This window comes from Coccinella septempunctata, chromosome X (assembly GCF_907165205.1).
Source record: "Coccinella septempunctata chromosome X, icCocSept1.1, whole genome shotgun sequence".
Classification (NCBI taxonomy): Eukaryota; Metazoa; Arthropoda; class Insecta; order Coleoptera; family Coccinellidae; genus Coccinella; species Coccinella septempunctata.
The window spans coordinates 8,942,687-9,013,282 of NC_058198.1; the positions used below are offsets into that span (position 1 = coordinate 8,942,687).

At 35.0% G+C, this 70,596-nt stretch overlaps 9 protein-coding genes across 11 annotated transcripts in view; 8 read left to right on the forward strand and 1 right to left on the reverse strand.

Annotated features, from left to right (window-relative positions):
* Positions 1-6,723: 6,723 nt before the first annotated feature.
* LOC123321668 (ras-related protein Rap-2a) lies at positions 6,724-8,289 on the reverse strand. The gene has a single exon (XM_044909394.1). It carries the CDS (start codon positions 8,033-8,035, stop codon positions 7,490-7,492), a length of 546 nt encoding a protein of 181 aa, XP_044765329.1. The 5' UTR covers positions 8,036-8,289; the 3' UTR covers positions 6,724-7,489.
* A 1,890-nt stretch (positions 8,290-10,179) lies between these two features.
* LOC123321578 (phospholipid scramblase 1) lies at positions 10,180-20,227 on the forward strand. 2 transcript variants are annotated; one of them, XM_044909248.1, is made up of 8 exons: positions 10,180-10,476; positions 10,774-10,814; positions 10,904-11,071; positions 15,805-15,912; positions 15,975-16,192; positions 17,763-18,089; positions 18,225-18,289; positions 19,381-20,227. In XM_044909248.1, exons 2-7 carry the CDS (start codon positions 10,775-10,777, stop codon positions 18,252-18,254), a joined length of 891 nt encoding a protein of 296 aa, XP_044765183.1. In that variant the 5' UTR covers positions 10,180-10,476; position 10,774; the 3' UTR covers positions 18,255-18,289; positions 19,381-20,227. The 2 variants fall into 2 exon arrangements, with proteins under 2 accessions (XP_044765183.1, XP_044765181.1); XM_044909246.1 differs by lacking the exon at positions 18,225-18,289 and having other exon boundaries at positions 10,181-10,476.
* A 1,001-nt stretch (positions 20,228-21,228) lies between these two features.
* LOC123321518 (DNA repair protein complementing XP-A cells homolog) lies at positions 21,229-22,990 on the forward strand. The gene is made up of 5 exons (XM_044909167.1): positions 21,229-21,482; positions 21,536-21,644; positions 21,723-21,850; positions 22,014-22,176; positions 22,623-22,990. Exons 1-5 carry the CDS (start codon positions 21,364-21,366, stop codon positions 22,893-22,895), a joined length of 792 nt encoding a protein of 263 aa, XP_044765102.1. The 5' UTR covers positions 21,229-21,363; the 3' UTR covers positions 22,896-22,990.
* A 2,534-nt stretch (positions 22,991-25,524) lies between these two features.
* LOC123321644 (lipoyltransferase 1, mitochondrial-like) lies at positions 25,525-30,724 on the forward strand. 2 transcript variants are annotated; one of them, XM_044909363.1, is made up of 5 exons: positions 25,525-26,150; positions 27,984-28,091; positions 28,765-28,978; positions 30,148-30,522; positions 30,557-30,724. In XM_044909363.1, exons 1-4 carry the CDS (start codon positions 25,662-25,664, stop codon positions 30,507-30,509), a joined length of 1,173 nt encoding a protein of 390 aa, XP_044765298.1. In that variant the 5' UTR covers positions 25,525-25,661; the 3' UTR covers positions 30,510-30,522; positions 30,557-30,724. The 2 variants fall into 2 exon arrangements, with proteins under 2 accessions (XP_044765298.1, XP_044765297.1); XM_044909362.1 differs by having other exon boundaries at positions 30,148-30,724.
* Positions 30,725-32,686: 1,962 nt separating this feature from the next.
* Positions 32,687-37,219, forward strand: LOC123321630 (OTU domain-containing protein 5-B). Its single transcript, XM_044909344.1, has 9 exons — positions 32,687-32,910; positions 33,006-33,109; positions 34,203-34,533; positions 35,275-35,430; positions 35,522-35,678; positions 35,758-35,972; positions 36,026-36,308; positions 36,400-36,639; positions 36,733-37,219. Exons 1-9 carry the CDS (start codon positions 32,842-32,844, stop codon positions 36,858-36,860), a joined length of 1,683 nt encoding a protein of 560 aa, XP_044765279.1. The 5' UTR covers positions 32,687-32,841; the 3' UTR covers positions 36,861-37,219.
* A 323-nt stretch (positions 37,220-37,542) lies between these two features.
* LOC123321631 (dihydropteridine reductase) lies at positions 37,543-38,830 on the forward strand. Its single transcript, XM_044909345.1, has 6 exons — positions 37,543-37,766; positions 37,827-37,910; positions 37,967-38,069; positions 38,127-38,267; positions 38,322-38,514; positions 38,570-38,830. The coding sequence occupies exons 1-6, from the start codon at positions 37,683-37,685 to the stop codon at positions 38,670-38,672; spliced, it is 708 nt and encodes a 235-aa protein (XP_044765280.1). The 5' UTR covers positions 37,543-37,682; the 3' UTR covers positions 38,673-38,830.
* Positions 38,831-42,260: 3,430 nt separating this feature from the next.
* LOC123321519 (guanine nucleotide exchange factor DBS-like) lies at positions 42,261-50,454 on the forward strand. The gene is made up of 7 exons (XM_044909168.1): positions 42,261-42,602; positions 46,801-46,932; positions 47,512-47,694; positions 47,751-48,463; positions 48,533-48,710; positions 49,826-49,952; positions 50,207-50,454. The coding sequence occupies exons 2-7, from the start codon at positions 46,801-46,803 to the stop codon at positions 50,293-50,295; spliced, it is 1,422 nt and encodes a 473-aa protein (XP_044765103.1). The 5' UTR covers positions 42,261-42,602; the 3' UTR covers positions 50,296-50,454.
* A 1,863-nt stretch (positions 50,455-52,317) lies between these two features.
* On the forward strand, positions 52,318-56,754 carry LOC123321641. Its single transcript, XM_044909355.1, has 4 exons — positions 52,318-53,174; positions 55,409-55,706; positions 55,898-56,181; positions 56,503-56,754. The coding sequence occupies exons 1-3, from the start codon at positions 52,351-52,353 to the stop codon at positions 56,177-56,179; spliced, it is 1,404 nt and encodes a 467-aa protein (XP_044765290.1). The 5' UTR covers positions 52,318-52,350; the 3' UTR covers positions 56,180-56,181; positions 56,503-56,754.
* Positions 56,755-62,464: 5,710 nt separating this feature from the next.
* LOC123321529 (rho guanine nucleotide exchange factor 17) overlaps positions 62,465-70,596 on the forward strand; it is a 20,171-nt gene continuing 12,039 nt past the window's right edge. Inside the window, exons 1-2 of the mRNA XM_044909184.1 lie at positions 62,465-62,722; positions 68,056-69,891. Coding sequence (XP_044765119.1) covers positions 68,095-69,891 — 1,797 coding nt within the window. The 5' untranslated portion in view covers positions 62,465-62,722; positions 68,056-68,094. The remainder of the gene's footprint in view (positions 62,723-68,055; positions 69,892-70,596) is intronic.

Genomic DNA, 70,596 nt, shown 5'->3' on the forward strand with positions numbered 1-70,596 from the left:
GGATGTGGTTTAATTTATGGTAGTGTAAATTCTACCGCGATTATAAAGATTCATTTAACTAAAAACAGATGTTCCTTTCAAGGGCCAGCACCGTTCCGGAAGCTCCGCTTTTAACACGCTGGTAGCTCGGTTACCATTCACTCCCTCATCTTTTCATGAAGTTCGCCCAGAGTATATCGGGCTGAAAATAGGTAGCTCTTCAGAATAATTCAACTATTCCGGGGCAATTTGAAACAAAGCCTCGACTTGTTCGGAATTCATTCCCGAAGTTTGAGTGCCAGTTGGAAACAACCACCGGTTTGCTTTTTTTCTTTCAGCAACTCGGGGAGTCGATTTGGAGTTTTGTCGACTTTTATTGAGAGCTGGGAGATTAGGCATCTGATGTTTCTAATGAGTCATTCTTTCATATGCTTCGGTTAATTCGTTTAAATCAGATTATTTACATTATACAGAGATTCATTGAAAACCACACGTATTTCTGCAGCACATGGGAGGTCCTACGAGGGGTTAGAGGGATAATAACCCCTCCAGAGCACTTGTTCCTTTTTTTATTTTCCTCATGAAATAATGCCAAGAAAACATGTAATAATGAAGTTGTTGGAAACACAATCAGATTGTTCATTCAATTATCACCCCTCTCTCCAGAAATTCAGCCCAGGACAATGAAAAAAACATATAGTAGAGTAGTATATAAACTAACTCGTATTTTAATTATTCATATTACTATGAATTTTCTTTTGCTGAACATCAGTTGAACACAAAACAAAATTCGGTTTTGAAATTTTCTCTATTGGAATGAAAAAGCGAAACCTGAATCTGAACTGAGCTCAGAAACTGATCACGATCATTGAATTGGTGTGGAACTGATAAAAATCCATATTTGAACTAAAAACTGAATTACCTGATTTTCACTGACATGAGTTATTTAACCTCCTGGATGAAGGGTTATCTTCAACCACCTGAAGATGCTGCTGTGATACCGAAACGCGTGTTAAATAACTCATGTTAGTGAAAATCATGTATTTCAGTTTTTAGCTTGATTACGATCAGATTGCCCCAATAACTGCCCTTCCATATAGGTTTATTTTCTGAATGTATCAATGACCATAATAATGATATGTATAATAAAAGGGACAATAACTAACTGAATTGTTCTAATATGAATTTTCGGGAACACGTTCAGATTAACAGATCAAACCGTTTCCATTCACAATATACTAACAGGAATTTGGCTATGAAATAATGATGATATTCACATAGGTATTTATAGTGGTCGAATTCAATTCCCTATTATCATTATTGTTGTTGGTTTAATTCGTGGGTTTATGCTGTTTTGGTACGATTCGTTTTGTTTTCCATTCAACGGATTTCCGAGGAATTGAATATTTATTTGTCACAATCTAATATAAATAGACGAGTCCCATTCCGATTCGAATACAGCTTCGCAGAGAGTTGTTGAACAAATAAAACGTTTAATTCTAACACAAATAATGTCGCCGAATCACAACAATGACATAAGCGGAGAATAACATTGTGCATCATCTCATAAACCAACGATTTCTAGGGAGTTCTTCCCTTATGGTGGCAGCAAAATTTCATCGAAGGCAGGTCAGCAAAAAGAGATATGTTTTTTGGAGTATAATTTCTATACAGGGAGTATTTGAAGGTGAGGCTGTTTTTCAACAGAAGGTAGAACTGGTCAGAATGAAGCGTTTCATCAAAAATCACCTATACACCTAACTTTCAAAATGACAAAGTTGAAAGAAAAATTGAATATGATTACTGAAATGAGATACTAATACGACCTTAGACCGTTTGTTAGTTGAATTATCGCAAAGCAGTGGAAAAAAAACTTATCTCCTGATTCGACCATATGGTTTCGTTTAGGATATTGGCTCGTTCGATATTTACGTGGAAAAAATGGAAACTTAGGATTGCCGAATTGTTCTCATTATTTTTCAGTAACTTACACGATTTTATGAAATGGCTCATTTCGATACCAACTGTCAAAAGACACTTAGGACACAAGTGTAAAAAATAGAATAATACCTCAAAATCTCACCAATAAAATTCGTCTGAATTATTCACGAATTTTTTCACAATGGGCATCACAATCTTCTTGTTCAAACATTCCAACAATCATCGTAAAAATGGGATGAAATGAGGAAACAGCATAGCACTTTTTCAACATAAGTAACATAAGCACTTTCAAGAAACTGCCTCGATTTTCTACATTTTTTTCACCCTAAATTGCACGATACAACAATTATGATTCTCTCAAAAGTGACCTGATGCATCTAATCCGATGAACTTGGTACTGAACCATTCATTGTCCAGCCATATGTTTGTCACTTTGCACAGTCCCGTACTTGAAATTCAATGAAATTTTGTCGAACCTCTAGGGGTTGTATCTCAGCCATCTTGGATATTTTATATAGAAAATTTTGGTTAAACGACTTATTTCGATGAGTTCTACCTTCTGTAAAAAAAAGCCTAACCTTTGAAAACACCCTGTTCAATGGAATTTGAAGGGTCTGCATTTTGCCTTAACTTTCGAAAAATTCCCAAAAGATGGGTCTGTTAAAGAATCGTCAAGACCGAACGGTTGCACCAAGATCGATGAAATTTTGAAATTCGACACTACGTCTGTTGATGATTAAAACAAATAAAACGATTATTTTTTAATCATTTCAGATCGAGAGGCTAATGCGATGCTTGTAGTCGAAACGAATCAGCTGTAGGTGTAACAAATCTCCAGATCTGCTAATAACACCCGAATGAGAAGCATAATTTCACCCGACACAAACTCGTTTTTGAAACCTCGTGAACTCCAAATGTCGAAATATAAGTTACCCTGGAGCGTATCAATTACTTAACTCCCAACTGTCGATATCGCATATTTTACTTCGAGTATAGTTTCGATCGAGTTGAACGTTTCAGAACTTCGAGCAATTTGCATAAAGTATTCATACTTCGTGATTCATTTCTAAGACAAAAAAAAAACGTTCGAATTCGATTGTGAATCATTTATAATGGCCGAGAATAGCGTACGAGCATAAAATTAATTCTTGAAATGAAATTTGGAGAGTTATCCTGGACTACTGGAATTACCTTGATGATTCAATTGGTATTTCCGTTATTTTACGGATTCTCGTTGGAAAAATAATTGGAAACGATAGGAATGGAATTTGACCACTTGTTCTCGTTCGAACGAACACTAAAAATTATGCGCACAGCTTACAATCAATGATTCAGCGAATATGTATCATTTTATTTCTTCTCAATTTCCAACCTGCAAAAATTCATTAATTTTTCTCCAGTAGTTCCTGGTAAAAAAACACTGACAGACCTCAAATATTTTTTATAAACTCTTGTATACTTTCTCCTAGTGTCAAATACCAAAGGTAAATAATAGGCATGACTATGTACAGTCTCTAACTTGGAATACATTCAGAAAATCAATAACAGTACAGGTCGATCAGTATTTTACATTGCGCTCTTTTTTATGTAAGAAAATGTAACACAGCGTGTACCAAATTTGAGATACGATGGCATTAATAATTTGTTTAAGGGCAATCCTAATTTTATGTGAGTATTCTTAAATGGTGTATCAAGTTACATGCGTACCGAATATTAAATTCTTATTCCTTGTCGTTTAAAAGATATTTTTTATTGAAAAGGGTATCTCCAAGGAAGGCTTCAGACTACAAGATTAAAGTGAAGTTCAGTGACGTAGAAACACGTAGAAACATGGGCGTAGATAGGTAGGGGCCAGGGTGGGTTGGACCCCCCAAGAATTCTCGGTGCCCCTATCGACTAAATTTTCGAGCAATTAAGCATAAAATTACTTTGAGCTTTCCAGGCTCTCTCAGGAAAAAATCCTGGCTTCTCCCATGCGTAGAGTAGATTCAATTGGAGTAAAGTAGAGTGGAATAGAGCCGAGTAGAGCAGACCAGAGTAGAGATGTGAAGTGTAGGGAAAGTGGAGTAAAGTGAAATGAATTAATAAATTGCTGAAATTCTCCCTTCTACTCCAGCTTCCATCCAAACCTCAATTTTTGCCAACCAGAGGTCAAAATTGTCTATAATATCCCCCTTTCATTACTTTTTGATGATCGTTTTCTCCGAAACTTGGCTGCTCTTTCATGTAAATCGACATAGAGCTATCTGTTTTCCTAATTTAATAAGAAGTAATTGTAGTAATGAAGGTACATAACGTCAAGATTTAACGAAGGTCAGGTCGATTCGAATTATGATCGTCATAAGGCAGAAATTGAATTCAATTCAAACAAAAATAGAAAAAACGACAGCCTCGGGAGATTTTCACATATGTTTAATGGTATCGAATTACCGAACTGGAAAAAGTCGTTGTAAGTTCATCATTCACTTCGAAATGCACTGATTGTGAGATGAGATGTTGCTGAAGTCACATTAATTTAGTCCAGATATGAAATGTCTGGCGTATTTTACACAATCCGTTCATGAACTGTGAAAATTTTTGGGGGAGAAAGTATGATTTCTTTCTGTCCTAAGACAGTTTCATTATTGGAAAAAATTAATAGGATAAAGGCACTTGAGAAACTAAAGATATAATTTTGAAATTGTGGAAGTTGAAATTGAAAAAGTGGTCGCAAGTTGCAAATGTATTTGTTGTTATCGTACAGAAATTTGCACATGCATATTGCCAGATTCATTCGGTCGTGAACTGTTTTTTGTATTGATACAAATATTCCCACATATTCTTAACGGAATTTTATAAACACATGAATTAATGAGAATGAAAATATCGAACCTGAAAAAATCTCTTGCTTTTGAGTAAAATTCATGTTCATCCAGACCAAAATGACATTGTAAAACCGATTTATTTACAATAAAACAAAATGGACAATAAAAACAACAGATTTCAAAGATATTGAAGATTTCGGTTCAAATTAAGGTATGTATTAGCCATGAATAAGATGAATAATTTCAATACAGACATGGTGAAAAATCTGTTATCATTATGAGGTATTGAGGAAGAGATGAGATTTTAGATGAACGTGAATATTTTGAATGAAAATTATACCCCAGCTGTGAGAAATGTAAAATTGATCAGTTTTGGCAGTATCTCTAATGGATTTCGTACGAAGGGGTTTTTGAATTGAATGCATTCAATTCAGATTATTCATTTGGCAACTTTTATATTTCGAATGGGATGAAACATTTCAGTTTTACTGAATGAATTTTATATACTCAGATAAATTAGTAGTTCTGTAACTAATGAAACAAATATCTCGAAGAGTATTAGATATATACTAATTTCGATTTCACAGTTTATTCACCATTAAATTTCATGAATTCCAAGGCCATTTGTCCCATTATCTTGGAAACATGAAAAAGAAATGAATTAGAAAATAGTAACGATGAAAATTGACTGAATTCTAACAAAAAAATATGTTTCGTGTACGAATAAATAACACAAATGTATGAAGTAGTAAAAAAAATGAATTTTTACGTTAAGATTAAACTATACTTAACAATCAATGTTGGATACGATTTCTCACCTCTAAAGCTCATACCACATTAAAAATCACGTTGTTGCGATTCCTACGAAGAGAGATTGTGCTGTACTCTGGATGGTGCTGATCTTCAAATATCACTCGATCTTATTTATTTGAAAAATGTATACCAAATCACATTTTCAAATAAAAACAGAAATGGAGGTAGAATATTCCCAATCTGCCTCACCAGCACAGTAGAAAGTGAGCATTTACAGATTGTTAAGGACAACCTGCAGATTTGTACCTGATTTCGGTTCTAAAACACGGTTGAAAAAACGACCGTGTCGAATTTCCGATCCACCCCTAAAGGGTCGAAAGGGTAACAGCCCCGGATGCGGGAAAAACTGATGACCACGTCAATTTCATGCTCTATTTTGTACTGAAAGCATTGAATTGTGCTGCGATTCGAGCACAAAGTGAGTTGATTGACGCTAAAAATAAGAGCTGATCCAAAAAAAAAAAACAGGATGGCATCCAGAAAAAATTTCGGAGTTCGGAATTTCAGTCATATGAAGGAATGATTCATCGCTGATTGCGCTTTGTTGAAATGTTTGTTTTTGGATGGTAGATATGATAACTGTGTCAAAAATGTAAACAGTTAGTAAATGGTCCAAAATAGTGCCTTTTTTTAATTGTTAAATAACATCATGACCAAACAATCACTATTCTGCCATCAATTTGGATCCAAAACTGTTCTCCAGTAAAACAGCAAGCGTTGTTAGAGCTGAATTATATAAGGTTCATTAGCGAAAATGTGTGGGAAATTTTTCAATGAGTTCTGTCATTATATTCACATGAAATCGCAATCGGCTTATGGAGTTTAAGTTGTTCTTGAAAGTACGATTCCTTTTGAATCTCTACCAAGTACATTAGGAACAGGAGAAATTTTTCATCTATTTCTTGCCGTTAAAACGATGTTTGACTCTCAGATGAAGCACTTCCAAAAATCGTTACTATTTGCAGCCCCTCTCGATGATTCAGACCATTGTTACAATAAATCCACATCCTTTTCAGGGACGAATCCATCGATTACGCCGAGTCTGTCGGTTGAAAATCGGTTCATTCGAGCCGGAAGCGGTAATATGAACAGAAATATGCTTATTTGGACGATGTGAAAGTAGCATTCGAAAGCTCATCATCAAGCTGCGACTGGCGGATTTGTGAATTTGAAAGAAAACAAGTACTTTGCACTTGATTTTTATTATAATACGTATATCACAAATCCTTTTTGGCTCTCAGAACACACACCTATCGGCAACATTTGAATACTTACAAAATCGTATTTATTTAGTCAATTAATCACTCATTCCTCATTCAGACACACATCACATAGTAGTTTTATATTACAAAACACAGATTTCTCGATAAAATAATGTTAGTCTTCTAATATGTACAATATGAGCTCACATGATAATGGGGCACCAAGATGATATTGGCCGGTTTAATTTAGCAACCATGTGGCTAGTTTTTAGGCCATGTGGGTACCATCTCTATTTCTATGCTTGAACAGTCGAATTGCAACCAATGTTGAATCATTCAGGCACTATCATTAATAGGTAGTAAAGATCTGGTGGTAGATATGAGTTGGTTCAAAAATTTCTAAATAAAATATGTATGTATCGTTCGCGTTTTGACTTTGTTCAATGTATAAAAATATATTGTGCTGTTCTAAGCCATTACTTATAATATATTATCAATGAGTAAGTAGGTATACTAGAAATGAGCTTATAGTCTTAAAACGGTGGTTTTGCTGTCCAACACTCGAAGTTAACTGATAGTATATCTCTCAAAATACTCATCGGCATCAGTTAACACAAATGAAGTGGTTTGAAAGTTGGTGAATCAGCCAATTCGGCTGGGAAAATATTCTTCTTGCCCACTGTACTAACACTGCAGATATCTCTATACCGATTGGCGTTCCACTTCGCTCAACGTAACGGGGCCACATGATTAGAGTAAACTGCAACAACAATAAGTCTTTTTTTCTTTTTCTGGACTAAAGTTCATCTCACGCACGATCTCTGCAAACACCTCGTTGACATTCGTTCGATTCTTAGCACTCGCCTCGATGAAGGGGCATCCCCATTGTGCGGCGAGACTGCTGCCTTCTGAAGAAGTCACTTCTCGCTGGTGGTCCAAATCTACCTTATTCGCTACAAGTAAAATGGGAACTCTCTCGGTACCTTTAACTCTGGTTATCAATTCCTTCATTGTCCGAATATCTTGAAATGTTTGATGGTTTGTTAAACTATATACCACTACGAAGCCCTGGCCATTCTTTATGTAGAGGTCGCGCATGCTGGCGAATTGTTCTGTACCAGCGGTGTCTAAAATTTCTAACACACAGGGAGAGTTGTCCACTTCGATCTCCTTACGATAAAAGTCCTCGATGGTCGGGTCGTATTTTTCCATAAAACAACCAGAAACGAATTGTACTGTCAATGCACTCTTTCCAACCCCACCCGAACCTAACACGACAACTTTAAACTCACGCATCGTGTCCTCAGACTCAACAACTTCCAACTATTCAAACTTTTTCAAAAAGGGCACTGCACTCTATATCTGCCGTGGGACGATCTATGTTTGCGACGTCTGCACTGTATGCAATCCATCTCACAAATAATTATGCACATGTCGCCATCTTTGCAATATGTTCATCACGGACTATGTTGTCTAACGTACAGCCACGAGGGGCCAACTCGAGACTACTTACATCTTCGATACACGGATACCAAAGCAATTTAATGAATTTCAATATTCTTTCTGCGCACGTCAACAATCTACCACCACCATGGTATGCGCACGCCAGGCAAACCCTACATCTTGCAAATGTAAACGTAAACATTCACCCAGGCACTCCCTTAGCGGCATCTGCCGGTTTCAATTTCCAACACATCTTCCATAACATAAAGAAATTCTCCGATCCCAACTGATATGCCCATTTTTCCACGCTAAAGATGTTCTTTTCAGTTCAGTTGAGTTTCATGTTCAAACTTGTATAAGTACACATACACAGCTGAACTGGGCTTCAGACCACAGAGAGTGGGGATGTGTAAGATTGTTAGGATTCCCCAAGAAAAGCATTCCTGCATCTTCATTCTGAAGATGCCACTCCAAATTGCTGCCTTATGAGTCTGGGGATTTCAGTTGAATAGAGCAATTGGCTTCACTGGGGGAAACAATACAAAATACAAACTTCTGGTTGTTGACTGTCGAATCTTTGTTAATCTAGGATACTCTTCCTACTTTTCCCAATTTCTACATAAGAGCGCATCCACCATATTCTGGGCCTTTTTATTTTCAAATTGGTTTTTTCTCTTCATAGATAGTCCAAAAGATTCCACATAAATTATCCTCAGTTTCAAACTACCATCATTTTCTTCGAGCACTTTCTGTTCACTCTCTGAAATTGGAGCAGATTCCGTCAAAACCTACAAATCAAAGATTATAGAGTTAATCTTTGCTACAAATCAAGGAATAAACTCAACGTCTTCATCAAAAACAATAAGCTAGAAAAGCAGAGAGTAACCCATTCCATAGAATGGATTCGACTCATATTTGCACTTGGTTGACCACTTTCAGAAGGTCGGATTACACCAGGTGGTACTGAACTTGGCAACCTTTATAGATAAACAATTTGTGCATAAAAATATCATTCAACCATTTTGGTCAGGTCTTGACACAGCCACATTTGGATTGAGTGAGTCCTTCATGGGAGGTGCTCCAAGAGTACCTATAAGAGACTATACAAGAAGAGGGCTCGCAAAAAAAATTAATCTCTAAAATATACATATACTTTAGCAGCATCGACATTTATCAAAGATCCACACGACATGGCACAATACTACCTATGGTTCAATGGTAGTACCTTACAGTCTCTGTTTTATGCTATGATGGACACTTCTAATAATCTGAGAAAATGTAGGTCACTCTAGCCAATCTTTATAACTTATGAGTTAAAAACTTTGCTATCCTATTTATCCCAATACCCCTAATCTATAGATTTCAGCAGCATCCACCATTATCAAGGATCCACAAGAAATGATGGACCTCAAGAATTGTAGAAATTGTATAATCTATGGGCAGCCCTAGTAACAATGGTACCACATATATATTAGTATTCTGTAGGTACCATTCAGTCTTTGTTTCATGCTGTGCTGGACTTTGCTGGAGGCTAAGACATGTGGAATATAGGTCACTTACTCAAGTCTACCAAGATGAGCCATCACCAGTCCTTTCTCTCCTCCTAACCCAAGAGTTTTTGGCAGATTCCTTGGTTACTCATTGCACTACACCAACCCTCAAGTTTCTAGAAGGCCCAGTTCAGTCAAATATGGTTTTAGCTGCCCAACCCTTAATACCAGGGTGTCTCAAGTCTCTTCTCTGCTGAAGTTTGCTCGGTTGGTCAAGCAAGAATAAAAAATCTGGATACTGGATATGGAGGGTACCCTGTAGAAAACTAGGGTTGGAACCCCAGGACCCCTGCAGCCACAGCACCCTGCATTAAGATTTTAAACTTATTTTGAGTTTGGGTAAAGAACAGAAACTACTCATCAGGTTTCAGCTTGTTAAGGAATAAAAGAAGAAGAATTAAGCTAACTTATCTTCAATATCCAGTTCTATGTATATGTCGGGGATTTTTGACGTTTCGTTTCTTACGAAACGTTGGATAAATTGGTTCGGGAAATCAATTTTAAAAAGGCGGTTAGAACTTGGAACGTTGAATTGAGTTCTTCCATTCAGCTTCCACTTTTTCAAATTCTCATACGCTTCATGGTTCAGCTCCATACAAAAATTGTTATTTGAATTGGCGTGCTGTTATGTCATATAGCTTTTTTAATTCTATTTTGATACTCTTGTATATTTGCTAGTGTTGTATATACCAAATACAGCGTGTGTAATTGTGGATAAAATTTATTATTAGCATTTAGTTGAAGGTAAGTTTTCTCTCTTCCCTTGGGAATGTCTGAAACATGAAATTAGATACTAAATCAATCACTTAATTTGCGCACTTGTTTACGTGGAATAACTTAGCTGAATTTAAAAAGAGAGCCTCAGTATGATAAACAATATCTGTATATTGTAGCTATCAAGGTCAAGTTCGGTTGACACATTAGCATTCTTTCTGGTGATATATTAATTTCAATTCATACTCCAATGAACAGTCTTAAATTTCAAACCGTTAGATCGTCCTAGCAATTATAAGAGTTCAAAACATTTGACTTCATTTACAGAATGTCCTATCCACCTACTGCTCCTCAGGGAGGATATCCACGTGAGTAAAAAACACATAACTTGAATTTTTGTGTTACAAAGTGTCTGAATTCCATTTGTTCAAAATATAAATTTCCATATTTGTTGCAGATCCAAACCCGGTGTATGATTCCAACTACCCACCACAGGGGGGATACCCACAACCTCAGCCCCAATATCCTCCAGGAAATCAGTACCCACCCGGGCCACCAGCTCCATATCCACCCACAACAGGTTACCCTCCAGTACCGGTTACCAATCAACCTATAGCTGGAGATGGTGAGTCACACATAGTTGCTTTCAACTCCTACGAGTCCATGTTATCTTTCAAAAGAATGATTTAAATCGGAACCACCAATGTATATAGGGGAAGATTGGTTATGAGAAGCAGGTTTAGGGGCCCCCAAAATTTTTTCCAAGTGAGCAATTGTCATATATTCTTCCTAATTGTGTTTCCGTTCAATCCATTAGCCATCCAGAGATCATTATTGACATTGCCTTTTAAGGCACCCCTTATCTCAGATAGCTAAGTGCCTAAATTTTTTTCTTTCAAAGTTTGAGCTATATGTTCTTAATTTGATTTCATATCTGTGATAAACTTGTGTCTAATATTGACTCATTGATATAAATATAGAAACATATCTCAAATTTCCTGTGAAATTAATTTTGTATGAGTATAGTGAAGTGAAATATTAGTTACTATATGTTGAGATTCAGCAGAATAATAAAAATGCATTATTTCTATAATCATTCTGAGAATTGAACTGAATCAAATGGTTCCGATATAGAATGAGCCTATTTATTATAAAAATTGAATGAATGAAGATGAGATATTCATCTCCTATCTTATTGATTTCCTTATTGGGTTTCAAATTTCTATTATGAGTATTATACTTTTCCAAAATCTTGGATCATGCCAGAACAAATCTGTTTATTTCTGAAATGTTGAGATTTGTGGAAAAACTTTTTTATTTTTCTGATGTTAAAGCTTGAAAAATTGTCACACTGTGAACTGCTTTCAAATATATTTGGAATTTCTTGTGCAAAAGCTAAAAGTATCCCCCAATGGATTTTGCCCAGACTGTATCAGAACACTACTTGAAAAATTTGAAAATTTATCAAAAGAAAAAATCACCTATTCAAGAGCTATTATTGTACCAATTTATTTTTCGTATTCGTACTCTCTTATAGAAAGTTGAGAATTTTCTCAATCCATAGACATGTCTGTCAGAGCGCTTTCAGGTCAATTGCATAAACGATCAATATAATCACTTATTGTTTATGCTTTTACGCTGGCTATCAGTCAGTTGCCACAAACATCTTTCGCATATCCAACATTTCTAAGAAAATTATGTTTGAGAAAACATATTCCTCTAGAAGCTTTTTTTCCTGATCGAGTAGTATATTAATTATTTTAAATTTCTCATGATAAGGTTCGACGATAGGGTTTCCTGTGCGGAAAATTGTTATCGTCTGATATTTCCATTTCTTATGAAAAGGTTTGATGTGAATATCTAATTCCTGGTGTTCTCAATATCGAAGCTGCAGTATCTGAATTTTATGGCTTTCGTTCTGCTCACTTAAAGAAAATAAATAACGAAAAAATTGTTATTCCTTGAAGTGAGAACAAAAATCTTAGCGAATATACAGGGTGTTTACTAAAGATGCTGCTTGAAACAGGTGATTCCTTGACCGAAGACGTATGTACTTCGTCAAGATATATTCATCACACCCTGTAATAAATAAACTGATCGCCAAAAGTTAAGGATGTTAATTCATTCTATTTTCCTTCAAAAAAATCCGTCGACTAACATATTAATGTTGCCGATGGTTGCCGCAAAGAGAACAAAAATAGGTTCTATCAGCAAATCAGGATACCTTTTCTTCGTTACGTATGCGTTAACGCCCATTAAAACGAATGCCCCCCTAAACGCACACTGAGCCATTACCGAAAAAAGTTGTTGAGTTTGTTGCCGACATTACACCGCAGATATGGACCACAAAAAAAAAAACATACACCTTTTATCATGAATATCACTTGAAACCCGATTTGGTGAGCTTTTTTGGTACTGATTCAATAAGACAACATTACTGTCGCTCTCTTTGAATTCTATTTAATTGGTGACTTCATAGTAGATCAGATAACCCCGAAGTTATTGGAGTTTACACAGAAATTAATAGTAATTTGAGATTAGGTTCAACGGATCAAGAATTATCATGTAGAATTGATTAGTTTAGGTATTCCTCAGTTCTGAAAACTTAACGATCAACAGGAACCGTGATGTGAATCCACCAGTTATACCGATATTTGTTGACGACAGGCTATTTTTCCATTCACAATGTTGATAAATACATATATAGATAAGAAATATTTATTTCGAAAGAATAATAATTGTTCCGACTTGAGCGATGTATCTTAAGTATACTTCGGGCATTTTGAGCCTAGAAGGCTACACTGATAATGAATTTCAAGCAAACGAAGTTCGTGTTCTAGAACAACAAGTCCACTCATTATCCAAAAGATCTTCGGCGATGGTATCGGCCTTTATTGAAAGATTGTGTACGTTATGAGCTGTTCCGTTTCACCGGATAAATTCAATTTAACGCGAATTGAGAAGGGCATCAGTGAGGTAGCGGCGTATGTTTCTAAGACCATTGCAAAGAAAGAATGACCGAAAGGAAGATACCGAGGTTCCGATGTATTCCGCGGTTTTTGAAGCGACTCAAGAGGATGTTAGTGCTCAAAAAATCACCGAAATCTGATGGGTATTACAAGTTTCTCTCGGAAGACGAGCAAAGGTATGCCATTATTCTGCGTATTTACTAACGAATACGTTTGCATCACATTAAACAGAACATTTATGCAAAGCTCAAGTTAATTTTCCTAATGTAACAAATTGTAAGTTGGGTCTAGCTTCCATGCCTTATCACCAAATTTTATTCATTTTTAATTAGTGCCTTATTGTGAACATTTCTGAAGGCATCTATTCTTGGCTGCAGTATTGCAGTAATAATTTCATTCGAAATGAACCATTTAAAAATGGACATTTTTTCCAATAAAGCTATTATTTTCCTGATACATTTCAGTACGCTGTCTGAAAACCAATGATTATAATATAATTATGTATATGTATTTCAAACGATATCCAATTCGGCGTTTCTGATTGATTCAGTATACATAGTTCAATTTAGATATCTCGTGGTTTACATAATAGTGATACGGTTGAGTGAAGTTGAAGGAAACACGCTTAAAATGGCATAAATTTCGTCAGTTTTTATCAGAAACGCTACAATGCGATCAATTCAACTCTGTCCCATAGTTTGAAAAAGCACAGGAATTGTTTCATATGAAGAAAATTTTATATCTGTTCTCGAGCTAAATCATTCCCGTTGTAGAAGTTAGAAGGAAGAACTGGTCAAAAAATGTTGAAGCTATCCACAAATCTTATCGAGTTTTTTTCAATATCCTCTAATAACGGAAAAACGTATTCATGCATATTTCATGATGTTTGTTTAAGAGAGTAATGAGGTATTTTCTATTTCACTTGTACCTTCATATGTTGAACTACACTGATCTGAAAATAAAATAATCTATGTATCTATCCCTCGCGTTTTTATTCGCCGTTTAATTCTTCTCAAAATAAACGTTGTAAATTGGGATTAAGATCATTATACACTGCTCAACAATTGATAGGGTTCGCTGACCTAGCATTAATTTATTTCAGGAATATTCGCTTCAAAATGTTTATTTTGATCAGATACCAGAGTATATTCAGTTGATATTCTTGTTTTTTTTTTACAAAAGGATGAAGAGTTTTATAAGAAAAAATTTAGTTGAAAATTTGTTTAACGGGGGAAAAAAATTAAATGGAGAGAAACGGTACGATTATTATTGTCAATTCAAATCGATTCAAAGGAGAAAAAACAGGTTTAGCAACAAGTACCACATGGTTTCTCATTCTACTATCTGCTGCCTACTTCGATTTCAGAGGACAAGAGTTTGATAAAGTGAAAAGCACATGTATAACAGATGTTCCATGAATAAAGAGAAATTTATGCGTGATCAATTGTTGAGCAGCGTATTTCTTATGTTTCCGCGTGAAATTTGGCAAAACATACACGATTTATTTGTCTATTATCATTATAACAGCCTTGCCGTTATTTTCAACTCATTCGTAACACTGCTCAACAAGTTTTCGTTAGTAAATAAAAAACATTGGATGAGATAAGTCGTAATCTTTGTTATAGGGCTCGCTATGATCTATCACAATCAAATATGAATTAATCCCCATTGTTGTTGTTGTTGATTAACAAATAACAAATAGTACAAATGTCTATTTGAACAAACCGTACCATCATCAGCATTGAACATACTCAATAAATAATACATATATCATATGAAACATCCTTCATGGCGAAAATGTAAAAAAAAATTGAATTGTTTCCCCATCAGGTTTATGTGGCTAATAGTCTAGAGTCTAGACCATCACTATATTTATTTTTTAATGGATTGTATTTCATGGTAGCAAAAATTTCAAATGCATTATTTCCACTAATAAAACTTTTAAATCGAGCAAAGGAAAAATTCCACAAGCCCCACAGTTTTGAGAAGTCTGCAAAATAAACTACATATTCTCATTTTCATCTTTTTTCTCTTGTTATGTATCAAATTGAAATCACTATTTAATGAGAACATCAATTTTTTATAGCTGTTTTATCGGTATGAATTTTATTTTTCAACCTATTAGCGTTTGGTATCTACCAAACCTTTTCAATACAATTAAATGTTGTTTCAATAACAAAAACAGCGCGAAATTTGTAGGTTCAGTGAAATATATTTTAAATTAAGATATGTGTATAATATGGAATGATTAGATAGTCAGTTTTTTCTTCATGCACTTTGAATATTAAATCACTGCTACCCCATATGGGTAGGAGTTGTAAGTTGTAGTTCAAATCTTGATCAGAATTTAAAATTCACATCCAAAACTAAGATCTCCCTTTCTCTAAAGGTGGTTGGATGAATATACCGCAAGGGCCAGTCAACTGTCCTGCAGGGTTGGAATACCTTACTATGATTGATCAATTATTAGTACACCAAAAGGTCGAACTGATGGAAGGTAAGTTATATCCTTATGTCCAATATTTCCGAGCTGCTATGACAGATCCTTCCTTTTTTCAGCTTTCACCGGTTTCGAAACCAACAATAAATATTCTGTGAAAAATAGTCTCGGCCAAAAAGTTTATTACGCTGTAGAGGATTCCGATTGTTGCACGAGGAATTGTTGTGGACCTTTGCGGCCGTTCGACATGAGAGTTTTCGACAATTTCCGAAATGAGGTTATCCACTTCCATCGTCCATTGGCGTGCGATTCATGCTGCTTCCCATGCTGTTTACAGGTGAGATACTCGAATCATAACATTTGGTTGACTGGGGGTAGAGGAAAAACGTCTCGAGCCCATCATGGCTATGAATACTGGGTAACACTTGTGTTGTTTCATGCGGAACTGTCATTGAAAATACGCGACATCCCTTTATTTATGAAGAGTTTCGCCTTTTGGGAACTGCGACCATGTAGATCTTTTGTTCTCTACCCTACTCATTCATAGGAACCCAAGGAGATCGTCAATGGTGTTGATAAAACCGACAACATCCTTAGGGGCCTTGGCTGTTACCTCGTGAGTATCCAGGACCGGTTTCCCCTTATGAATGGTTTTTAGGCCAGCCAGCTCTGGACACCTGTATACCATATGTTCAGCTGTTTCTGCTTCTGATCCACAGAGCCTACAAATCTCATCTGCTGACTTTCCCAAACGGTACAAATGATATTTGTGCCGACAGTGCACTGTCAGCAGTCCACCATGACCCAAAGCTCAGCTCGTGACAGCTTCAGCAGCTTTCTGGTGTAAATCGATGAAATCATCACGAATTTCTTTGACTGAGTAAGTCCAGGAGTGTTTCTCCAGAGGGTTATTCTGTTGTTCAGCTCCCATTGTTAGACCGCTGCCTTATGTTGGTAGTTTCCAAGCCCAAAAAGGTCCAGCAGGTGTTAACCTTGATGCTCTCTTCACAAGTTCTTCAGCTTGTTGATTTCCTTCAACACCACAATGCCCTGGTACCCTAGTAGAGTCACTTTATTGGCCTGTTGCTCTATCTACGGTATTATTGCACTCCCATCTCAGCAGATATATAAAGAGTAAATATTTCGAACAGTACTCAGTAAAGTTGAAATCTTTTGATAGATTGTTGCCATTGTATTTGTAACCAATTTTGGCCCACGCACCAGTAAATTATCTTGAGGGGTTAGGATGCACTGCAACAAAGGAATCTATTGTGCCACCCACCAGAGCTGTGCTTGATACTACAACATCCAGAATGGGCCATTGAAAACGACTCTGTAGGTCGACGGAACCGAATTATATGTTCTGCTCCAGGGGTACAGCTTCCAAGATGATTCAAAACCCTATCGCTTCAACCCTGAGTGTTACAACCCCAATTTATATATTTTGAATAGCCTAAAGATAGTGAGTTCGTAAGATTCTGGAACTTGATGGCGAACTGTAGACGACATAGCGCGAAAACAGCTCTGATGGAGGAATAATAAATCTCAAGGTCGCAGTGCATCCCAACCGGTCGCAGTGCATCCCAACCGCCCTTAAAATCTGCGATCTTCTTCCTATATCTTCCTCAAATATGCTGAGAATGGTTTCATAGGCTGATAGAGTTATCATGATGACTTTGTACTCGTCGTGGATTATGGGCTATCGCCTCTAGGTGGTTATTAGTCTCGCAATCACGACATACACTGGTCGCAGTACTCTTGGGTTATAGCCCCCAAGTCTTACCAGCCAAACTTCCACATATCTAGTATATTGTCATATATTAAAATTCTTAGGCTGAGGCTCATGATTGCACCCTCACAAATCGATCAATCGCTACTTTCTCATTCATTTAAACGAATATTTTCAGAGCATGGAGGTCTCTTCCCCTCCTGGCCATCTGATCGGCACCGTTGAGCAGGATTGGAGCCTGTGCTTCCCGAGCTTCTCGATCAAGAACGCGAACGGCGACACCGTTCTGAAGATCGACGGACCATGCTGTACGATCAGCTTCTGCGGAGACGTCGAGTTCAAGGTGATGTCGGCCGATGGAAGCACCGAAGTAGGAAGGATATCGAAACAGTGGTCCGGACTGTCCAGGGAGATGTTCACAGACTCCGACTTCTTCGGCATCACCTTCCCGATGGATCTGGACGTCAGGATGAAGGCTGTTATGTTGGGCGCGTGCTTCCTTATCGTGAGTATTCAAAGAAGGTTGGATTAACCCTTGGTTGATGGTTGTTCGGTGATTGTACAGTGTTGTTTTTTTCTTCATGAATCATCGCATTGTATACTACCATTTGCATGAAAGCTTTCATTTGGTTTGTTTCAGGATTATATGTTCTTCGAAAAATCACAATAATGGGAAATGAGGAGCTTGTTATTTACCATGCACAAGTAATTACCTAAGTTATTGATTATTTTTATTTCTCTTACACTTTTTCTCATTCATTTGGTCACACTCAGTGCAAATCGTTGTTCTTTCTTTAGGCTTTCAATAATCATTTTAATAATTTTTCCCCTACAGGGTTTCTGTTCACAATTGGGCATCACAATTAAAATTGTGTATTATTATTCAATAATTCCCTGTAAGAATAAAATTAATTGGCTGATTCAACAAACATTTAAATTTGTTTGCTTTCTCTTAACACATAAGAACTATTAATTTTTTTAATGTCTTGTATAGAATTTTTAATGTTTTACTAAAATAACTATGGAAAAAGAAATACTAATATAAATCTGGTTTTTCTGCACATTAGCACTGCAGAAAAACCAAATAACAAACTTCATTTATGCATCGATTTAAAAAACAACCGCTTGCTAACATTCAGGTGGAAGATGAGGGAGAACGATTTGTACTGTGTTGGCATTTGGGGCATCTCAGAAACGAAATAAAAAAACAGTAGTCACCTGATTCTAAAGCGATGGAAGTGTTGAATTGTTCAAAACTAATGAATTGATGAAATCACCAGTATTCAATTTTTTTTTCGTTCCTGAAATGTTAATGAATATTGGCTAATCAATACACTGCTATCGAAGTCTATTGGCTATGTATATTGCTTCCAACATACACGGCTCAAAAATTCAAATGGATATTAGAGAGAAAACGTATTTTTTGCAATTTTCATTATTGCTGTACATACCATGTCACATGCCTTTAGAAGCTTTTTAACTTGAACAATTAATATATTGTTTAAACAAAGGTTTAACTCAATAAGTAGTTGCTAACGATATTAAATCTTGATTTCAGGATGTTTATTACAGGGGAACTTTTTTTATACTTTTCTGTTACCATTTCAGGCAGGTTAACATCATGTAGCACATTTACAAAATCTGTTTTTTATTTCCCTTTACATATTATTACAGTAGGCAAATTATCCACTTAAATATTTGAGCAGTGTATATGAATGCAATATTTTCAAATGCCTTGTTGCAATCCCTTTTATATATATTGATTTATTCAATGAATATGTAATATTTTTTTTCAGGATTACATGTTCTTCGAGAAGAAACAAAACAACTGAACCCTTCAAACATGACCTGATGAATATGTGATTATACAAATTTTTTGGATGATTTACATTTTTTTAACTATTAAAATTCTCTCATTGTCAAAAAGCTAAACATGAATGCTAGTCAATTTATTGGCTGCCTCGGAAATACCGTTTTATTTCACCGAAGCACTATTGTTTCACATTTGAAAAGGAAAAGATTCTATATGTTTGTGCCTTAACTATTACGTTTAAAATAATTCAACCCCCAAGTACATAAATGAATGCAATGATGTATTTTTTCTAATATTTAAATATATTGAAGATTTTATATAACTTTATCTGATCATTTTTATCAGAACTGCATGTTTCGCACAGCTTATTGTACTTATACGTTTAATTTTTGATTTGGTTTGAATTAATTAACTTAACCTCTGTCTTTTCGTGAATATTTTTATTTTTAAAATACTCTCATTTGAGTATTCATTGTTCTTTTGTATTGTTCTCGTTTTTCAATATTTTTATCTCTTGAACCTCTTTATTTCAATATATAGTTGACTAATAAAATATGATATATATATGTATTTATATTCCATATTAACAAGAAATTTATGAGAGTTTGTGTAAAGTTAAATTTGCCAATAATAAGAGCCTTTTGCATTATATAATAAAATTTTCTGGATATTCCTTTTGCATTTGAAGTTTTCTAGTCTATATAATGAAAGGTAACTCTGCATGTATTGAGAAAAAATTTTCTTTTGCATTACAGCTATTCTAAATGTTTTATGGATTTCCATTTCTATGTAATACTTCGTTGAATAAAATTTATGTATCAGTGTTGGAACTCGCCGTTTCATTGAATCCTTCATCCGTAATTATTAATATTATTCGGGAAATATATGGTGGCCAAACGAAAACGGATCAGCAATTATCAAGAACAGCCTTAAGGTTTCAGAAAAGCTTCTTTATTTTTTAAAATGGACTCAATATCAAAATTCAGCGGTGATTATAAAGAGAATTGGAAGGGGTTACAAAAGACATCTAGCTGTCATCAATGGATTTCTCCAAAACCCTCCAAATCTCATTTTTAGAACTTGATGCCCTATGTGTCTAGGTACTCCCTGAAGTTTCTTAATTAAGTAGTTGGACTTTTCAAATAAGACAATTATTCATGGGAATAATTCCCAGTTGAAGGAACGTCAATTGTATTTTGATGGTTCATTAAAATTTTAATCCACCATTAAATGGTGTTTATACTCTAATGGATTATTTAAATTTTAATGGATCATGGATCAACTGACGTTCTTGCATCTTTTTAAATTATTGAAATGATAAAAATGGCGTGTCTGTAGGGTCTTGAAGATATCAGTTTATATGACTAGGTATAAAAAGCGACAGACTTTCACACATGGAAGTTTGTTTGCATTAGGTTTAAATGCTTTACTTACTATAAGTAAGTAAGAGCAAGAGAGTTTGTATATGGTGAATCCACCAAACCTACCAATGGAAGAAAGCACTGACGGCTCATAAGAGTCTCCCATCGCCACGTTGTGAAGATTCGTGCGAAATTTCAGTATTATCTTTGAGTATTCAAAGGTTAAACTCAATGTTTAGGCTCAAAATTGGAAGAATACAGACATTCGGGCAAAATGATAATGTCCTTGTTCCTAAGAACAAGCGCGCACAAAAAAGGGCAGTGCAAAGATATTGTGTATTATTTTTAGGGCAGTGCGACTCAACTCCTGATAAGTACCAAAGAGGTTCCTCTACGTAAGTACCCTTTGTAAGTACCTTTGTGTTCAGTTCCGAAAAATCCGCTAGATGGCCAAAAAAAAAATATCAGTGGAAGAGAGTTTCGTTGTGAAAACTAACCTAACTTAAGTGCTACAGGTTAGGAGGGGGCAATTTCAAATTTCTTACTGTTGCCGTTATACATTCCCCTAGTTTTTGTTGTAATCCTCCTGTTACGTTAATTTTAAAATGTCAGAAAACGATAAAGAAGAGCTGCCCGAATCTGCAAAAGCTCGAATAGAAAAAAATCGTCAAAGAGCAATAATACTCAGGAATAGTAGATTGGTTGCTCATCCCTACGCTAAAGGGTAAGTGGTTGAAAGTAAATACGAAAGGAAGTTCATTAATAACGGTTTCACAGTGAAACGATAAGTGTTGATACTGCCACAATAAAGATTGGAGCAACAAAATATATTGATACTGGTGGAGGTTTCTTACGTGAAGAAGTTGAAGGTCAAGAATCTGTTAAGGTACCTATGATTACAGCTCATATTTTTCTAATAAGGCTGTATTGTCCGTATATCCCAAGAATTCAACTCTGTTTTCAGGAAAAGCCAGTAGAAGATGAAGCACCAATTCATGAAGAGGATCGGCCTTTCTGTATGAAATGTGATCGACCTTTTGCAGTTTCCTGGCTATTCGATAAATTCAATTATAAATGCTGTGATGAATGCAAGTAAGCTAATAATATTTCAAGTCACTGTCTGTATGTTATGAAAAAAAAATAACTTGCACATTATTATGCAATTCACTCAAGCAATACCTGATTTGATTTCAAAATTTTCTACTTTACATTTTGATTATTATTGATATTATATTGGAATTACTCTTTTCATCAGAGACCCTGAAGAGCATGCCCTCATAACCAAAACCGATGCTGTAAACACCTATCTCTTGAAGGCAGTGGATTTGGAAAAAAGAGAACCACCGTTACAGTACATCACTAAGAAAAATCCACATAATGTACGATGGGGCGATATGAAGTTATATCTGAAGGCACAGGTACTTTATTTGATTACGTGAATGTAGTTTCTGAACAGCATCTGATCCCCTTTATCTTATTTGCTACATCCATTGTTCATAATACAGCATTTTTTTGTTCTTAGTAACAATGGAATAGTAGCTCCCTTTTTACCAACCACTATATGAAAGCAAGTACCATGTAATTAAAAGGGCATCATGAAAGTCTTTCGGAAGGCATTAATACCAACACTCGAATACAAAAGATATTAAATATGGGTATTTATATAGTTCAGCAGTAGAAAAGTATTTCAGTTTTGATTAATGAATAAATTTTTCCTCCATCATCAGCTGGGCCTTTTAAAAGGAGATCAAAGAAAAATGTCATTTACGAATTCTCTACTGTTGGTTAAACAATTAGAAGTATCCAAACCAACACAATTTTTTCAGCTTTTTATGAATGCATTATAACAATTATCACATTGTAGGTTGAGGAAAGAGCTCTACAAGTATGGGGGAGTCATGAGGCAATAGAAGAAGAGAGACTAAACAGAGAAGAGAAGAAAGTTATCACTAAAACCAAAAAGTACAATAAAGAATTGAAGGCTTTACGTATGAATATGAGAAGTAGTCTATACGATCGTACTTCAACTGCTTCACACACTCATAAATTTGGACCAGAAACATATAATGAAGAAGACGATACTTATACCCACAAATGTTTAACTTGTCCTTATGTTGAAACTTTTGAAAAAATGTAATTTGTTCCATTTTTGCTCCTTTTACAATTTTTTTTAACAAACACAAAATGAAGATAATAGACACTTGAACATCAAATCATTCATGCTCTGATACATATACAGTCCCTGGCCAGTTTATTAGACGCACTGAGGATTTTTTTTATATTTACTGGTATTGCTCGAGGAAAAAGCAGAATATTTGAATTTCATTTCCACAGAATGTTAGTTCATCTACGACTCTCATTAAATTGTTCTATTTGGCATTTATTTTTGATGTTGTAGTATTAGTACTTAAGTATGAATCAGTACTATGTCTTCCAGTGGACGTCTTGCATTCTGCAGGTTCGGACGTTATTTCGATAATCCACATATGAAATCATTATCTTCGAATGCTGCAAACCGAACAATTCTGCATTGATAGTATGAAGCTCTCATAGCTACACAGGGTGGCTCAGCAAAATATTAGAATTTCATGTTTAATCATCAATAAATCAATATTTTTTATTGAATATGATATATTATATGTGAAAACCATTTACAGATTAAGTATATGTAACATATACATTCAATTTAATAATTCAATATTGAGATTTTGCATCGAATCAATGCGTCTAATAATATGGCCAGGGACTGTACATACAAACATGAATCTCAAAATAATAATTTTTCACTGACACCATATGACATTTCACCAATAAATCGCATTTTACATATGGATTGTTTTTTTATCATCATAATGAAGAAGGAAAACTTGATAATTATTTGCCTTGGTCAAAAGATTCATCAAGTTCTTCATGGCAACAATATCCAGGAAAACCCAAATATAAATAGAGAACTGTTTCAACACTTGTGTTCTGACCAGTATTCATAATCCACGTATATTCTGAATAAGTTACGACAATAATAGGTAATGTTTTTTAAATGACAATCCCTAATATGTTATGACTCTCCTTAAAGAGTATATCAAGCTACACATATGAACCAAATATCAAATTATTTGTTGTTGAAAAGATATGGATTGAAATTCAATCTGGGAGGAGTATGCATCTTCTGAAACTCTTTAGGGTTTTCACTCCCAGTATCTGAAACAAAATCAATTAAGAAATTGAAATAAGTAATTGATTTGCTACTGCTTAAATTCTTAAACTAATTTGTCAGGAGCCAATCAGATAATGAAAATGGAACTTTGAAGTTCCAGTTGACAAATTAGTGCAAGAATTTATAAGCAGCAGCAAATCAATTTTTCAATTTGGAGTGAAAACCCTAAAGAGTTTCAAGAAGACGTTGAAAAGATAGTTAGCCAATATAAACTAGTTCGAAAATTAAGGATCTGATTCAACTGGCACAGGAGATCATCACAGATCTTACACCTCTTCAATATCTGGTGACAGATATAAAATAGATCATGATGCAATCCTAAAAATATCCAGTAAAGGTAGGGGTGATGGAAGAATTGAGAATCAGACAGTTCCCAGACTATAAAGCATCTAGAAAACATTCACTATACGATGCTAAGTAGAGAGTAAGATTGGGAACTCACTACCCTAATCTTCAAAAGAAATACTATTAAATGTTACTGATGGTTTGAAGCGAAGGAATTTGCTACACACACGTTTCACCTCCTTTTACTGAATTCTTTACAGGGCATTAATTGTTGCCTCAGAATGCAACTAATGAGAATGGGTCAGCAGCAGAGATAAACAACAAGTTTGTCTCTGCTAGCATCAGGAACTGACACGAGTGCAGAATCTGTGGGGAGGGGGATGAACCTCCAGGTCACCTAGTGACAGAATGCCTCCTGGAAAGCCATCCCTGATCCTATAGCGTATTAGAACCGGATATAGAGATGAGATAGCTGCGAAAACAGCTCTGATCTTCAGGTCGCAGTACAACGCCTTTAAAAATCTACAAAATCTAAATCCCTTTCCACAGGGATGATTACAGAGAATTCAATGCTCTTTAATTAACAGAATCGCGTTCCCCTAAAACAGAAGTACACAAAAGTGTTTTAGAGTTTTTATTGGATGAAGATATATTTCTTGTGCAGACCCCCCTAGTCGTGTCAGTGATATTTTCATGTATCTTTGTTATGGTAAAAGGTGACAATGTCACATTGTGAGATCAGGTTTTAACGGAAAAACATGAATCACGAGCACACCGAAAGGACCAGAGATAAAATTATCCGTCCTCCAATAACTGATCGATATAAAAATGTAATCGGTATAATGCCACAAAAATAAATCAGCTCGCATTTGCGTTCTGTGTGAAAATGATAACGAATCTGACACAGTAAAAGTTTTATCGGAAACCCGATGGCTCTTGTGCCCCCAGGTTCACGACCCGTCGCAGATAGCCGACCCCCACATGAGCTATATAAATCGCAAAATCCGGCACTAACACAGCTCAGTTTGTATTTAAACGTCACAACAATCCGTTTGTTGTGCATACACGTTCAGTTAAATTATTGTTCTGGTTTGTACGGTGATCAAAGTGCGCGTTCAGATCGATCTGTGTCATTTTTCAAAACTGTTCGTGTGTTTTTTCATCCCCAACCTGGCAGTCAAGAGAGGAATGCTGAGGACTGTGGTCGATTGTTTGGGTCTTCGGGTCAGATTGAACGCTCTCCATCAAACTTGGAAGTGGCTGCATCAAACCATCACCATTCACGAGTACCTGATCGCCCTCACATCGTCCCATAAAAACATCCTCTAAAAAATCCTCATTTAGCGCCTACCTTCCAATTCAAAAATCAGAGACTTTTAATTTATTTTTCGGTTAACCGTTAACATGGCACTGTTTCAACGCGCCATTTGCGTTTACAAAACGGCATCTTTCCTTAGGACAGTTGGCAGGAATTTGTCAACTGAACCAAGTATTAAAAAGTCTGTGTTCATTTCCCAATCGAAAGACATTTACGCCAATTTGGCGCTCCAAGATTGGATATGCAAGAATATCGACATGACCGATCATCACATCTGTATGTTGTGGCAAAATGATCCCTGTGTCACCATTGGTAAGACTAGCAACCCTTGGTGTGAGGCGAATATGGCAGATCTTCCAAAAATCACCGATGGTGGTGTGAAGTTGGCAAGACAGAATTCTGATGGACCATCTACGTACCAAGACCAAGGAAGCCTCAATATCACCTTCTTCTCCCAAAAAGATCGCTTGTGTGAGATCTACGACATGGAGATACTTGCTAGAGCTATTTTCAGAGAGTTCTCCCTGAAGCTGGATATTGTACAGAACGAGTTGAAACTGAGAGGCAACTATTCTGTATCCTTTTCTTCAAGCATAATCGATGATCACGTGACGGTATAATTTTGAATCCAAAGTTCATCACCAACGACAAAATTGCAAATGGAGTAGAAAAATTCATCTTCAAGTTTTTTGATATTTCAATTTACCAATGTGGGAATCTCCCAAACAACTAATTGAAGGACTTTTCATTCGTTACTCTTTCTTTGAAAGTTAGATATTAGAAAATTAGAATTAGAAATATGTCGATTTCAAAAAAACTTCCATTATCCCCATTTTTCAAGTACTGAAGGTAACTATATAGATCGAATTGGTCACAAAAATCTGGTAATTACCGAAAAAAAATCTCCTAGCATTTCACTCCAACATATACCCATTTGGTGGTCGAATAATTAGGAAGTTAGTTAATAAAAAATCATATTAGTTCAAATATATAAGGCAGGCACTTTTAGGGAAATGCAGTTATGATAATAAAGAAGTATAATTCCAAAGTTCGAGCCATCCTAGGGTAAAAAAAGCGACAATTAGAATAATTCAGAGAATTTTTTCCTCTTTCAATTTCCATTTGGAATGATTTAAGTTGAAAAATTCTGATAAATCATTATTTCTTACTAACTGCATTCTAACTGCGATGCAGTATAGATAAGTTTCATAGTCAGTGAATGTAAGGTCAAATTTCATCAACTATCAACAAGGAGGTCAAAGAGGATCCTTGTGTGGAGCCAAGACCTTCACCAATAACAATATCAGCTATCCTACTAAATGTAATGAGAAAGTATATGATGGTAATTGAAGAAATTTTCATTAATTCTACTTACGTGAATAAAAACGTGGAGAAATGAATTAAATAGAAATTTCTTTAGCGTTAAATATCAATGTGAGGTCTTCAACGTACACTTTTTTCGAATAATTTCTAAAATATAGCTCATATATGAAAGACCCACACTATTTTTTGACAAGGAATCACCCCGTAACACTGTTCGACTATTCATTTTCACCATGGTTCAGTAAAAATTCTTGGTTAAGTTGAAGGGATTCAAATAAAACACCAACCTCCCTAGCAGTCTGCATGTAAATACTTTCAAAACTTGAAGAAGACGGCAAAATTCAGCCGAAACGTTGGTGAGGAAGTTGGTTGTTTTCTAAAGTTCCCTTAACCAAGAATTTCTACTAAAAGTAAAGTACTGAATATATATGATCATTAGTGGAACATAAATATTCATTGCATATATCAATAAAAATCTTTCTAATAGGGGTTCATGTATCGTATCAAATGCGAGAAATTTCATTACGCGAGAGATACAACTATAACTGATGTGATGATTTTTCTAAATTCGAAAAGCACCGACTTATCATACCCTTATTTTAGACCCATGGGATCGTGCTCGAAATGAAATAGAATTTTTTATGTCTGTTTGAAAAATAACGAAAGGACTATTTTCCGGTTGAATTATGTATTTATTTTTCATTAGATAACTGTATCAAAATGAATTGTCTCTAATGAAAACATCCCAATAACCTTATCGTGGTTCTTGAGGGAAACAAAAACAAATCCTACATTTGCCACCGGCCAAAATAATAATTTTGCGAACGATATCACATTTTTGACTTCTTTGTGACCTATTCATCTGTCTGGCTTCGTTTCAAAAACATCAGCCTTTTTTGAACAACTGCTACTAGTTCCTGTTGTGAAACTTTCCAACTGATAACACATGATGAACTTTGGTTTCTCCAACATATATCGTATAAACAATTTTTAATTCAATTAAACTTCGGATCATGCATCATATAGAATGATCGATTCTCATGGAGGAATATCTAGTCGTTTTTTTTTCTTAACTTTCAATATAGATTTCTGGAACAACAAAAAAAGTGAATGAAAACAACGCTTATCATCACTGCAATCTTTTGGTCAGGGTGAACAAAGTTGATCGCATGCGGAGTCTGACCAAGCAAGAGGTTGGTATTTCTTAAAAATCGCCCTTATTTTCACCCATGAAATTTTTTAAAGTTTAATTTTACTATTTATCTGAACAGTGCAAGTCTCTAACTTGGACCAAAGACAGTTTTTTTTGTTGTTGTGAATATACCTACAGGTCGATTAGTATTTTAAATTACTGCTCTTTTTTATGCAAGAAAATGTAATATCAATATGAAGTCATCGACAATTCTTCAAATGGCGATCAAACAATATAACAAAAAAGTTAATATAATAAGGATTATTGCCATTGAATTATCGATGACGTCTTTTCTCAAATTAAGGGCTACCTGTATAACATTTTTCTCACAACGAAAAGTGTATGAATGGAAAATGGATCGAAAACATAAAACTTGTTGTGTAAAGTTCGCAGCATTCTTTTACAGTCTTTATCGTCTCATTTTAGCTTTGCCAAATATTTCAATATGATCCTCTACAAATATGCATATCTTATGATTTTATATCATTCAAAAGAACAATTACTAAGATTAGACCTTGAATGAAAGTAAAAATTGCGAAAATTTAATAAGACAACAAGGAATTAAGATACCTTTTGTATAATGATTTTTTCATCAGATAGGTATATGCATTGTTACCTAAATCTTGGGCAAATCCCCAACAAAGGAGTCGATCAAATTACAATTTTTTTTTCAGATCGGAATTCAGCAAAGAAATAATGAATATGAAAATTCGAAAGTGATGAATTTATGTGAAGAAAACCCTAACGTTAGCGTGAAAAAACTTGTTAAGGCGATCGGATGGGAATATATGAGGACTCACGCATCTGTTGTCAAGGATGGTGGTGACCAACTGGCCAATGAACAGAAGGGATTCCAACTGGTCAATCCAACTGATAGCTGGTTCCCAGGTAATTTCAGGATAAAATATTACGAACCGAAAATTTTACTTTTCCTATTCAGAATTAATCCATTATTCAAATGAATAAAAACTATTTCTGATGAGCCAATAGAAAAATTAAGTATAACTTTTTTCGACTGAAGAAAAACGGAAATAATTAACGAAGAAAAAACTGAAAATATGCACTGAATACGTGAACCTATAATGAGTCTTCAATTTGGCTCTCTCAAACTTCCAAACAAATCATTTGTTTTTCGCATTCTCGAACATTTCTGGAGTTACCTCATTACTCAATAATTTAATGAATTATTGTTGTTGATGAGATTTCGATGCACAAAATAAACATTCTTACCAAAGGTCAGGTATTAAACTTTCGACGAATTGCAAGTTGAACATTTAGAAAATCAATAAAACAGATTTCAATATATAAGTTCATTATACGTGTCATGAAAAAAATTTATATAGAAATAAGATGAAGTTCTTATCTATATGTATAGAGTTTTTGACAATTATATAACTCTCAAAGATCCTCTTTTTCTTCGCGCCTACAATATAATATGACACTCTACCCTATACAGAGAGTGAGTCTTTAACTCGTACAAATATTTTAACAGTAGATTCTTGAGGTCAAAAGACACTTTTTTTTTCCTGTAACATTTTTTCCGATTCGGCCCTGATAAAAAGATATAAAGCTATTTTAAGTTTTCATAATGAGCTGTGCCACACCTGGAAAAACAAAATTACCTTCAGAATAACTAGCTAAATCTTGTGACATTACATATCTGTGGATCTTTCAAACAGAGTATATTCAGCCAAAGTACCCAATTTTTCAAATTTCACAGATATTTTTTGATTTTTAACATCAAATTACTCGAAAATGACGCATTATACGAGAAAATATGAAGATATTTTACAAAACTTTCAAATATTCATTAGATAGTACCCAACTTAGTTGGGTTCTTTGAATTTTTGGTATTTTTATGGTACATGATGGTCATAATGAGAAAACTGGAAGACGTGGGTGATATATCTTGTGTTCGAAAAAGATTAATCTCAATCCCTCAAGCATCTTTCAAGTTTGTCTATAATGAATATGTATGGGTCTAGTGACATATCATTGCGAAGGCGTTTTCAACCCGAGCTTAGTTGCTGTGCTTTAACAATTCGCTCAATTTACAGGCATCGCCAAAATACGAACTGAAATGGCCAGATGGGAGTGGTTGTACGGTCAAACACCGGATTTCAAGGTGAACCGCACACTCTGTATACCGGGGAACTTAGGAAACGAGGAGGGATGCAGCGATCTGAGCATGGAGATCACAGTCAGCGGTGGTATAATTAAAGACACCACCCTTTCTGTACCTCCAAGCTTGGCTAACAGTGGTATCAGTGGAGTGATCAACACCGTCACCACAACCTTGATTGGTCGCAGATTCACCCCAGATCTCATCGAAAACCTGCAGCAATCGATAAAAAACCTGGGCGATGATAAAATGGCAAGCGCCGCTTACGCCCCAAGAAAAATCATGACTTCCTTCTAATCTTAAGCACGAATTTTTTCGCATACCAAATATTGAATACAACTGAACCCACAATATGCTAACAATCCAATCTATATAACTGAAAACAAAATGTCTTTACACTAAGATGTATAAGAATTAACATGGGGATATCTAGTGTAGAATTTTTACAGAATTATTTTTATTTTATATGTGATTTTATACCTTTTAATTTTTGAATACAATATTATGAATGATGAGATTTGATTTGAAGCCAACCTGATCCATTTCAATATCTTCCTTGTCGCGGTATAAAAACATTTTTCATTTTTTTTCTTTCAATTCAGATTATTTCTCAACAGTTTCGTTTTCCTACTAGAATTTGTCAATTTTTTTCATTATACTGTAGGTACACTTCACTCTTCTCGAATACTGAGCCTTCATCTCGTATTGCTTCAATAAGAAGAAACACAAAAAAATAAATCTCTGTTGTTGTTTTTTCAACCAGACAAACTATAGCTTTTTCAGTTTCTTCAAATTTGAATATTTACTATATTCAAAAGAAAAATAGCAAATTAAAAGAATAATAATGCGCAATATTGTAATCAAAATAAATACTACTTTATTACTATTAAATGTTAAACGGGTTCTATTATCTCTTTCCTAAGTGAATCATCTTAACCTTCAGTTATTTTTTTTTTAGCTCTCAACGTTTCATATGAACCGTTTGGCGTTTATTTTTCATTTTCTGGATAGATATAGTGTCGACCTTTTACATCTTTGTAGGACAACCATTAAGATTGCCCAAATTTTACACATAATTCCTATGATTGTTTCAAGAGAAAAACTGAGCTGATGAACACAAACAAGTTCTAAGATGAACATCGATTTAGGATCTAGGCGATTTTCATCCATTAAAGACAGTTATTTCATTTCCCAAGTCAAGACTGTGCAAAATGCAAAATGGCGAATGCGCCTAATTGGGTGGAGGTAGCAAATGCCACTTGAAAATTCATAAAATATATAAGGGATTAGTCACAAACACGTGTTTCACTATTATAATAGCATTTTCAGGCACTGACGGATCACAAGGGACCCCAAAGAGCAGCAGTCTACTAATCTACTACAAGACAATCTTTTTTTAATTGATCATTTTTCATTCACCTACTGGTCATTTTTTATATTACCCAAAACCGCAAATTTATTATACTTTGCAAAATCTATATTTGAGGAACTTTTGCCAAGTTACTGGGTATATTTTCCGTATTACCATTGAGTATTAATTAACCCCTTAAATACTCAAAGGTATTACATGTACAGATCATCCCAATAACACTGGGATATTCATGGTTTTACTGTTTGTAATTTGAATTTATTTTCTAAATTTACAGAGTTTAGCACACTTATGTCTATATATTTCAAGACTGAGTTTGTTTTTACATCAGGTACCACCGTTCTCTACCTAATATTCATTTGGTGTTTGTGAAACTGATCAATACTCAAAATTTCCGGAAAATGTAGTATGTTGAGAAAATTGCAGCAGAGGTAATTAATAAAAGTGAGGTAACGGACGATTGACTGAATTATATACGGTGTGCAAATTATATATGGAAAAATTTGATTCTACAAGCAATTACAACCACAAAGTTCTTAAAGAGTATGGTTCCATTATCTTCCGTTGTACAGTTACCCAAGATTCTCATATTTTGTTTGACAATTTTTCCGTTAGGATTAGAATTTTCAAGATGTGTCTTGTTTTAAGTGGAAAAATTGTGAAACGTTACAAAATATTAGAATGTTGAATAACTTCACAACGTTTAATAACTGGACCATAATCTATAAGAACTTTTTTGTTGCAAATTGCCTGATCATTCTGTGGAATTTGGCCGAAGATAACTTGCACACCCTGTAGCAGACAACCCTCTACCCTGTAGGCTTGAGTTGTATTTGAAATCAATGCTGTCAGTCAGCTGTATGAATTGTACATAAAAACAAGTAGTCTTACACTGTTGATTGAAGTATTGAAGTATACAATACTTGAATCAACGCTTACACTACTATTATTTTCATTATAATAGTTAAATAGTTAAAAGTCTGGTTAAAAGTAAGTACAGTTAATTATTCCAGTGTTACCAATATCGTGTTGCTCATCATGGAGGTTATACCCCCCTGTTGCTCATACTGTATGTCATTGTCATTGAATGCGATGTCAGCTGTTAAACGTCACACAAGTGACACAAGACATTCACCATAACAAGTCAATGTCAAATGAAAATTGTAATGAATTACAAATTTTATTGAATTTTTCAATTTCTACTATTGAAATTATCAAGCACTAATAGCCAAGCAATATTGTTAAGTTTGGAAGTCAGATATGACTATTTTGCCTACCAAAAGATCATCAGCAAATGTTGAGGAAAATAAGGACAACAATCAAACTAATGTAAGCAAATGCACCTGCTATCCAAAGGTTTTTTGGAGAATGCATTTGGAAATTAGTATCTGAATACATAACCTGATACAAATCTTTGTCTTCAGGGTACTAATGATAGGAATGTAAGAAGGAGGGAAGATCTTAATGCAATTCAAATTAATAGCTTAGCAGAAACAAATTCTACTTCGAGAAGATCACCTTTCACGTTGTGAGTATGCTCCTTACTCATAATAGGAAATTTATATAAAGGTCCACCGTAATTGTAACAAGAAAATAATAGGGGAATTAATGGAACCGAGAGTTGAAGATTTTAGGCCTTAATCTGATCCCTTATGTTTCAATTTGGAGAATTTTCAGTGTATTTACTCATTTTATATTCAATTAAAAAAGCTTCGTTCCTGGATGCTAGAGTTTCCATTTCTATGAGTTTTCTTTTGGATAACTAAAAAAATATCCAATGCAAAAAGGAATGACCTGTCGAAAATTTTTAGAAAACTGAGAAAAGGAAAAAAAGTAGAAAGAAATATGTAGAACATAGTATGAGAAGCATTTGACTATATTCACTACATATTTGGTGGGATCCAAAAGAAAATAAAAAGTTATTTATGATTCCAGATTTGAGTTATTTTCACAATGAAGATTCAATTTCTGATAGGTATTTGAGATATTTATGGATGAATTTTCTACGGTCTATATTTAGATGTATCCAACTCATAATGTAATATCAATAAAATTTATCCCTTGAAAAGCTCCATCGGAGTAGTGTATTTCTATAGATACGTCAGTTCAATAAATATTGCATCAACAGGAAGTTGTTTTTTGTGTTTGTATGTAGTGAGATCTATTGAGCAAAAGAGAGTAGATCACGTTGTTACAGGCAGCAATAAAATTTGCCAACTGATCTAGAATTATTTGATATGGGGTAAAATTTAAAGAAAAAATTCTTATACACCATACAATAAGATCTATAAGAATTAATTGATATTGATGAGAGTAGCAAAATGTGTTTTAAGAAGCATGAAGTCGATTTTTACTAATTTACTGAAGCATTAATCCAGGAATTAATTTGAAAGCTGCAAAATTTTTTTTTATTCAATTCCAAATATCTTATATCAATTTTTTTTTCTTACTGATTTCACTTTTGTAATAACTTTTAAAGTAATTTTTTTGAATACAATGTTTTGCTAGGAGTCACTCGAATAACTCTCAAATACTGAATATGTTTATCATTGTATCTGTTATGACCATTGTTAGGCTTAAACTTGCCGAATGCAGAATAAGTGGGATAATCGAATTTTCAGTGGGAGCAATTCATCAGAAAGGAAAGATAGGTTACGTAAAAGATTTAAGGAATCTGATCGTGTGAGAGACAGGGAGAGAGAGCGTGAACAGAAGAGGGAGGTTCGAAGAGAGCAAAAAAGGGAGAGAATAGCTAAAAGGGATGTAGGATCTGAACCTCTCCACGACAATTCCACTAGTTCCAACCAAGTGGATGCCGGTGTTGTTGAGCCGACCAAAAATGAGAACGCACTCATTATCAAGGAGGATTGCACTGGATTCAACAGCGAGGACGAATATGATGATCGACTTTTCAATCAACAATCTAGTATTAGCAGTGAAGAATGGCAAAAGGTAGCTTGAGAGGAAGATGATTTTTTCATGTTTCAGACACATATTTCTTCATCGATTTTATTGTTTCCCTTATATGGTTACGTTGATAGTGAAATATGAGAAAAATTTCATATTTGAAAAATTGCAAGAATTTTCTTTCTGCTAGGTGGGAAGGGAAAAATGTTCATTTTCTGATTAATTGATCTTAACATTATACCTCTCATTATAATCAACATTATCGCTTTCATTCTATTCAACTTGTGACCAAACCCTATTAATGAACAAGGCCATAATGTTTCCTAACTTGCCTAATTTCTTTTTAGTCAACACTAGTTCAAAAACTATAGGTATAGGAAGTAGAATTGATGCAAATGAAAATATGAATATAAATTATTTAAGTTCGTTTCACTTCAAATTGGATCAACACTCATCAACAATCAATATCTGTATTATAAAATAAAAACTCACCTATTATATTCACATAAAGTATTCCTGCGATATTAATGAGGTATTATTATGGCTACTTTGATTTCTTCTTTAAAGGCCAGTTTATTTGATATTGATCCATTCTTCTAGCAAAGCTTCTGTGAATCAACAGATCATTATAAGTATTATGAAACTGATGATATGTTTAAATGGTGGAATACGGGGTTTCAAAATAGTTTCAGATTGTTTTATATTCAAAATTATTCATCACAAAAATAGCTTTGAAACTAATGTCAAAGTATGTACAGAAAAAAAATTTGTTCTCCATATTTTCAGAGGGATGATTATTTCAAGAGGTGTATGTCCAGTTTGGGCTTTGAGATAAAGCAAATGAATGAAGATGGGGCATGCCTTTTTCGTTCTATCGCTGATCAAGTATATGGAGATCAAGAGTGCCATTTACAAGTTCGTCAAGATTGTATGAACTATATTGTGAGTACCTGAATATAGAAATATAAATATAAATTTTCGTATTTCATTGGTGACAATTAAAAGTGAAAAATTGGATATTGTTGCGTTTCAGGTAAAAAACAGAGATTATTTTGAACCTTACATAACCGAAGATTTTGATAAATATATTGCACGTAAGAAACATTGGAATGTCCATGGTAATCATTTGGAAATCCAAGCAATGAGTGAAATGTACAATCGAACAATCGAAGTTTACTGTTATCAAATAGGTTGGTGCTTTTTGTTGAAACTGTCAAGTTTTGGAACTTATTTCAGTTCAGTCTTCTCATTATTCGATGTTCATTCCAGAACCTATAAATATATTCAGCTCTCCAAGACTCATAAATTCCTATGAACCCATCAGATTATCATATCATCGAATGTGTCATTACAATTCAATTAGTAATCCCAACAAACCATCGGTTGGAGTTGGGTTAGGCCTTCCCAATTATCATCCTATAGATGTCGACAGACGGCGTTTCAATGAAGCAATAAGAGCTAGTGAAGAGTTGCTCATAGAGCAGGTAATATTATTGTGAAAAATTACCAACAATTCTTCATTTGCACCATATTTTAGACCATGCTGGAGGATAAAATCCTAGCAACGGATTGGGAAGCCACAAATGAGGCAATCGAGGAACAGGTGGCTAGAGAATCTTACATACAATATTTTCGTGACAATGAAAGACGTTTGAAAGCTCAGGGAAATAATCTAGCTAGTGGAAGTAGTTCAACTATTACATCTTCTATGATTTCAACAATTTCAACGCCCAGGCCCTCCAGACGTGGTTCAGCATCACCTAAAGGTGGTCAGTCACCTAAAGGAGGAAGTTCACCCAAAAATTCTTACAGCCCTCATGGTGAGAACAAGTTGACAATTAGGTTTAAATATATCATACAGTTATTTCTTTAATAAGTTTCAATACAACATTAGTTTTATTTTGTTTTCAGCGAGCCCTAGAAATGCATTACAATCAAACAATCATCCACTTGTAGAGAATAATGTAGATCATTTATCTCCACCTTATGTGCCCACTGAAGAGGAAGCTTCTTTTGCTAAAAGAGTGTTCAACTCTCCCCGACGCATGGAAACAAGTAGTGAATTTAGTATTGGGGATTACTTAGGAGATAATGAAATCAAAAAATTTTGCGATTTACAGCAAGCAGGACCATCAAGTCTTGTAGATAATGGTAGGTAATTTGTATAGCCATTGTGAATATGCACACGATGATCAAATTATGGAAAAGGAGTTTCAGAAGTTCTAATCCAAATCCCTTTTTCAGGTTTTGAAGACTATGATCAGGAAATAATGGCTCGAGTAATGGCAGAATCACAAAAAACGTATCTTGATGAATTGAAGAACAAATCAAAGAAGAGGTATGGATCTCCAGGACCTTCAACTTCATCATAGCTCATTCCTCTATTAAAATGATACGGTTACTACTTAATATATAATGTTTTCTAACACTTAATGACATAGATTTATGTACTTCTCCTTGCCCACTTAATAATTTCGCAAGTAGGAATTCATATTTAATAATAATTAGATTTTTCTAGAACTAAGTTTTAAGTTGGTCCGATTCTACTTCATATTGAAATTTGTTATTTACGTACATGTTGTGATATTATAATTTTGTATGATGATTTTGATCATAGTAATGATGATTTATTCAATTCAAGAAATTGAGCCTTGTTTTAGTTTTAACTTTATATTTTGTTATGAAGTTGGACTTTTAAATATACTCTTAATAAACATAATTATAAGTGAAATGAAGATTAATAACTTTGAATATTACCCTCAAATATATTAACTCGTTTTTGTGGTACTTCGGAATATTAACAACTAAAATTATCACACAATTAATTGGATAGAACTGCTTTTCTGATTGAAAATCTTCAAAAACTTGGGCGCGAACATGACAATTTAACGGAAAGCTCTTTAAATCCATCGAATCTAATATTAAAATTATAGCCTATGTCTATGATTTCAATTATTTCTCAGCTAAAAACAAAAAAGGGATTTAAATCCATTTAATTTTTTCGTGATTTAAATCTGTGGTCGACCTTGAATCTGTCTGGGCGTTCTTGTTTTTGACAGATAATAGAAAGGTAAATCTTGCGGTCAGATAACCAGATTGAGGTCTCGATAGATTTCCCAATAAAGTTGAATAATGAGAAGTTCCCTTTCATTTTGAATCGATTTATTGTGCTGTGAAGAACCGAAGTAGTAAAAATGGCTACCAGGCGTGTTATAGTTTATGGAGGAAAAGGAGCATTAGGTTCAACTTGTGTATCTCATTTCAAATCCAAAAATTTTGTGAGTAAAGACGTAATTCTGAATGGTATTTTATCTAATGATCTCTTCTCCTCTTTCCAGTGGGTAGGATCTATCGATATGTCTGAGAATAAAGATGCAGACTTGAATATTTTAGTTGAGAAGGATGCTGATCTGGTGCAACAGGTATATAATAAATTAAGTCGTTTTCATCAAAAATTACTGATTTCTATAATATTCAGGAAAGTTCAATATTGAATTCTTTGAAATCTGCCCTTGGGGATGCCAAATTGGAAGCTGTCATTTGTGTTGCTGGAGGATGGGCTGGAGGAAATGCAAAGAAAGGTATACTTTTAAGCACCATTAGTTATCGTTATGGAAGTATTGGTTTTTCATTTCTAGATCTTGCCAAAACCGCCGATCTGATGTGGAGACAAAGTGTTTGGAGCTCTGTAATCTCGGCAAGTATTGCTGCGCATCACTTGAAGGAAGGTGGAGTTGTCACCCTAACTGGTGCTAAGGCTGCTTTGGAAGGAACACCAGGTGACTATTTGTGAGAACTGTTTTAAGAGTGAATTGATTGAACCATTGTTTCAGGAATGATTGGTTATGGCTTAGCCAAAAGTGCTGTTCATCAATTAACCAAATCTTTGGCTGGTAAAGACAGTGGTTTACCTCAGAATTCATTAGTGGTTTCTATCTTGCCCATTACTTTGGATACTCCGATGAATAGAAAATGGATGCCCACTGCAGATTTCACTTCATGGACCCCACTAGAATATGTAGCAGGGTAATTATAAGAAATTCATTAGAAAATTCTGCATATTTACAAGTCTCATCTTCAGGATGTTCCATGAATGGGTCGAGGAGAAAAATCGTCCAGAAAATGGCAGCTTACTTCAGCTCTCTACCAAAAATTCTAAAACTGAAATCATTCCAGTACAGTAGGTGAAAAGGCATACATGTATGTTAACCACAAAAACGACCAATGGCAGAAATCTATAAATTGATGCAAACTATGAGTTTTATTTTGTTACAAGTGTTTATAAATTATTTACATGTTAGATTTTGTTGATTTACTTCATAATAAAGGAATATGAAACTAGTATCTTTGCTCTTCTTTATACCTGTGTTGAAGTTCATTGATGATATAAGTAGGTACAACAAATAATATCAAATCAATAATCAAATACAAAATGAGAAATTAAAAGTGTCTTCATAAAAACTTTCACATCTCTCATGTAGCCATCTTCCTGTCTTTTACTCATGAATGATGGTGTCAGGGTGAAACTCATGAAAAGCTGAATAAGATTTCTCTCTCTTTTAAAACTCCATGTTTTACATCTTACCGCATGAATTTAAATGAGAGTGATGGAGTAAAAAAAGTGTAGTTTCCTTCAGTGGAAGAATATGTAGTAGCGGGTTCGAAACTCGCTCTTACGAAACTTTTTTAAACCTGAAGTATAGGAAAAATGAAGAGGAATAGTTGAGAAAGGAAATAATAAATCAATATTTAAATTTACAGCGTTTTTCTTTACTTTTTCAAAGTTTATATGTTCAAAGGTGAAACATTTTTACTAGTTGAACTTTATTTTTCGACTTGGTTTCAAAGTCATTCTGGGAAAAAATGTATCAAGAGCTCTGATATCAATTGAGGGTAATCAATCAATTGTTGCAAGACATAGCAATTTTCCGAGGATATAAAAATTGGAAAGAATTGAATACTGGATTTTTTCTGATGACTGTAATTGGAGGCCTCTGTATATTCTATAACTTACACCACAAGGCTTAACCACAATAAAGCATATAAATAAACTTTATGTACATTCCAAATGTCCTCCAAATCTATATATATACAATTTTAATCGAGATAAGTTCGTCATAAGGATATAATTCTTTCATTATAGGTAGTAAATGCGTAGAACTAGCAAACCATATTAATTAACAATAAATTTCAATACGGAACTCTACTGGATTGTTAAGATTGCTTAATTAATAATATTCCAGATATAACGTTCATCGACGTCGAATTTTAAGAGTCAATAAACTAGAGCAGTGGAATTAGGAAGCCGTTAACGGAATATTATGAGTTCACGTATTCCCAAGAAATTTATTCTGAAATATCCAGTACTCAGTAGGAGTTTGAAACGGTGTGCTTTATTATTTCTAATAATAAACCATGGATGGATTGGTGTTGAACTGAAATGTTCGCAGTTTAGGTTTAGGGACAAATTATGAGAACGATAGAAAAAAAACCGCTGCAAATGATTGAAAACATGTTAGTCTATTTCTGGAGCCATTTCTCAAATCATATAAATTCCTTTGATTTTCCAGATAATATAAAATGGAATTACTTTTCACAGATATGATTCATGAATTTGTTTAGGAATGAAGTGGATTATATTTATGTTTATTACTAAATATTTGATCCAAGATTCCAATCTAAGCGAAAACTGTGCTAAAGTAATGCAGTAAAAAATATTCTATTGACTAACTCATCCATGCAGGCTTTCTTTCTTGGTATGAATGTAACTACCGAAGAGGTACATTGGGAGAAATTTGGTACAAAAATGCTGTTCCATTCGACAACTATCCTCCTAGTTCATTGAAGAGAAAAGAAAGTGTGAGATACCCACCACAAATTTACGTTACCCCAAAAACTACCTGATGAGTAACTTGAGTCATGCGATAAAAATTATATATCCGTTTATACAAACTATCATCTATCCATACATATTTCCTATTTCAAGAGTCTGATATAAACACCTCCAGGTCAGGAATATAATTTTTCATATAACTTTTCAATCTTCCATTTTTAAATGAGTCGATTGGATGAGGGGAAAGTTGAGGAGGCTGTTATTGGAGGGTACCCGATTTTTATAGCAAATTTCATCGAATTCCCCAGTTGAGTTTCCAAGAAAAAGCCTGGACGGCAGACAAATATTTTTTTAATTCTATTTTCGAAATCTTCATGTCCCAAAATGAATAGCGTTAGTTTTCTGAGAAAATGATGAACTAAAATCAACAAATTGCTCTGATCTTCGCGTATACACCATATTTCTATTTGAGATTTTTGGGGTTGCCTTTTTCCCGTATATGATGATGATTTTTTATCATATAGTAACCAGCCCAAGTTGAAGTTCTTTTATTTAATTTACCTATTCCAGCTTTTTGAAACTCACAAATACGATAATAAGTAAACTTGATTTGTCTCTCAGAAGAATTCCCACAAAGACAATGAATATCGTTAAAACGTTTGTGTCTGCTTCTCAAGCATGAATCTTGTTTTTTTTTTCGAAGACAGCATTCAGGATTCAATACACAACTAGCTCAACAATAAGGAGATAAGCTTGACATGAGCAGTCCATGCTCACAGCTATGCAAAGCTTGCAACAAATTTTATTTGGGGGTGTTTACATAATAAATATGCGACAAAGAAGCATTAGGTTACTCCTTTTCTGGAACTCGAATATTTACCCCTTCTGGAGTATATGGTGGCAAAAATGGAAGAACTGATTTGCGATATATGTTTTCTACTCTTTCCGGTTAGGTTTTGAAAATTAGACAGAGAGAACTTTTTTTTTATAAACACTTCAAAATTAGGTTTTAAGCTGCTAATGTGGTAATTTGCATCTTGCGCAAAGTTATGGTAGTTTTAAGGGATAACTCATAAAAACACATTGATTTTGTTGTTTGTTCATCTCGAATACTCACTCTTGGGATGTTAATCTCGAAATATGGATGTTTTCGGACTGAAAATTGCATTTTTCCCTCATCCCCACTCTATATGGATGGATATAGGTGCCTCATCCCATAAAATCCGGTTTACACGCTCATGCCATTTGGGCATATATACACCAAGACAGACTTATGATAATTTATGCTTATTGCATACATATTTTTTTGTATATTATTGAATCGTCTCGCCTCTAGCCCAAAATAACTTGGACGGTGTAAGACAATTGGACTGGCTTATTCCTGCTGATCGAAACTCCTCTGTTAGTCCGCCAGTAGCCCTTCTTGGTGTTGAAGTTTTATATCAAGAGTATTTAATTTATTTGTTACTCTCTGTAACCCAAAATCTTTTTTCTGACTTTCAGCAGAAACTGACGAATATGATTCTGTGGGCAGGAAGAATAAACTCCTGCATCACCTGGTTACAGAGGGTGAGAGCAGGTCTGATATGGAGAGCACAATGAACCTCATATTAAGGCCGAAGGGTAATGCAAGCCCTTAAAACAATCTACAAGCTGGTGATGAGAGATGAGTGACTGAAGTCTCAGCACACATTGTGAATGTATTTTTCAGATATTCCCCATCCTGGTCAATTCTGATCAGTTAAAGGAATGTAGGGTTTTATTCATGAATTTTTTGAAAAGATCAACAAACTCCGTCTTTAGCCCATAAAGAGGTAGAGCCTTGTTGGTAATCAGCTCAGCATCAATCGATTTCGTTATCTACCCACTCTCCTCGAACAGTTATCGTGAAAACCAACGCGAAAAAGGAAAATTTCTCTTCTTGGGCGAGTGACCGGGTTCACGTAGTGAGTGAACGTCATGCCAAGGGGTCAGTCCATTGGATCGCATGGTCACTCTGGTCACGCTTGCAGACAATGGACCACATGGACCGGTTGTAGAGTTTTTCAACCAGCCGAGGAATTTACTCAATGCAAATCGAGTCGAATCCCGCAAAATAACCAGTTTTATGGGCTGCATCTCATTCCGATAAACCGTAAACCTTACTAATCTAAAAAAAATGCCAGAAGTGGATAACCAACGGACGGCAGTGATAGTGAACTTTGGAAAGGTTATTGTGTCGTGAATAAAAACAAATTAGTGCATGTGACTCAGTTATGGATAAGGGCATTCACCATACCATGTAGGTAGACCTTCCCTATCAACCCCAACAGGGTACTTCGTCTAGAAAAACTACCCGAAGTGGAGTTCGAATTTTCAAGCCCTCAAGGAGAAAAAACTTCGCAAGTTCATTGCTCTTCACCAATATACGCTTTTCGTATCTATTCAATCACGATAACTTTGTTGAATTGGGTCGTCAATCCTTTTTAATGTATTTAATTACATTAAGGAAATGAGACTGCAGTTCGAGAAGTTTCTTGAACGATAAAAAATTAAATCGCCTGGGATTTTCTGTCAATAAAAGCATTTCCACTGCTCATTATTGAAAGTAGATGAAGAAGTTTTGATTATGCTCAGATAGATTTTTTGGGGTTGAATCTTTTCACACGCTTTTTACCAAAGAATCCTTGATTGAGTTTGGATATGTGAAGTAGGAACGCCATGAAAAAAATATTGACTTTGAAAATTTATTGGCAAGGAATGTTCCATCATAATTCAAAATAAACATTGAATATGATGGAAAATTCAGCAGCAAGAAGTGAATTAAATTTTTGGCAATGAAATGAAATCAATATATAGGTATCGCATCTATATGTGCCTCGTAGATAACAACATTGAATACTTTTGATATACAGATTTTTGAGCTTATTTAATGTAAAAAAATTTTTTCATGCTTACACATACCGCAGCATTTGCTGAAAAGGAGCTACACTGGGGTGTGTAAGTTATCTCTGACCAAATTTCACAGATATTCTACAGGCAATTTGCAAAAAAATTCAACAACTTAAGCAAGAATAAACAGGTTTACCTGGGTTCTCGGTCACTGGGGAATCAAGGGAAATGAAAAGGCCAATATATTTGTCAGGAAAGGAGCACAAACTGCTTTCATTTTGTGGTCTGTGCTATAGGAAAATGTACCTACAAGAAAGAGTTTCAGGAGAAACAGAATTAAAGGGGTGCAGATTCTGTAGGGAAGAGTATGAAACTCCAGATCACCAGGTGATAGAAGACCTCGGTATGGCTGGCCAACGCAAAAATATTTTGGATAAAAAACCTACAGCAGGGAGGAAATAATCTCCTTGAAGCCATTCCAGGTACTGGAGATCTTCAGAACTCTGGAACTGGACGGCGAGCTGTAGAAGACAGCTCTGATATGAGGCACAATACATCTTCAGGTCGCAGTGCAACACAACCCCTTTAAAATCTAGAATGTAGTTAAAATTATTGTTGGATTTTTCTCTAGTGGCTTGACTCTAAACTTCAATACCTTCAGTCAGCTCTAGTCTCTAGATTACATCAATATTTCTATTGGGAAATGTTGTTGGTTGTACCCACTCACACAGGGTGTTCGTATTTAAAGATAACTTATTTCAGAACGTGTTTCTAGGGGAAAACTTCGATCTACGACCCAACGTGCGTCTCTGGGTAGCCAGAGACTCAAAATCTGTATTTTTGAGATCACCCAGGGAAGTTCTAGCAGAGATAAAAAATTAATTTGAACGCCAAATTGACAAATTCTTCCTACACCTTTTCTGGTAGATATTCTTGTCGAGAATGGTGCTTTGTAACGTTGCGGTAGAAATTAGTATTTTTGATTTTTGTTATCACCAAACGATTCGGCTTGTCTGGAAAAATATTGGAGGGGCAGTTCTACCCAAAGATCTGATCTTTGGTTCTACCCCTGTCAAAGACGGTATTCTGCTGATAATTTTGATGAACTCGATATATTTCGAAACGAGCCAAAATGATTAAAAATATACGTATAGCAAATTTTTTTATGATTCTCATTTTACTTATTATTCCAGTGTCGAATTGAATTGACGAATTCTTCACTTATTGAATGTTGACATCCCACACAAAAAGGGAAATCTTTACCACTTATTGTGTGACTTTATTATGCTATTTTTATAGGACAATTCAACACAAATTCTCATTCTTCTTATTTAACTTAAAACACAAGAAAAGTTCTTTCTTGTTATTAATTTCAATTGCCACAACATCCATGGTCGTTTTTCGCAATGAATTTTTTGACGAACGCCTTAGTGGAATGCCTGTCTTGAAATTGGGTCAAAGTTCATAGGAAATATCGACCCTTCCAGAAAAGGGATGGATAATCGTTCATTTTCCTCCACTCACTTCACGCCGTTCGTTGGCTGCATGCACGGGGTCTTTCAGAACCGAAATAAGAACGTTCGAAATGCATCCTGAAGATTTGGAGCTGTTGCGGAGTGGCGGGTTCTTTGAGAAATTCATACAATGTGCACAGACAGAGTGATCTTATCCAAATTCGAAAAACACGGGGGTGGCAGTGGCGGAATCATTTTCGGACCGTTTCATGAGGCTCTAAGGTGAGGGAGAACATTGTTGAATGTCTGGTCATTCTTGGGATTTCCCCCAGGGAATGAATCATGGCCCCTTCAGTCGCTAGATTCAATTTCGAAATGGTATCATAAGGATACCTAAATGTATCCAATATGCTTTTACTGAATCTGTTGAGGAGGAGCGATGAGTCGACTATATCTTCCAGTTTTTCAGGAAGACAATTGACGTTTTCTTGCACAGTTGAAATGGGTGTAAGATACATAACGAATCGATATTCCGTTGAACAATCCCATCACATGATTGTCGTTATTGTAGAATTTAGGCCGAATGCCAAAAAAAATGTAATGGGGAGATCCTCAAAGGATATACAGGGTGAGTCTTTGACTCGTACAAATATTTTAACAGTAGATTCTTGAGGTCAAAAGAAACACTTTTTTCCTCAACCATTTTTTCCAAATCGGCTCGGTTTAAAATATACAGGCTGCTGAAAAATCATTTAGAAAAATCTCACAAACGGTTTCATCGAACGAAATGAATTTTGGAATATAAGTTCTTAATTCATTTGATGAATCTTTCTCGAACACAAAATAGCACCCACGATTTCCAGTTTTCTCATTATGACCATTACGTACCATAAAAATAAAAAAAAATCCAAAGAACCCAACTCTTGAAATTAAGTTGGACGCTATCTGATGAATATTCGAACGTTTTGTGAAATGAAAGTATTCTCCTTATTTTCTCGTATAATGCGCCGTTTTCGAGTAATTTGATGTACAAAAATTAAAAATATCTGTGAAATTCGAAGAATTGGGTACTTTGGCGACTCTTCTAAATTAGCTTGTTATTCTGAAGGTAATTTTGTTTTTTCAGGGGTGGCACAGCTCATTATGAAAACTTAAAATGGCTATATCTTTTCATCAGGGCCGAATCAAAGTGTTTATTTGGCCTCAAGAATCTACTGTTTGAATATTTGTACGAGTAAAAGACCCACCCTGTATAGTCAAATTCAACTGAATTCTGACATATTTTGGATTCCATACATTAGGATTAACAAAAAATTGATGAATATTCAAATTTATATGTTGCCAGACAACTCTCTGAGACAATATGAAAAAAATGTGAAATGAGAATTGGAAGTAAATATCATCAAACTAGCCGATATATTTTAATCTGTTTTTTCTCGAAGGAAAATAAAAATAAAGTAAAATGAAATGTCCTATCCTCAAGGATAGGAAGAAGTAGAAAACTTGACCCAAAAATCATTTTCTGGCATTGATTTCAATGAAAAATGCTCAATTTTTATTGGAGAAAACCAATAAAAACTATATGTATGATAAATCTTTTCGATATAACTTCTTTTTGTTTCTTGTAAGTGAAGTGAAATTTACATGGATGAAAACAAGACGTGAAAATTCAGAATATCAAAGATTTCTCCATTAAATGGTTCAAATCTTTATTGATAGGAACATGTTTGTCGAGTGAAAATCTATTATCGGCGTCAATACCCAATCCCCAACAAATCATTTTCACACAATCATGAAATTAATGGACTAACTATGAATTTTCAAGGGAAAAACCGTTAAAAGTATTGAGAATATTGATGAAAATTTTGTTATTTTTTGTTTCGAGTAAGTAAAGTAAAACTCATGCCGATGAAACAGAATCAGTATATATAAGGGTTTTCCAGTTAAGATTTTCATTTTGATAGACTCATGTTTATTGAATAAAAATATATCATCGAAGCTTGCAGATAAACATTTTTTTGAAGTATCTTTTTTCGATAAACTAAAACTGAGTTCAAAAACTGGTCTTTAGCGAAGACAAAAATTGTGGCTAAAATAACGTAGTTGTTCTTTGATGATGTTTTGTTTTCCTTCATTTGATACCTATTTTTTCAGATGGATATGATCAATCCTTGTCTTGACGAACCTTTTTTAACATCTGATGATAAAACTAAGAGGTGCAGAGTGCTCACAGAGTTAATAGAGACAGAAAGAGTTTACGTAGCTGAGCTTCATACTATATTAACCGTAAGTTTTTGGGACAAAACACTTTTCTTTTCAATATTATCTGATAGAGATTTTCGAATATTATTGTTGGGAAATGAAGTATGGAAATATCAGGCTGACACTATTCTTTTCAGAGTTTCAAGGTAAAGACCTTTTTCGTATATGATCGGTTTCTGAGATATAAAGAAAAGACTATTTTTAATGGCGAAATTCAGGGGGCTATAACTCTGAAAGAGGGGACCTCCTAGCAAAAATCAAATCTCCTAATTTCTGTGACCAACCCTGCATTCATACCTACGAATTATGTCCTTTTTCATGGACTAATTTGTTCATATTTCTGGTGTCAATCTTTTTCTTATCCTTTATTCAGTTGTAGGTTCATCAATAAAAATTTGGAATACTCTGTCATGAAAAAAAAATTGAAACTCCCTTCAAATTTTGGATTCTCGCTTTGAAATATGCCCATTTCGAAAAATGAATAAAAAAATAGACTCTCCAACATCCAAACGCATTACTGTAACTACTATGAGATACAAAATCGATGTTATTTCACCATATTAATTATTGATGTTTCAAATGATACTCATTCCATTTTTCAAGGGTTATAGAGATGAATTTTTCGCTGAAGACATGCAAAATATTGTACCAACTAATTCAGCAGAGGTGATAGACGTGATATTTGGAAATATAGATGAGATCTTCAACTTCCATTCGAATTTCCTCAAGGATTTGGAGGAATGTATTGATAGCACAGGACGTGTCGCTTCATGCTTCATGCAGCAGGTAAATATTGAACTTGATCGAATGAAGAGTGTTACTTAGTTCGTATTAATTTCCAGAAAGACAATTTTTACCAATTATATAGCTACTACTGCCAGAATTTGTCGGCATCAGAACAAGTACGAGAGAGTCTTGTTGACTCCTTTATGTTTTTCGAAACATGCCAGAAAAAGCTGGGCCATAAACTACCTCTTGCAGCATATTTGCTGAAGCCTGTACAGAGGATAACCAAATACCACCTTTTGCTGAAAGAACTACTACAGTATCTAGACGATTCCAGAACAACCCAACAAGCTCTAGAATGCATGCTGGTTGTCCTTCAGAGAGTAAACGACAGTATGCAACAAGTGTCAATAACTGGATCAACATTAGATATTCCCCTACAAGGAAAGATGCTCCTTCAAGGTGAATTTTCGGTTTGGACTGAAAACAAGAAGGACATTCGTTTGAGGCTAAAACCATCAAGACGCCAAGTGTTCCTCTACCAAAGATCAATGATTTTCTGCAAACTAGTGCCTAAAACAAGTCATAACAAATCTTCCTATCAATTCAAATTTCATCTCAGGTTATCACAAATTGGACTTACGGAATCGGTGAAAGGTGACCCGAAGAAGTTCGAGGTATGGTTGAGAGGAAGGTCGGAGGTTTACACGTTGCAGGCTGTTGATGTTGAACAGAAACAAGCGTGGGTCAGTAAGATCAAGAGGGTGCTTCTGGATCAGTTGGAGGAGTTGAGAGGGGAGAAAATTAAAGAATATGCTCAAACACACAGGTAGGATACTCATTTTGTGCACTGACGATTGAACAAAATGGAAAACTACTTCTCAATTTACTTTTCCAGAAGTCTGAGACAAACCACTTCGTGGGAAACTACAACCAGTATAGACCACTACACCAGTTCAAACAGAGCGTTAAGTTGTGACTCAGAAATCAGGACTTATCGTTATGAAGATGCTGCAGAATTCTCAGACTGCAGTAATAGTGAAGATGAGGATCATCACTGCCATACATTCATTCCTGTGAGTATCAGTTCATGTTTGAGAAAAATTAGTTGAAAATTCATGGTTCTATTGCATCTAGTCCATCAATAACTACTTGGCATGCTTTCCATCAAGTTATCAAGGAAAACCTGTGGGCATCAAGGGATCTTGTTAGTATTCACAAGCATGCTCGATTGAATTTAGGTCAGGGGATCTTGTAGGTCATAGTAAATGTGGGTTATCCCGCATTTTTCTTGCACTCATTACCTGGTGGGATCTGTGTGGCAGTGTATTAACACCCAGAAAAACAAAATTTGTGCTCTGCCATCCTTGAGCATCCCAAGGGCTTTATTATTAGCATCGTCATTGGATAAAACTTGTCTTTGCCTAAGGAAAATTCGATTTTTAATTGCGTAGAACCGTTTAATATTATTGAAAACGAAATACAGACTGCAGAGAAGATAATTGTAATGTGCAGAAACCTTCACCAAGAACCACAAGATTTTTGTATAATGGTTATAAATTTTTGTGAATGAAAAATATCAAGATGATACATAAAATACGCATCTTCGCAAAACATCACACAGAGTGTTTGAAAATGCGTGTTTCCCACTCTTTTAAGTCGTTTTTTTGCAAACATTTGGGCTTAGAGCGTTAGTCCAAGAGAACCTCGTTTAGAACAACGAGAGATTTCAGAAGTTTTAAGTTTTCTGCTGCAAATTTGCATGTTACGGGAAAATAGGGCAATTTTGAGGGGTGACAACCCCTTAAAACACCTCTGAAACGGTTAAACGGAGGATTTGGCCGATGACATTATTTTTTTGTTTAGAATAATTTAAGACTTTTACCATATCTATTATATTTGCTGTGAAATCTTTTTTCTTTTCAATTTTATCAATGAAAAGTTCCTATTTTTGACACCTGATACTACAGGAAGGGTGAATAATTGATTAACTGTTTCTTGTCGTATCTTCAGTGAAAATATAAGAGAACTTCATTCATGATTGTTGTTTTTGATTGTATGAGTTTATAGGCTATGCCTAAACTGTTAACTGTAATATAATAATAATAATAATCATGCCCATTATGCAACTGGAAACATTCCAAGATTACCGTGAAAAAAACATTGAACGAATCATTCTAATTTTTTTCAGGGCAGAAAATATGTAGCACTCGCAGATTATTTTGCGGTGGGAGGCAGCGAAGTAAATATGAAAGAGGGTGATATTGTTGAGCTCTTAAAAATTGGCTGTGCTGGATGGTGGTATGTCAGATTGTGTGGTAAGTTTCATAGCAATCTTATTAAGCGATTAAAACAATAACAACGCCTTCATTATTGAAATTCATTGCAAATTACAACCGTTTTTTGAAACATCAGCAAATAATCAGTTTTGGTTGGCTTTAATTTCCAATGGTGCCAATAGAAGGCTTATTCTTCTCAACTAGAATTTGATCTTTCTTCATTAATTTCTGAAAAAGCTGACCTTATGTCTACTCAATTCATTTTTGGAATTAAATCAGTGAATTTTTTGCAGGATCCTCAGCAGAAGGTTGGGCTCCAGCAGCATATCTGGAGAACATTTACCGTAGGTCTTCTGGAAGTAGCAGCAGAAGCCAAGATTAATATTGGAAGCCAATATAAAGTATTAATAACCTTCAGCAATAATATTCTACACACAAGTTCATCTTCTCAGCCGAGGACTTGAGAATGTTCTTTTTCTAGTTGAAATTCTGATGTTGTTTTAGCATAGACTTTTTTTACACTAATAAATAACGATAATGCAAGAAAGAAACTTATTTTAACTCCCCTATCCGATGGAATTCCTCACACAAATGAAGCTAGTGAAAAATGATTTTATTTCCCTCCTCCAGTAAGGAGTAAGGAGGTGTAGGGTGTAGCATATTCTTGGTGATATCCAGGTACTTCGCAGATATTGCAGTGGTTAAGTTCCTAAGGAACTTTTTGAAGTGTTCCAGTCTCGGGAAATTTCTCCAGAGTGTTCTCTTTCGATTTTTCCTTCTCCTGAAACTATTTCTGTAGGTATATTCACCTATACCACAGAAGATTCTGGGAAAATGAATGGAGTTTGTACTTCTTTCCTTGCATATATGTATTGACCTATTCATTTCCTTTGATTCCCGAGTGACCGGTAACATGTCCAATACCTTCCCTGGATAGTCTTAGAATGGCTTCATTGGCTTATATCTATTTATCATAAGATGAAGATGTTTGAGATCAGTAATGACTCTGATGCCTTAGTTTGGGGACCCTCTCATAGCTCAGGTGATACAAACACTTGCCTTGGCATGCCAGACTATTGTCCCATAAGTGCTTACTGGTATCACAATCCATGACGTACATCCATCGCAGTATTTTTGGGTTACACCCCAGTTCAAGAGTCTTACCAGTGATCCTGCAAGCCATCAAGGTCTTTGTTTCATTGCTAACAGAAACCTCAATATGCTTGCTCCACAAAAGCTTGGATTATTCCCAGATATTCGACTTCAAACTTCCACTTTATTATGTCTCTATGTAGAGAGAGGGATCTCATAGCTAGGAGTTTCCCATTTCCGCGTAAATGGGTTAACTGTGGTCTTGGTTGGATTAATGTTTAGCCCCACTGACCGATACAATTGCTCGAGAATACTGAGACCCTGTTGCATTAAACAGCATGAGGTGCTCTCGAATTTTCCTCTAAGTATTCCAAGCTGAACTCCATAAGCCTGTGGAGTTACTCAACCACTACAGAGCTTCAAGAAGGGGATCTGTAGCAGAGATGGTTTGGTTGTCCACCTGTGTCTCAGCTTTTTTGTCTTCAACATCTCATACTTTCATTTGATAACGGTATATTCACACCTCGCCTTTTGAGTGACTTCTTGACCAGCACATGTGTTGTCAAAGGTACCAGATATGCCTAAGAAGGCACACATTGTGAATTCCTTGTTACATCAGGGTACACTCTGGATGACTTTAGTCAGCTGATATAGAGCAGTCTCTGTTTTGATGGGCCCGCCCTGTAAGCATGCTGACATTTATGAAGTGGTCTATTATCCAGATTATCCGTAGTTTTCCACTACCTTCTTCGATGTTTTCAGTGAGAATGCTAAATTTTGCTGATTTTGAAGCCGTTGGAAATGAGGAGGGTCATTGGAGGTGTTTTTAAACTAACACTATGCACTATGCAACCTGTAACAGTATGTCTAAGCAAAATGCGTGGATGATTTCCTAATTTCCTGGAAATGCCTGTGGAAATCTCTTGAATCTCGAAATTTCCACGACCCATTCCTTCCAGAAAGAGTGTGTAGGACTATTAAATTTTTTAATTCGAGGAAACGAAACTTAAAACGCTGGAATATTCATGATGAATCAGTAACTCATTTAATATGTAAAAACGAATAAATAATGGAAGAAAATGGTACGTTTGAAGTGCATGTAAATTTTCCGTACTACAGTTTTTAGACATTCCCTGGGGGTTGCATGACAATGGAAAATGACCTTTTTCATAATTCATTCCCGAACAGCACAACATCCAGTATCTTTTGTTGACCTAAAACCGATAAATATCGATGGCCAATCCGCCCCAGACGCCTGCGCCATCGGGAAGCCTGCGTGTCCAGGAGGATTTCCCATTTTCCATCGAAGTGATGTAGTGTATACGTGCCTTATTTTATTCTAAAAATGAGCCATCGAAACAGATGCAAAGCCAGAATTGTACCGCAACAGAACAAGAAAATTTGTGGAATAATCTGTTTTTGCCAGTTGGTCCTTGTATTGAGTTGCGTGTCCCTGATATATTTAACAGTTGTTATTTACATTCCGTCCTACAGGGCTTTCCATTCTGGATTTGAACTGCGACCAGTTATGTGCCAAACTATCAACACCAGCATGATAAATAACTGCAGTTGGGCTTCTTGTGGCGAATGGTGTCTGACGAAAGCCTCGGGTTTTTGCCCTCAAATCCACGCCACAGTACGCCAAAACGGCACCAATGTCCAGTTCAAAAACTGCACGTCCTTTCACAAATCCTCCTGCCCACCGGTGGACAGCAATGCAATAAGCAAATTCAACTGCAACAACGGGACAGAGTGTGCATCGTTGAAGGGTGTGTTCAACTGCTCTTTGGGGCATTGCCGAAACATGTCCGAAATTTACAACTGCCATTATAAAGCCGATGGATTTACGCTTGATAGCGACAAGGATAACGTGAAACTGAACGGTTTTTTCGAATGCAAAGGGTCGCGTTGCACCAAGATCAAGAGGGCCTTCAGCTGCGACAGGATCTGCCTGGAAAGGATATTGTCCACTGATCATAATGTATTTTTGAACGTTGATGATAGCGTGTTCTTCGCGAATTGTTCGTCTGCTGTTGCATTCAACGCTGCCAGAGGAAACGCAGAGGGATATGTGGTCAATGCAACGCATTTTTGGAATGCCAAACCAGAACATCTCCTTATGGCCTCTTGTTACTCGGTTTCTTACGATCCAATCAACAATCTCTTGAAGTAGGTACACAGTTATTGTTTTCTGCTGCTAAATAGCCATTTCGAACAGCTCATGAGTGTATGTGTAGAATGAAGAGTGGGTGAGTTAAAAGTAATGCAAATAATTCATAACTCCACTTTTTAGTAGAAAAATGCTCGAACAGGTCAATTTCATTTTAAATCACGAAACTTTTGATTAGCACTTCATCGTGCACTCTCTACGAGGGGATGGAAAGGGATAGACTGTTTGTTGCAGAGAATGTTTTGGTCATTGCTAAGATTTTGTCATCTGCCATACGGTTCCAAAAGGATTGAATGAAAAAAATTGAATATGCTGAACTCAGAATAGAAAGGCCTTTCAAATGAGGTATCACTTACTCATATTCTCTATTCAAAATATAGGGGTTGTAACACCAAGGGTTGAAACAATACTGTTTTGAATTTGATCTCAGAAGCTGTCATCCTGGAATCAAAAATCGATGTGTCCGAGCGTTTTTATACAGGGAGAGTGTTTGATTCATACAAATATTTTAGTAGTAGATTCTTGAAGTCAAAAGAAACACTTTTTTCCCTTACCATTTTTTCCGAATCAGCTCGGTTTAAAATATACAGGTTGTTGTAAAACCATGAAAAAGTATACTTTTTAATTCTCACAAACGGTTTTATCGAATGAAATGATTTTCCGTTTTCATTTATTTGAAGAATCTTTTTCAAACACAAGATATCACCCACGTCTTCTAGTTTTCTCATTATGACCATAACGTACGTTAAAAATACCAAAAATTCAAAGAATTTGAAACTAAGTTGGACGCTATCTAATGAATATTTGAACGTTTTTTGAAATAAAAGTAAACTTAATATTTTCTAGTATAATGCGCAGTTTAAGAATAATTTTATGTTCAAAAATTTAAAAGTAGGTATCTGTGAAATTTGAAAAATTGGGTACTTTGGCTAAATACATCTCTAATATAAAAGGTATGTGGATATTCCTTTTTATCAGGGCCGAATCGGAAAAAATAGTGTAGAAAAAAGTGTTTCTTCTGACCTCAAGAATCTACTGATGTTAAAATGCACGAGTCAAAGACTCGCCCTGTATAATTCGGTTATGCCGACCTCCAGCGCCGCTATTTCGTTTTCTATGGCTCACTCTGTACATATTCTTTTGAAGAAAAGCATAACAATTTTTAACATCAAACGATAATAATAAGTATAGTATGTGTATCAAATAAAGTTTTATCATAGGTAAGCTTAAAGTGCGTGACCTATTCTTATACGATTTAAAAGACATCATATTTTCCTGAGAAGATCAAAACCAGGAACACTTTTCGAAGGATCAGTAACTAATTCATTCAGACTGTAAAATTTCCTTGTCCCTTTTATTCAAATAAAGTGAGGACTTGGACCATAAAGGTTTATACGAGTGTATTGTCTTTCTGGAATAAAGCACATAATTGGGAATGAGTCGGGAAAGGAGTGAAATTTATTCGAAGAATTCATAACTTTAGTCTGTCTGCGAATAAGGGACGGTGCAATGTTTGAAAGAACTGTTAACCATTGTGTAGGTGAAGTCAAATAATTTCAGTTACAATTATCATGGATAGATTTGGCTGTCCATCAATTTTTTGCTCATGAGCACTATTAATCCAAACGGGCCAAAAACACCCAATCAATGATTAAATAATAATCATTAAGGCTACCAACAGAAAAAATCGAGGAAGTTTCCAGCTCTCTTAGAGGGTGTATGAGAAACTCCCCAATTATACATAAAAAGTTGGGTAATTGAAAATAAAATTTGACCTGTACGAGCATTTTCCTACAAAATCGTAAATAGCAAAGATAAATTTTTTGCGTTACTTTTTACTCACTCTGTATTTATTCCTCTTGTAAGAACTAAATGTCTGTTTAAGCAATTGATTCGAGGTGTGAAAGAGTAACTCATTTTGCTTGTTATTTATCTTGAATGCCTCATTGATGATCACTATGTTAATATTTTGGATTTAAAATTAGTTTCAAACATATTCCAAGCCCAATAAATTTGCCAGCGTCCTTTCGATTATGTTCAGGATTAAATTAGCACGTGTGAAACTTAATTTTTGATCACCTATGTGTCTTTCATTGCCATTTTATTTTTAATCTGTTGAAGTCAAGGACGGCAATCCGTACTTTATGGAATTAATGAAAAGCGAAATTTATGATTTTTGTGTTTTTGCCTTCTTCGCTTCATCCTGTCATAATTTCGGTTTTTTTTCTCACAGTGGTACCGACTGCATCAACGGGTCCATATACAGCTTGGATGATGTTCCAAAACCCTCAATGTCCTTCAAACAATATTGGAATTTAACTGGGAAATGGAAGGAAATTATCGATCCTAAGGAACAGAAATTCCTACCAATGCAATCAGTTTTGACAATATACAATCATTCCAGACTCTATATCAATCTTGAAGGATGCGTGAATACATTAAAGGGAGAATGCATACAATTTTTACATTCCCATGGAAGAGATGGAAAGAACGAAACTGCACAATCAAAATATCCCTGTTTTTATAACAAGGTGAGAACCATTCAACCTTTTCCTAGGAATTAAGTATGTTTGATAAGAACAGAAATACAGTAAGGATAAGGATATAGATTAAAAAAAATTGTGACTATTGGTCAGAAGCAATTTTTTGAAAAAATGTTCCCTAACAAATAATCGTATTAATAGTACGTAAAGGGCTGCTGATGCATATTTATTTTTTGCAGCACAATAATTTCATGGTGATAGCAAGGTATAATCTGGAGAAAACTAGGAAAGAACTGATTATTGCTCTGAGTGTTCCATCTGTTTTCTTCGTCGTTTCCTTCATTACCCTCTGTATTATAATGCAATCTGTAAGAGTTGATGACGACACAAGGATGCGCTGTAAATATTGCTGTACACAAGATTCGGATCTTACAGAAATGATGGTCGACAGCAATAAATATGAATTGTCATCTCCAGAATCCGAAGGACCATTGAAACGATACGATAAGGTTCAGAATTGAAGGTAATGTGACGTATATAGAAGTATCTACTATTATACAGGGTGTCCTAGGAACACAACAGAAACTATCGAGAACTTGAAAAAAATATCATTGCTCATTTTTTTTTACGAAATAATCTGCCATACCACGTTTACTCCCTTGATATTTCTTTGTTATTATCAAATCTGGTTCAATTTTCGTAATAAGAATTCAAACTTTCTATTCACTAGAGAATATATATGCAATTTGAAGACGAATATGAATTGGTTGCTTTGTTTTTGTTCCCCTCAAAATAAGCAGTTTCTTATTGAGCACTTCAAAAAACTGACCATCTTCAATTTCAGGTGCTAATGAATGATATGCTTGATATGCTTCGTGACCGTACACTCATTCCATCAGTTCATAATTGGATTCCTACTAACGTTGACTTTGCTCTACAGTGTGTCACATTGAAAAGGAGAAACAGGTAATCTCAGGCAGAAAAAATATAATTTTGAAAAATCGCTTGCAGTGGTGTATTGTGTAAATGAAATATGTGATCATATTATCATTTCTCCCTTTGCATGACAACCACAAACCCTTGAAAATATTGGAATAAAAATCGAAAAAGGAATTTTCGATAAAAAAGAAGCAATCCTATTTTAAATCTTTTTATTTGTTTCAAATCAACCAAATTCGAAAATGGGGTCATTCTGATTCATCAGAAATATAAAATAACCCTCTCTTCAGCAGATAGCAGAAACTACCATGAATACCTACTTCAATACTTCAAATTGAGATCTACCAACTTCCATTGTATTATAAAATAACGTGAAAACCTTAGCCAAACATTTCAGCAATATTCATCAATAATTGAATTATTGTTTTTGGTATTTGTAAAAATGTGAAATATAATTCAATTCACAATGTAGAATCAGAATAATAAAATCATATTTCATGGAACCACATACGACTGAATTTGACTATTAGTTGGATCGAAATTGAGTTTTTTATCTTTAGCTCCATAAGAAAACATTTGGAAAAGAAAAAAAAGATAATTATAAATAATTTGTTTTCGTAAATGAAAATTTCTTATGATATATAGCTCTACCCTTTTTTTTTTCAAATTTGAAGGGGTGGGGTTTCTAATGAAAGGGGGAGAAATGATATTTTGTCCTCTTCGAGAATTAAATTTTTTTCAACCGAAACATTTTTCATTGTCACCCAAGGATATGTTATAATTGTATTGTGTACATATATGTATTATATAACAACAAAAATGTATTTTTTGTTGAGTAGAAAACGTAGAACGTGTAAATGTATTTTTTCGATGTTATACACATTATATACCCTAACCAAAAGCGTAACAATACTTCGAAAAAGGTGAGACTGACCAATGGTCCAATGTACCTTCTTATGTTATTGTTTCGGAAGAACTCAAGTGCCCTAAAATTTCCATTTTGACCAAAATTCGTTACGCTTATGGTACCATTGACTGTTACCGAACCAAATCAGCTGAGTGTGTCTTAAATATCTGATTCTAAAAAAAAAACTAATTACGAGCTTTTTGTAATCGACTGTATTTTGTAGTTCCCTGGCAAGTCCAAAAATTGTGCTGTAGATTTTTTTGAGAATATTTACTGAAGTTTTTCGAGCAGTTCATGTTGTTCATTTGACTGTTTTTACCATAGTTGTACCTAGTTGACTTTAATTGAAGATGTTATTTCGTTACATGGTATAAGTTTTTATGGAATTTCGAATGTATATTTTTATAATTGTTACTCCAGTGTGAAAAATAAATGTACCTATGTTAGTGCAAACTTGTCGTATTAAACTATTTAACCCAGTTTCTCACTTGACACCTGTTTTGAATAGGAAATAAAAGTATTAGTCACGACTTAATCATCCTCTAGTTTCCTTTTCTAGAACAACTGTTAAAATATTTTCAACATTGACCAATCGTGAGGTTGCCTGAATGGACTGCGATAATGGTTATCCATTCTTTATTGGGTATTGAAAGTGGATTGTGAAGTCCCGTAGAACTGGAATATTCTACTTCCGAATAAAATTGATTTACAGAGGGGCTTTGAAAAATCATACAAGTTTTACAACTATTTTTCGAATATCACAGTTTTCACAAAAGATTCCACGAATTTGGCATATTTTCTACTTTATTATGATTTATTCTTATCCTTTTCTCTTTTATTTTGAATTATCATCATTTTCACGAATGGATTAATTTTTTTTTTTAAATCTGAAACAAACCCTGCTTGAAACTTGTGATGTTAAGAGCTGAAAATGAAGGGTTTTTAACCCGACTCTAGGCAGTGGCTGTTCCAGAAGGGATTTTGGGAGGGAAGGGATGGGAGGGAACTTCATATTAAAAACTCTGTAAGGTGTTTGTGGATATAATGATATAAAATAGGTATATCTTTATAATTGTTATATAATCAATATGTTTGAAAGAAAACTACTTTCCAACTTCTTATTCAAGTTACCAAAGGGGGGCCTTGCCCCCCTCACCCCCTCACTGTAACCCCCTTGACTTTATAGGTTAATAAGTTTTTTGAAATTTCAATCTAATATTCATATAGAATGTATAGTAGGAAATGTATACTTTCCTTGTAAGGAAAAACAGAAATCGAATAGTAATCATCTTTTGTAATGAAAACTCAAAAAAATCATTTTATCAACACTTCAAATTTAAAAAGTGTGTCAGTAATAATCGTCTTCTAAATATTCAACTATGAGAACAAAATAATCTACTCCGAATAAGACCACAAGTTCAAAACTGAATTACATGATTTTCACTAACATATATGAGTTATTTAACCACTATACACGTGTTTCACATCTTCAGGTGAAGATGAACTTTTAATTTTACCAACCTGATGATTCTACTACGATAACGAAACACATGTAGTGGTTAAATAACACATGTTAGTGATGAAAATCAGGTAATTCAGTTTTTACTTTGATCATGGATTTCCATCAATGGCCACATCAATTCAATCAATGAATTTTCGCAAAAGAAATTGTTATGGCAATTACAGATTCAGGAACTGAACATGTGCTTACAATTTGGTTCGAATGTATATCCTCCTCAACATCAACACTGCAAATTTGAGAGGTGTTGGTTTCCTGAATATACAACTTTAAAAATAAAATGACCTACTTCGAATAAGGCAAAACATGAGATGAAAAAAATTGTTTTCAATGCAAATAAGGGTAAATTGAATAATGAATATTTCTGTTAATTATTTATTGAGAGGAACGAGATACCATGAAGCAAATACACTACTGATTCCACTATTTATGTGAAAAACTAATAAGTGTCTTTAAATTTATTGAGTTTTGAACCATAATGTGGTTCAATACTCAATGAATATTTGCAGAAGTCAGTGAAAAATTAAAAATGGCAAATACAACTTTCAGATTTGAACTAGTGTTTATATATTCATTGAAAGAGTCATATATTCTGACAACAGGGATGTTCCTTCCATGGTTGGTATCGAAATCAACTCCACCACTAGTATTTTTAACAATATTGTTCGAATTCCACATAATGTTAAGAATATTTTCAAATTTTCGCCTTATAATCTCAAGTATTCCAGGAGTTAATCTTCTACACCCACATCCAAAGGATGAAAAATATCGTTGAGATCTCGATTAACAAAATAAACAAACGTCATACCTCAATTCGAAAAAGATTATTTTATTATTATTAATTATTTTATTAATTGTTTTAATGTATTTACAAGTGAACCATTCCAATGGAATGTTGTCCCAGTCGAGGGTTACTGTAAATGTAATATATTTGCTCATTTAAACATTTTTGTAAGACTAATACTGAATAAAACATATAAACAATCACCCTGTAGATATATACGAGCACCACATCATGAATTCGATATTTCAAAAAATGCATCCAAGAAAATTTTCAATATTCATAAACTGCCTTCACATCCTTTCGACACAATTCGAAAAATTCGATGTTTGAATTGTTGTTGCGAATATCTTCTCTCAAACGAGGGGGTTAGTGAACCCATAATTCAACAACTTGTTTGGTGCGGATAAATTTAACACGGGTCCAGTAATTCCATGGTATCTCGCGAAACACTCTTTTTAAATTTCATAATTCGAAAGATTGCAGTAAAAAATTGGCTCATGGAAAAATAACAAGCACTTCCTGAGTAGAAAAAGGTATCGTCAATTGATTTTTTCATTGAAATTTTCTGTTTTATATTTAATGGGGTAATTTCTTTGAGTAGATAGACACTAGAAAAATATTATTGCTTTTCCCACTCAATTTAGAGAGTTTGCTATCGTAAATACTGAACTATATCGTTATTCATAATCTGCCATATCTGGTTAGTTCATCGAATTAATTCCTATGTATATAGAAAATATTCGTTATGAACTTGATGAACTCATCCAGGTTAAAATCAGTTCAATGATTTTTTTTACTATAATAACGTTTGAAATTAGTGATTTAAACCCACACCACCCAAACCACCCTTCCAAAACCCGAAGCATACCGCAATTTGTCACGTTTTTATTAAAATTTATTACACCAGGTCCCAACTTTATTACTCTTGCCAATTCAGAGTTAAGCCCTTTTGGTTTATAGGTTCTATTTACAACACACACTTGTAACTTTTGAAGTAATTGTGAAAGGGAAATGAGATTTGGACTAAAAGTTGCCACAAATTTATTACTACTGACTCATCAAGGAGAACCCACCCTCGCTCAAGGGCGGTTCCAGTGGGGGGGACCATGGGGGCCATGCCCCCTTTTCCTTTGAGAAAGAAATATTTTTTCGAATATCGAAAAAATATTTATATATAAAATTACGCCCCCCTAAAATCACTCCTGGAATCGCCACTTACCTCGATATCAAATATTCCAAGTGTATTCCGAGAGCTACTATTATCATAGTGTAATATTTGTGATAACCACCCATTCAGTGGAAAAAAAATGGAAAAATTTGATCAGAATATCCTTCGTTGTGGTGTAATCGAAAATATAACTTTTTCGAAGTTAAATATTTTATTATACCATACCGCCTACTGCTGATGAAGGGTCACCCACCCCATATTGTGTAATATTTGTGATGACCAACCATTCGGTTGATGATTAATGAGAAATTCCAACCATAACATCATTCGTTTTGGTCAGACACAACCTCTGGTTTTGGTGTTTTCGAAAAACTACGCCTGATACTGATATATTATGTGATATTTGTGATGACAGTCGGTTCGGTTGAAGAAAAATTCACATTTTTCTTTGGCTTAATGGTTGGTCGTAACGAATATTTTATAATACAGGGTGTTGTGGTCATTCAGCATCAGGTGGTCTCGTGTAATAAAATATTTAACCATGATAATAGTAACTCTTGGAATACACGACCTACGAAAAGTTGTTATCCAGGGTAAAACGCCCTTACAAAGTTCAAAATTGGGATTTGAACTGATGAGCCAGTTGTAATAAATTCTAGACTAAATCCCTTTTCGATATCACAATTATTTCAAAAGTTACAAGTTGTTGGCGTAGATATCTTTAGATTAGAACCTACAGCGAACAGGCATTACATGAGAACTGTAATAAAATTTAGACCCGGTGTAATAAATTGTAATAAAAATGTAACAGATTATAGTATGCTTCTGATATTGGCAGGGTGTTTTGACTGGTGTAGACTAGACACTATAATACCGAATAATACAAAAATGATGGAATATTATATAAGAGAAGAATAATTACAAAAGTATTGCTGAAATTATACATTATTCAGGTGTCCCAGAATTGAGCAATAAGCCTTGAATATCAAGCGCTTTTCAACGTTTTGAATTGAACAAAAAAGAGTAATTATTTTTCAAAATGACGATATCTGCTAATTCTATTCATCGTTTATTATTCCATGGCATGGCATCATATTATTCATGGGATATACCAACAGATATGAAGCGACACATGGGCATGAGCGATTTTTTGAGAAAACTCAAATTTTCATCAGTAAATATTTAATTCTGTGAGAGTAGAATGAATAACAAAGTTATTGGCTCAAATTATTTGAACTAATAAATTCACTATCTGGAGAAAGCGGTGCTTATTTCAACACAATCAAATATTCGGACCTCATAGATCATTTTTCGGGGCATCTCAGCAAAAAGTAAAAGTTGGCAAAATTTTTGCGGTGCTATGAGATGTTGAGAGACTGGAGTACCCACTCGGTGAATTTCTCCCCGCATATACATACGTATGTTAAGAAAATCAAGTGCTTGGTCCCCTCCGAAGTACTACTGTTCGAAAGGTAACAAACCAGTTCAGAATACAATCAATACAGTCGGTGGACGCCTTCTGCAGGTACCATCTAACTGTTCTTGTGGCAGACGGGCATCTTAATTTTCAGTACGATGATTCTATTGTGAATGTGAATGAATTTTGTATGAAAAATGTTTGTGATGGAGACTGTCATAAATCAGCTACGTTCACTCCTTCAATTGGACCACCCAGTATATACTGATCCGATGATTTCGACGAATAGTGGAGCATTGGATGCACCCATCTGTCAAATTATAAGAACAAGTAAATATTCATTTGATTTTGAATATTATACGAATGGGAATGATATTAATTCAAAATTATCCAATTATTAAATTACCATAATCCTTTGAAATTTTGATGATATATATATATATATGCTTTTTACATTCTGTTTAGATATGTAGGGCATCATTTGAGCATTAGATAAGGTTTTCCTAGAGCTTGACTTGGGACCATTAAATTCTTATGGATCTAATTAAGTCGATGCTTTAATTGGAGCGTCGAATAATTGATAAAAAAGAATTAAACATCTCAAACAAATCGGGGATTCAATTCGTAATCGGAAAAACAAAAATGTTCGCTCTATAAACATCTGCAAAGTAACTCACAGTTTTTCCTGCAAAATGTATAAAGTAAATACTTCGGAAATAGAACGATATTTTTCTGGTTAAGGCATTTCTTTGATTGACGCTGTCGAAAATATACGCTCAGAAGTTTCAGGATGAATTCATACGAATAACACAGTTTCTCCGCAATATATAGGACAACGGACGAATTTTCTCAAAGGCAGGGTTGTATTCCAACATTTTTTCGAAGAATTCATCGAGAAATGACTAATTAATGTCCATATACTTTTTTTATAGATGAAATAAATATCGTGGGAGTAATCAGAACTCCTAATATCATGTTAAGTATAGTGTAATTCACCCTTGGAAATTGAATTAATATCCATAAGTAATACAATAAGTGATAGAGATAAACGACATTACTCGAATTAAAATTTCACCTTCCTTCGGGTTTAACTCAGAAGATTCTTTCTCTGTCGTTGACAATATTTCGATTTGTAATTCAACGTGGATGAATATCAGGTTCTTACATCTCCGAAAATCCAGATCTGGGTAAATTATGCATTAATTAATACAATTAATTAATGCATTCTTCAAATCAACTGAGACAGACTATATTGAACAGTGAATTTTTGGTTTAAATACATACTAATTGAGAAATTCGAGTTTCATTTAGAAGTATTACAGTTCACCATGGCAATATACAGGGTGAACCAGGGATACGTCCATAACTTCGTAACTATTCAAGCTATCAACTTAATCTGTTTATCAAACAATAGGCTCGACAATGAACATAACCTAAAATATTTTCATATCATCATTTTTCATAGTTTTGAGGATTTTCCGAATGTTACTACAGCTGCCTACTAGATTTCTCAAAAACCATTTCTAATTTTATAACATATTTCGCAAACTTCACAAAGTAGACCCAAACAAACCCTTCATCCTCGAAAAGCTCTAAAAGAATGTCATACAATGATGCAATAAAATAATTTGTCTTTTATTTGAAAAAGTAGAGTCATTGCAATCTTCAATTTGTCATATGAGAAAAATCGTACTACGTAACATGGAATTCAAATTCACCTGCATGTCAAAGGACGCGCTAAAACTTAAGGAATCGACTGAAAGAAATATGTTTGAGTTATGTTGAAATGTTCTCAAGTTTAATAAGTGAAAAACGAACTCAGATAAGTCTATTAAACTGGGGTGCGTTATACTGACACCCCAAAAATGTAATAAAACTGGGGTTTGCCATTTGGTGAAAACAGAACCCATCGGACATCCTGTATACATAGGAAAATATTTTGAGATAAACACAAATTTATGGAACATGGACACACCCCTGGATATTTATCTACATAGGGGAATTCAAACATTCTAAGTTCCAATGCGAACAATTTTTGCATTTCAATTTTGATCAGGAATATAGTGAGACAGTGAAGTTTGTAAGTATCTACTGATACGTTGTTAAAAATTAAAGCCAGAAAACAATTTTCTTTATGTAGAGTTGCACAAACACATCGAAATTTAACAGATTCGATGGGTAAGATTACCTACAAATCTTTTGAAATTCCTTTCAACCAACTTGAATATCCTTAATTGCCTATTGGATTCAAACGCTTTCGACGGTCATTAAATTTCTTGCCAATTGATCTTAGAAACAACTAGCTAGAACTATCAACAAATCAACTCTCCTAAGTTGATACAATTAATCTAATACCCTAATCTGAATTTAAAGGATATTATCGTCAACATAGATGATAAACACAGGATTTGTTTCAATCAAGCGATTTCTTTCAAGGCACTGCATTTTTTTTATGTTGAACATCTTCAAATCGTGTTTGCTTTTATAGGAAATTTGTTTTCGTGGATATTTCTGACATGCAGGTGTGTATCTTGCCCTAGTGATACATACTTTTCTCTTACAAAATATTGACCATAGTCCCATAGTCTGAAGAAGCTGTGGAAGAATTTTGCATGTATACAGGGTGAGTCTTTGACTCGTACAAATATTTTACCAGTAGGCCAAAAGAAACACTTTTTTCCTTTACCATTTTTATCGAATCTGCTCGGTACAGATACAGGCTGTTGAAAAACCATAAAATATGTTATTTTCAGTTCTCACGAACGGTTTTATCGAATGACATGAATTTCGGAATTTATTTCTCATTTATTTGATAAATCTTTTTCGAACACAAGATATCACCCACGTTTTCCAGTTTTCTCAGTATGACCATTACGTATCATAAAAGTACCAAAAATTCAAAGAACCCAACTCTTGAAACCAGTGGCGGATTTACATATTTGCCGCCAGTAGGCTATTCAAACTTTGCCGCCCTTACCATAATTATTTAGTTCAAAATATTAATGACAATTTCAATTCACGGAAAAAAAGACCGTAAACAAAGCATATCGACTATTTCTGCGTTTGTGCACACAATCATCTTGATGAGTATATGTGACAAAAATCTCAAGATGATTTTTTGAGAATGGATAAAGTTATCCAAAATTAATTTTTTATTATAAGATATGAATATCGAAAAAGTTTCTTGCGAAGCAAGGAGCAGGGATGGATTTTTCTACCCCTTTCTATCATAGACGAACATAACCAAAATTTTTTTTATGCCTTCCCGTCCGTATAAAATATCTGCTTGATTTAATACAGGAAAGTTCATTGATTTTCAATGAAAAAAAAACAAAAACTGCTTTTCGGACGCCATCTTCAGGGGGCTGTAACTAAGCAGGGACACAAAAAAGAAAAGACCTTCCCTACTATTCATATTATTATATGTATTATATATTGCCACAATCTAACTGACGATGACAATAAAATAGGAACGTAAGTCATAAAAGTCTCACCTCGGGTTTCATAAAGCTTGATCAGGGAATCAACGTTGATTGATCAACAGAAGACGTCAATTTGTTTTCAATCGATAATTCAGTCATGATCATTCATAATATCATTCTCGTATCAAATTATGTTCATACGTCCATTAAATTATTCTCAATTGCTACTTGTTCAATATATTCAGCAATGAAAAAGTTTCAGTGATTTCGTTTTAGAAATCAAGCGTTGATCGCACAATCTAAGTTTTATGAAACCCGCCGTTAAATAAATATCTTTCTGCGATGTCGTCATACGAAATTTTGTTTAGTTATGACTTCATACACGAAAGAGCCAAAGCGTTAAGCTTTTCTTGGCTCAATGTGGTTCTTAGGTACCTAACTTTTCACCTTTTTCAAGCAAAAAAAGCTTCTCTCACCCGAACAATAAGTCGATGGTGTATACAGGGTGGGCAAAATTCTTTATCCACTGAGGGAAACTCGAGAACTATGGCAGCTGAAAGAAAACGGATGACACATTTTCGAGCTCAGAAAAACAAAGAATGGTGAAAACCGATTTTGAGTTATTAGCAAAAAATGAAATTTTGACGATTTCGAAAAGTTCTCATAACTTTTTTGTCTTTGAAGTTACAGATCTGAAACTTGAACCCTTTTTTAGGTAGAATCCACTGACGAGCACCAAATATTTTTTCATTTCGAAACATTAGGCGAACTTTCGTTTTTTCAAATTGAATTTGTAATTTTTGAATTGGAAAAGAAGATTCTGTCAATAGAATCTACGTATAAAAGTGACTAAGAAAGTAAGTTTCAGATATGTAACTTCAAACACAAAAAAGCTATGAGAACTTCTCGTATTCGTCAAAACCCCAATTTTTGATTATAACTAAAAATCTAGAAATGATAGGCCGGTTCTCTTTTCAGAATTGGATTGGTCATGAAAAAAGAGCTAGATAATGTGTCATCCGTTTTCTTCTTGCTCTGATAGTTCTCGAGATCCCCTCAGCAGACAACGAAATTTGCTCACCTTGTAAAGTGAGGCAATAGAGCCATAGATACGAACTTCTGGACAAACATTTCTTGAATTGTTTCGTAGGAACCGAAGAAAAACATCCCAACGATTCAGAATCTGGTTACACCAAAATTTTTCAACCTCACGAAAGTTCAGTATAGAGGCCGAAATAAGAGTGGAACAAAAAAATAGTAACGATGCACTACTTGGTCAGTTTTTTTTTTATAATTAGGGAAAATCAGGTGTAGATAGATATTAAAATATCTATGAAATATAAGTATTTCAGTTTCTATAATTAGTGCAAGCAAAATTGTCCCAACATTTGCCGCCCCTGAAATCTGCCGCCCTAGGCTGCAGCCTAGTTAGCCTCTATGGTAAATCCGCCACTGCTTGAAACTAAGTTGGATGCTATATAATGAATATTTGAACGTTTTTTGAAATGAAAGTATTCTTCATATTTTCTCGTATAATGCGCCGTTTTCGAGTAATTTGATGTTCCAGAATTAAAAAGTATCTGTGAAATTTGAAAAATTGGGTACATTGGCTGAATGCAAATCTTCAGGTTTAGCTAGATATTCTGAGGGTTATTTTGTTTTTCCAGGGGTGGCACAAGTCATTATGAAAACTCAAAATGCCTATATCTTTTTATCAGGGCCAAATCAGTATGGTATAGGAAAAAAGTGGGGTACAGATTTAGCTAGTTACTCTGATATTTTTTTCAGGGGTGGCACAACTCATTATGAATACTTAAAATGGCAATATCTTTTCATCAGGGTGGAATCGGAAAAAATGATGTAGGAAAAAAGTGTTTCTTTTGACTTCAAGCCCTTCTGTTAAAGTATTTGTACGAGTCAAAGACTCACACTGTATAGGAGTGCCCATATCGATTATGGGTAAAATTTAAACATCAAATATGAAAAACATACAAGATCGATAAGTTCCTTTGCAATAATAATAAGAAAAAAATGTGGTCTCCCCCTCTTAATCCCATACTGGTTTTATTTATAAATTCATCTTGAGCCCATGCCCATGCAATTTTATGCAATAAAAAAGAGGATTTAATAATTGATTCTCAATTTCTCCTAGACATTTTCACTCTACGAGAAGTTTACTTTTTATTCCATCTGAATATGGAACGTTCAAAAGTATCATGCCAGAATGTGTTGATTTTTCAGATCATCATTAATGCCGGAAAAATTCGCAGGCACGATATAATGGGTTCCATACGTTATGGCAGCAGGGTGGGTTCCGTCTCCCCACCACCCCCTGGACTAGGCCCCTGTTACCGTTCCCAATGCTGCTGGCCCAGCGGTCTTGGGCACATTCACAACATATCCTGGACTTCGACTCTGGCTAACACTTCTATAAATAACTACGATATAGCTAGTTACGCAAATAAGCTGAAGATTGAGAAAGCTACGTCAGATCTGTCTCGGCAAGCTTCAGTGCGCGATCAGTTCCTTCTTTCAAATAAGTTCCTTCTGAAAGGTAAATTACGGCGTTGTGGACAAGTGCGGCGTCATGTTTTCGATGGACTCAATAGTTATGAGGATGACGACATTTTGAACAACCTGGATCGTCTGCCCAGGTTCCGCTTCGGCGGCAATCGCTCAAACCACAAGTTCAGGGAGTCAGAGAAGGGGGTGGACGAACAATTGCTCAAAGATGTGAATGATCGACTCAGACGCAGTCCTGTGGTACCGCCGAGAACGAAGAGGAACGCGCATTCCCTGAAACCGCAACCCAAAACCAGCGAACCAACTTCAACCCATCAGCGGCCGCTACCCCTAAGAAGTGCCTCCTTCTCCCAAGTCGAGTACCAACCAGATGGGAAGAAATACATCAGAAAGGCGGACGGTACATCGTATTCAGAGGTCAACAACATCCACCAGAGCGGCATTGCAACATTGCCAAGACCAAAAAACAGTTGTGAGGGTGTCTCGAAACAATTGGAACCTCAAACCGCACCACCAGACTCTGACAATAATATGATCACTAAAGATGAACATCCCCCACAAAACGAAATTCCAGAAAACCCTCCAAAGCTGAGCGATTACAAGGAAATCTCAGCAGGTATCAGTAGGTTATCTTCGGGGGATTCCATCGAAGACAAGAGGTTCAAATCGAAAAGAAGAAAAGGTATCTACCTCTCCTGGTCCACCTTCACTGAACCACCAGAGAATATCATTCCACAATTCGTGGAAGATGGAGATTTCGGTAAATTAGACCAGCCAACCAACAACAACACTGAAACGCAACGGAATTCAAACATGGAAAGCAAACTGAACGATCTCTCCCAATGGAGCAGTCCTCAGGAAGAACCCTTGAGTCCGGAAGACAACAACACGCCGCCAGAATGGCCCAGCAGGTGCAGACCACATCCGACGTACCTTTTCGAAAGGACCAACTCCGTTGAATCCTACTCCAGAGAAGCCAGTATACAACGCATGGATTCATTCTCTGAAGATGAATCCGAAAGAAAATCCGATCAGTTATCTCTCCTCCAGTCCGATCTTTCCGACTTGGATGGAAAGGTAGCACCGAAAAGGTACACCAAACGACCACTCAGAGGACCCTACGGTCAAATGCTTGAGGCGGAAATGAAGAAACCAGAAGTTGCCATGAAAAACAACTACGATCTCAATTTTCTCAACGAAATCTCATCCACAAACTCAGCAACCAGGTCTTCCTCCATGAAATTAGAGAATGAGTTCAAACCCAAACATTCAAAGCGCGAATCCAGCTCTAAGTCTTACGATGAAAACCAACTGAAAGACTGCTGCAATCAGATATCAGATAAACAGAGGACTGGACAACCCAAGAGGAAAGTAAGTGCAGACAATTTAATACTAGACAGGGACCAGTTAGTGAATCACCAAAGGACTATATCGAGCCCATCGAAATTCGAAAATTTGAGCAACCCAGTGGTCTCCAATCAACTCCTGACCCAACTGTTACAAGGGAGTTCCGAACAACTGGCCATCCTAGCCAACAAGGAAAAACTGTCGAACGTGAGTTGAATTTTCTTTCAATCCTGAATTTTCCAGGAAATGCGTGGGTCACTCGATTCCGATATTTGTTTGCTTCCATTTGTTGTCATTGAGCTCGGATCAAGTTGGAGTTGAAACACCCACAATATTTCAGGACAGCTCAGTAATGTGAAAATAAAACTTTATTTTTGTTTCATACATTCACTCTGCTTTGAATTCCGACCAATAATAATCTTGAGAGCTAGTCATAGATGATTGATCGTTCAAAGCATGTTGAAATGGATGAATGAGGAATTTAAAGGTGATTTATGATTCTGCCATTTGTATATGTTCTTGAAATACGGGGTTCACTTGACATCCTGGGGAAAATATTGCCCGGATTCCTGTGAAACATACACAGTGTCCAGAACCTCAGTTTTGTTTTATGACGTCTCCCATTTTTACAAAAGTGTTAGGTACAGCATAAGGGGTGACACCAAGTTCAGTCCTAGGCTGAATTTCTGGGGGGTTAATGAAGGCTGAATTTCTGGGGGTGATAATTGAATGAAAAACGTGATTTTGTTTCTAAAAATTTCATTGTTATAGATTTTGTGGTTTGTGGTATTATTTCATTTAGGAAATGTTACAAGTGCTCTGGGGGGTAAATTACCTCTACTCCACCCCGTAGGGGTCACCATGGGTGACATTAACAATACATAACAAGAAAATAATGAAAAGATTCTTACA

Bases quoted from the DNA above. Each gene is read 5' to 3' on its own strand.
- LOC123321668 (XM_044909394.1), bottom strand. From the start codon at position 8,035: ATGCGTGAGTTTAAAGTTGTCGTGTTAGGTTCGGGTGGGGTTGGAAAG.
- LOC123321578 (XM_044909246.1), top strand. From the start codon at position 10,775: ATGTCCTATCCACCTACTGCTCCTCAGGGAGGATATCCAC. The intron at 15,913-15,974 runs GTAAGTTATATC...TCCTTTTTTCAG, and splicing joins AAAGGTCGAACTGATGGAAG to CTTTCACCGGTTTCGAAACC. The intron at 18,090-19,380 runs GTGAGTATTCAA...ATTTTTTTTCAG, and splicing joins TGGGCGCGTGCTTCCTTATC to GATTACATGTTCTTCGAGAA.
- LOC123321518 (XM_044909167.1), top strand. From the start codon at position 21,364: ATGTCAGAAAACGATAAAGAAGAGCTGCCCGAATCTGCAAAAGCTCGA. The intron at 21,645-21,722 runs GTACCTATGATT...CTCTGTTTTCAG, and splicing joins AAGGTCAAGAATCTGTTAAG to GAAAAGCCAGTAGAAGATGA. The intron at 21,851-22,013 runs GTAAGCTAATAA...TCTTTTCATCAG, and splicing joins AAATGCTGTGATGAATGCAA to AGACCCTGAAGAGCATGCCC.
- LOC123321644 (XM_044909362.1), top strand. From the start codon at position 25,662: ATGGCACTGTTTCAACGCGCCATTTGCGTTTACAAAACGGCATCTTTC. The intron at 28,092-28,764 runs GTTGGTATTTCT...TTTTTTTTTCAG, and splicing joins GGAGTCTGACCAAGCAAGAG to ATCGGAATTCAGCAAAGAAA. The intron at 28,979-30,147 runs GTAATTTCAGGA...CTCAATTTACAG, and splicing joins AACTGATAGCTGGTTCCCAG to GCATCGCCAAAATACGAACT.
- LOC123321630 (XM_044909344.1), top strand. From the start codon at position 32,842: ATGACTATTTTGCCTACCAAAAGATCATCAGCAAATGTTGAGGAAAAT. The intron at 34,534-35,274 runs GTAGCTTGAGAG...CCATATTTTCAG, and splicing joins GCAGTGAAGAATGGCAAAAG to AGGGATGATTATTTCAAGAG. The intron at 35,679-35,757 runs GTTGGTGCTTTT...TGTTCATTCCAG, and splicing joins AGTTTACTGTTATCAAATAG to AACCTATAAATATATTCAGC.
- LOC123321631 (XM_044909345.1), top strand. From the start codon at position 37,683: ATGGCTACCAGGCGTGTTATAGTTTATGGAGGAAAAGGAGCATTAGGT. The intron at 37,767-37,826 runs GTGAGTAAAGAC...TCCTCTTTCCAG, and splicing joins ATTTCAAATCCAAAAATTTT to TGGGTAGGATCTATCGATAT. The intron at 38,070-38,126 runs GTATACTTTTAA...TTTCATTTCTAG, and splicing joins TGGAGGAAATGCAAAGAAAG to ATCTTGCCAAAACCGCCGAT.
- LOC123321519 (XM_044909168.1), top strand. From the start codon at position 46,801: ATGGATATGATCAATCCTTGTCTTGACGAACCTTTTTTAACATCTGAT. The intron at 48,711-49,825 runs GTGAGTATCAGT...AATTTTTTTCAG, and splicing joins ACTGCCATACATTCATTCCT to GGCAGAAAATATGTAGCACT. The intron at 49,953-50,206 runs GTAAGTTTCATA...AATTTTTTGCAG, and splicing joins GTGGTATGTCAGATTGTGTG to GATCCTCAGCAGAAGGTTGG.
- LOC123321641 (XM_044909355.1), top strand. From the start codon at position 52,351: ATGAGCCATCGAAACAGATGCAAAGCCAGAATTGTACCGCAACAGAAC. The intron at 53,175-55,408 runs GTAGGTACACAG...TTTTTCTCACAG, and splicing joins CCAATCAACAATCTCTTGAA to TGGTACCGACTGCATCAACG. The intron at 55,707-55,897 runs GTGAGAACCATT...TATTTTTTGCAG, and splicing joins ATCCCTGTTTTTATAACAAG to CACAATAATTTCATGGTGAT.